We start from the raw sequence: 72089 nt of genomic DNA on the forward strand, positions 1-72089 counted from the left end.
TATAAGAAAAACATAATATGGGTGCCTGGGTGGTTCACTCACTAAGTGTCTGCCTTCAGCTCATGTTAGGATCCCAGTGTCCAGGGTTTGAGCCCACAATGGGCTCCCTGCTAGGTGGGAAGCCTGCTTCTCCCTCTCCCACTCCCCTGCTTGTTTTTCCTCTCTCTCTGTGTCTCTCTCTGTCAAATAAATAAATAAAATCTTAAAAAAACCCAAAAACATAATGTCCTCTGTATTTGAGGGGGAAAAAAGTGAAGCATGAGAAGATCTCATGTTCAGTCAATATAGTTCCTATGTAACATTGGTAAAAATGGAGGCAGAGCAAACGTGTAACAAAGAATCAGAGGACATTGTTCAGAGTAGTAAGACTGATATTAAACACAGAAGATATGCCCATAAAATGTATAATAGAATTGGGGAAAATGAGGAATGTATTTACAGAAGGAAAATGTTTAAGCTCCAGGTACTTTGTGTGAAAATACAGTCATAATTTCACTTTTATAATTTTTTACAATCATTATTTTAAAAAATAGGGACAGATATTGGGTTTTGTCTAACTGATTTATTATTGTCTGTATTGATTTTTACCAGTAAGATTGGTGAAAAATCAACCACCAGAAATGAAAAATAGAACATCTGTGACTGAATTCATCCTCCTGGGTCTGACTGATAATCCAGAAGTACAAGTTATAATTTTCTTCTTTCTATTTCTCACCTATGTACTGAGTGTTACTGGAAATCTCACCATCATCATTCTTACCTTGCTGGATTCCCACCTGAAAACCCCCATGTATTTTTTCCTCAGGAATTTCTCCTTCTTAGAAATTTCATTTACTTCTGTCTGTAATCCTAGATTTTTGATCAGCATCCTAACTAGAGACAAATCTATTTCCTACAGTGCTTGTGCAGCTCAGCTGTTTTTCTTCATCCTTCTTGGCTCGACAGAGTTTTTCCTTCTAGCCTGTATGTCCTATGATCATTATGTGGCCATCTGCAAGCCATTGCATTATACAAACATCGTGAGTAACAAGATCTGCTATCAGCTTGTGGTCAGCTCTTGGCTGGCTGGTTTCTTGGTAGTTTTCCCACCACTGGCCATGGGCCTGCAGCTGTATTTCTGTGACTCCAATGTCATTGACCACTTCACCTGTGATTCTGCTTCTTTACTGCAGATCTCTTGCTCAGATACAAGTACTCTAGAGCTCATGAGCTTTGTTTTAGCTGTGCTTACTCTTATGTCCACTTTGGTGTTAGTAATCCTTAAGACAATTCTGAAAATCCTTTCAGCTCAACAAAGAAAAAAAGGCCTTCTCAATCTGCTCATCCCATATCATAGTTGTCTCTATTTCTTATGGAAGCTGCATCTTCATGTACATGAAAACATCAGCAAAGGAAGGGGTTACTTTGACAAAAGGTGTAGCTATGCTCAATACCTCTTTGCTCCTATGCTGAATCCCTTTATTTACACTTGAAGGAACCGGCAAGTGAAACAAGCATTTAAAGATGTTGTGAATAAGATCATTTTTTCAAAAGCATTGATCTGACTGTATTTACAGCTAAAATGTTGTGAAAATTAAAAGCGGGAAACCTCACTGAAGTGGACTTGGGATGCTAGAAGAGGAAGCTGAAAGGGAGGAGCCATACCACTCAACGTCAGTTACAGGAAGAATTGTCAATTATAGACCTCACCAGAAAAACGGAGGGCAGAAAAGAATTATTAATTACAAGCCCCAACATGGAAAGATGTACACTGCATCTCCTACAATAAACTGACTAACCCTGCAACCCGGCCAATGAGAAATCATCATCACCCTAAATTCTTGCTGTTCTCCAATGAACTTTTGTTCAAAACAACTTCTCCCAGATTCCACCTTCTTCTCCATAAAATAACACCCTTCTTCTTTGTTGGATTTGCCTATAGCCTTCATGACCCAAACTGCAATTCTGTCACTCATTATTCCCAAATAAACTCTTATTTTTTTTTTCTGGTAAGATAACCAATCATTTTGTTTCTAAGGTTAACACTATACACACAACACTTTCATGAGAGAGCCAATAGATAGATCATTGTTTTATTTCTTCTCTCTCCTTACTTTTATCAATTCTCAGGAATAAAGTTATTTGTTATTTTGGATTCAATGTTTTTATATTATAAATTCTCCTTCAATTAATTTAAGCACAAAATCATTGTGGAATGATTTGTAGTATTTTTCCCATGATATAACAAAGAAATTACTAAGTCACTTCTTACATAAATGTGCTTCAAATATATTGTGTTGATGTTTATCACTGCAAATCTATTCAAAAAACAACAAAAAAAACACATATGGCACTAGTATTTTTTAGTTATTCAATTATATACATACGTGATTGATCATACATATGTAGGTACTTATGTGTGTGTGTGTGTGTGTGTGTGTGTGTGCATATACCATCACTTAAAAATGGTTACTAGTGCCTGAGACTGCCAGGCGCTTAATAAGAAGGAGCAACACTCTTATCATGAGCATACTAAGACACTGAGAAAAATAGGATGATAAAGATAATAAATACCATTGTTCTTTTCTCCATTGTTTGTTTTTTTTTCCTTTTTACCTAGACATAAAGATACATGATGAATCATCCCTTCACCTAAAAGCATCTGTGGCAAGTCTATATGCTATAGACCAAATGTATTTCTACTAGATTACACTAAGTCAATACTGTTAAATTCTGACTATGGTTATTTTGTGTGCTTTTTTTTTTTTTTTTTTTTTTTTTTTTTATTTCCAGCATAACAGTATTCATTATTTTTGCACCACACCCCGTGCTCCATGCAATCCGTGCCCTCTATAATACCCACCACCTGGTACCCCATGTGTGCTTTTTTTTTATGATTATGTTTAACTCCCTTTAAATGACTTGTACCAGCTTTATTTAACCACTCAGTGTCTTGGTTTTATTAACTATCAAATTGGGTGAATAATAATCCATAGCCATATTTTTTATTGATATTTTGTTTGACGAGGATAAATTAGGTCATTTAAAGTCTTTATTTCAAGATCTCAATGAATATTTGGTACTATTTTGTCATATAATCTCTCTTTTATAGAATACTCTTCATCCCTGGATTTGAGGAACATACTCATCCTCTCTTTTCCCTTGTTTTTCTTTCATTCCCAAGTTTACCAGCAACTATTTGTCTTCTGTAATTAACTGCTGATAGTATTTTGTCTTTCATTCTCTGTTCCCCCCTTTTAAAAATTTTATCACAGAGCTTAATCTTGTATTCTGAGATAATGACATCTAAACCAATGGTTAACCCACTCCTAAATCAAGGCCTAAATATCTGACCTCCTAATTTTTGCCATGTTTATGTGTTTGAGTAGTGGATTTATCCACACATTTTTTTGACCTACAACCTCAAAAAAAAAAAAAAAAGTATGCTAAGAAAAAGCAACATCTTTGCTATATAAAATCATCTAAGATATAATTGTCCTAGTGATAAACCAGATGAGGAGTTGGCTCCCATAAGCCATCTCTTCTATAGAGCATGTCTGGTACCGCCAATATGCAAGGATCCCATCTACTTTTATACATGGATATCTGAAAACACATCAAAATCAGGGTTCAAAAGTTGAAAGTGTCCTCTTCTCCTTCCTACCAGAAGAGGTCAGTGGGCACCTAAAAATCCTATTCTGAACAGCTGTTAATGAGGAGCCCCCTTCACCTTGATGAGAAAGGGGCCAAGTAGGGGACCCACATCTGGCAGTAACAGGGCTGAGTTCTTGCCTTCTACTGCTGGACCAGTCTGAGGAAGCCAGCTACAACAGAAAGTCAAAGTAAGATCCAGAGACTCCTAACATAATAGCAAATCTATCCAGATTTCAATAAAAAGAATCACCTGTAATACCAATAACTAGGGAAATCTTAAATTAAGTGAAAAAAAGAGGATCAATTGAAAGCAACACTGCAATAAAAGATGTGTTAGAATTACCTAATAAATATTTTAAAGCAACTATCGTAAAAGTACTTCAGCGAACAACTATGAAGACACTGGCCAAAAAGAAAATTAGAAAGTCAATAAAGAGGAAGAAAGAGAGAGAGAGGGAAAGAGAAAAAGAAAAAAAGAAAGGAAGGAAGGAAGGAAAGAAAGAAAGAAGAAAGAAGGAAGAAAGAGATAGAAAATATTCAACAAAGAATAAAAGACATAAAGAACAATCAACTGGAAATTTTATGACTGAAAAAAATCATTGAAATTAAGAAATACTTGGAGAGGGGGAGGAGTCAAGATGGCGGAGAAGTAGCAGGCTGAGACTGCTTCAGCTAGCCGGAGATCAGCTAGATAGCTTATCTAAAGATTGCAAACACCTGAAAATCCATCGGCAGATCGAAGAGAAGAAGAACAGCAATTCTGGAAACAGAAAAACAACCACTTTCTGAAAGGTAGGACCGGCGGAGAAGTGAATCCAAAGCGACGGGAAGATAGACCCCGGGGGGAGGGGCCGGCTCCGGGCAAGCGGCGGAGCAACGGCGCACAAAATCAGGACTTTTAAAAGTCTGTTCCGCTGAGGGACATCGCTCCAGAGGCTAAACCGGGGCGAAGCCCACGCGGGTTCAGCGTGGCCTCAGGTCCCGCAGGGTCACAGAAGGATCAGGGGTGTCTGAGTGTCGCAGACCTTGCGGGTATTGGAACGGGAAAGCCGGCTACAGAGACAGAGCCGACAGTAAGCTCACAGCTCGGTGTTACCTTGAACTGGTCGCAGGCTCGGAGAGCTCGGAGAGCGGCCGGAGGTCAGGGAGACGGGAGTAACTGGGCGCTGTTCTCTGAGGGCGCACTGAGGAGTGCGGCCCTGGGCTCTCGGCTCCTCCGGGCCGGAGACCAGGAGGCCGCCATTTGTATTCCCATCCTCCGGAACTCTACGGAAAGCGCTCAGGGAACAAAAGCTCCTGAAAGCAAACCCGAGCGGATTACTCACCCCGGCCCCGGGTAAGGGCGGTGTAATTCCGCCTGGGGCAAAGACACTTGAGAATCACTACACCAGGCCCCTCCCCCAGAAGATCAACAAGAAATCCAGCCAAGACCAAGTTCACCTACCAAGGAGTGCGGTTTCAATACCAAGGAGAGCAGCAGAATTCCAGAGGAGGAGAAAGCCAAGCACGGAACTCATGGCTTTTTCCCTGTGATTTTTTTTTTAGTCTTGCAGTTAATTCAATTTTTTTCTTTTTCATTTTTTTGTTTTTTTCTTTTCTCGCCTTCGGGTAAATTTTTTTTTTTTTAACTGTTACCTTTTTCTTTTTTAACGATTTTTTACTAGTTTATCTAATATATATATTTTTTCTTTTTTACATTTTTCTCAGGTGTTTTCCTTTTTTTTTTTAAATTCTTTTCTTTTCTTTTTTCTTTTTTTTTTCTTTCTTTTATCTTTTTTTTTCTTTCTTCCTTTTTGAACCTCTTTTTATCCCCTTTCTCCCCCCTCACGATTTTGGATCTCTTCTAATTTGGTTAAAGCATTTTTCCCTGGGGTTGTTGCCACCCTTTTAGTATTTTACTTGCCCCTTCATATACTCTTATCTGGACAAAATGACAAGACGGAAAAATTCAACACAAAAAAAAGAACAAGAGGCAGTACCGAAGGCTAGGGACCTAATCAATACAGACATTGGTAATATGTCAGATCTAGAGTTCAGAATGACAATTCTCAAGGTTCTAGCCGGGCTTGAAAAAGGCATGGAAGATATTAGAGAAACCCTCTCGAGAGATATAAAAGCCCTTTCTGGAGAAATAAAAGAACTAAAATCTAACCAAGTTGAAATCAAAAAAGCTATTAATGAAGTGCAATCAAAAATGGAGGCTCTCACTGCTAGGATAAATGAGGCAGAAGAAAGAATTAGTGATATAGAAGACCAAATGACAGAGAATAAAGAAGCTGAGCAAAAGAGGGACAAACAGCTACTGGACCACGAGGGGAGAATTCGAGAGATAAGTGACACCATAAGACGAAACAATATTAGAATAATTGGGATTCCAGAAGAAGAAGAAAGAGAGAGGGGAGCAGAAGGTATACTGGAGAGAATTATTGGGGAGAATTTCCCCAATATGGCAAAGGGATCGAGCATCAAAATTCAGGAGGTTCAGAGAACGCCCCTCAAAATCAATAGGAATAGGCCCACACCCCGTCACCTAATAGTAAAATTTACAAGTCTCAGTGACAAAGAGAAAATCCTGAAAGCAGCCCGGGAAAAGAAGTCTGTAACATACAATGGTAAAAATATTAGATTGGCAGCTGACTTATCCACAGAGACCTGGCAGGCCAGAAAGAGCTGGCATGATATTTTCAGAGCACTAAACGAGAAAAACATGCAGCCAAGAATACTATATCCAGCTAGGCTATCATTGAAAATAGAAGGAGAGATTAAAAGCTTCCAGGACAAACAAAAACTGAAAGAATTTGCAAATACCAAACCAGCTCTACAGGAAATATTGAAAGGGGTCCTCTAAGCAAAGAGAGAGCCTACAAGTGGTAGATCAGAAAGGAACAGAGACCATATACAGTAACAGTCAACTTACAGGCAATACAATGGCACTAAATTCATATCTCTCAATAGTTACCCTGAATGTTAATGGGCGAAATGCCCCTGTCAAAAGACACAGGGTATCAGAATGGATAAAAAAACAAAACCCATCTATATGTTGCCTCCAAGAAACTCATTTTAAGCCCGAAGACACCTCCAGATTTAAAGTGAGGGGGTGGAAAAGAATTTACCATGCTAATGGACATCAGAAGAAAGCAGGAGTGGCAATCCTTATATCAGATCAATTAGATTTTAAGCCAAAGACTATAATAAGAGATGAGGAAGGACACTATATCATACTCAAAGGGTCTGTCCAACAAGAAGATTTAACAATTTTAAATATCTATGCCCCCAACATGGGAGCAGCCAATTATATAAACCAATTAATAACAAAATCAAAGAAACACATCAACAATAATACAATAATAGTAGGGGACTTTAACACTCCCCTCACTGAAATGGACAGATCATCCAAGCAAAAGATCAGCAAGGAAATAAAGGCCTTAAACGACACACTGGACCAGATGGATATCACAGATATATTCAGAATATTTCATCCCAAAGCAACAGAATACACATTCTTCTCTAGTGCACATGGAACATTCTCCAGAATAGATCACATCCTCGGTCCTAAATCAGGACTCAACCGGTATCAAAAGATTGGGATCATTCCCTGCATATTTTCAGACCACAATGCTCTAAAGCTAGAACTCAACCACAAAAGGAAGTTTGGAAAGAACCCAAATACATGGAGACTAAACAGCATCCTTCTAAAGAATGAATGGGTCAACCGGGAAATTAAAGAAGAATTGAAAAAAATCATGGAAACAAATGATAATGGAAATACAACGGTTCAAAATCTGTGGGACACAACAAAGGCAGTCCTGAGAGGAAAATATATAGCGGTACAAGCCTTTCTCAAGAAACAAGAAAGGTCTCAGGTACACAACCTAACCCTACACTTAAAGGAGCTGGAGAAAGAACAAGAAAGAAACCCTAAGCCCAGCAGGAGAAGAGAAATCATAAAGATCAGAGCAGAAATCAATGAAATAGAAACCAAAAAAACAATAGAACAAATCAACGAAACTAGGAGCTGGTTCTTTGAAAGAATTAATAAAATTGATAAACCCCTGGCCCGACTCATCAAAAAGAAAAGAGAAAGGACCCAAATAAATAAAATCATGAATGAAAGAGGAGAGATCACAACTAACACCAAAGAAATACAAACTATTATAAGAACATACTATGAGCAACTCTACGCCAATAAATTTGACAATCTGGAAGAAATGGATGCATTCCTAGAAACATATAAACTACCACAACTGAACCAGGAAGAAATAGAAAGCCTGAACAGACCCATAACCAGTAAGGAGATTGAAACAGTCATTAAAAATCTCCAAACAAACAAAAGCCCAGGGCCAGACGGCTTCCCGGGGGAATTCTACCAAACATTTAAAGAAGAACTAATTCCTATTCTCCTGAAACTGTTCCAAAAAATAGAAATGGAAGGAAAACTTCCAAACTCATTTTATGAGGCCAGCATCACCTTGATCCTAAAACCAGACAAGGATCCCACCAAAAAAGAGAGCTATAGACCGATATCCTTGATGAACACAGATGCGAAAATACTCAACAAAATACTAGCCAATAGGATTCAACAGTACATTAAAAAGATTATCCACCACGACCAAGTGGGATTTATTCCAGGGCTGCAAGGTTGGTTCAACATCCGCAAATCAGTCAATGTGATACAACACATCAATAAAAGAAAGAACAAGAACCATATGATACTCTCAATAGATGCTGAAAAAGCATTTGATAAAGTACAGCATCCCTTCCTGATCAAAACTCTTCAAAGTGTAGGGATAGAGGGCACATACCTCAATATCATCAAAGCCATCTATGAAAAACCCACCGCAAATATCATTCTCAATGGAGAAAACCTGAAAGCTTTTCCGCTAAGGTCAGGAACACGGCAGGGATGTCCATTATCACCACTGCTATTCAACATAGTACTAGAGGTCCTAGCCTCAGCAATCAGACAACAAAAGGAAATTAAAGGCATCCAAATCGGCAAAGAAGAAGTCAAATTATCACTCTTCGCAGATGATATGATACTATATGTGGAAAACCCAAAAGACTCCACTCCAAAACTGCTAGAACTTATACAGGAATTCAGTAAAGTGTCAGGATATAAAATCAATGCACAGAAATCAGTTGCATTTCTCTACACCAACAGCAAGACAGAAGAAAGAGAAATTAAGGAGTCAATCCCGTTTACAATTGCACCCAAAACCATAAGATACCTAGGAATAAACCTAACCAAAGAGACACAGAATCTATACTCAGAAAACTATAAAGTACTCATGAAAGAAATTGAGGAAGACACAAAGAAATGGAAAAATGTTCCATGCTCCTGGATTGGAAGAATAAATATTGTGAAAATGTCTATGCTACCTAAAGCAATCTACACATTTAATGCAATTCCTATCAAAGTACCATCCATCTTTTTCAAAGAAATGGAACAAATAATGCTAAAATTTATATGGAACCAGAAAAGACCTCGAATAGCCAAAGGGATATTGAAAAAGAAAGCCAACGTTGGTGGCATCACAATTCCAGACTTCAAGCTCTATTACAAAGCTGTCGTCATCAAGACAGCATGGTACTGGCACAAAAACAGACACATAGATCAATGGAACAGAATAGAGAGCCCAGAAATAGACCCTCAACACTATGGTCAACTAATCTTCGACAAAGCAGGAAAGAATGTCCAATGGCAAAAAGACAGCCTCTTCAATAAATGGTGCTGGGAAAACTGGACAGCCACATGCAGAAAAATGAAATTGGACCATTTCCTTACACCACACACAAAAATAGACTCAAAATGGATGAAGGACCTCAATGTGCGAAAGGAATCCATCAAAATCCTTGAGGAGAACACGGGCAGCAACCTTTTTGACCTCAACCGCAGCAACATCTTCCTAGGAACAACGCAAAAGGCAAGGGAAGCAAGGGCAAAAATGAACTATTGGGATTTCATCAAGATCAAAAGCTTTTGCACAGCAAAGGAAACAGTTAACAAAATCAAAAGACAACTGACAGAATGGGAGAAGATATTTGCAAACGACATATCAGATAAAGGACTAGTGTCCAGAATCTATAAAGAACTTAGCAAACTCAACACCCAAAGAACAAATAATCCAATCAAGAAATGGGCAGAGGACATGAACAGACATTTCTGCAAAGAAGACATCCAGATGGCCAACAGACACATGAAAAAGTGCTCCATATCACTCGGCATCAGGGAAATACAAATCAAAACCACAATGAGATATCACCTCACACCAGTCAGAATGGCTAAAATAAACAAGTCAGGAAATGACAGATGCTGGCGAGGATGCGGAGAAAGGGGAACCCTCCTACACTGTTGGTGGGAATGCAAGCTGGTGCAGCCACTCTGGAAAACAGCATGGAGGTTCCTCAAAGTGTTGAAAATAGAACTGCCCTATGACCCAGCAATTGCACTATTGGGTATTTACCCTAAAGATACAAACGTAGTGATCCAAAGGGGCACATGCACCCGAATGTTTATAGCAGCAATGTCCACAATAGCCAAACTATGGAAAGAACCTAGATGTCCATCAACAGATGAATGGATCAAGAAGATGTGGTATATATACACAATGGAATACTATGCAGCCATCAAAAGAAATGAAATCTTGCCATTTGCGACAACATGGATGGAACTAGAGCGTATCATGCTTAGCGAAATAAGTCAAGCAGAGAAAGACAACTATCATATGATCTCCCTGATATGAGGAAGTGGTGATGCAACATGGGGGCTTAAGTGGGTAGGAGAAGAATCAATGAAACAAGATGGGATTGGGAGGGAGACAAACCATAAGTGACTTTTAATCTCACAAAACAAACTGAGGGTTGCTGGGGGGAGGGGGTTTGGGAGAAGGGGGTGGGATTATGGACATTGGGGAGGGTATGTGCTTTGGTGAGTGATGTGAAGTGTGTAAACCTGGTGATTCACAGACCTGTACCCCTGGGGATAGAGTATTATGCCTCCATCAGAAAGGATGAATACCCAACTTTTGTAGCAACATGGACGGGACTGGAAGAGATTATGCTGAGTGAAATAAGTCAAGCAGAGAGAGTCAACTATCATATGGTTTCACTTATTTGTGGAGCATAACAAATAGCATGGAGGACATGGGGACTTAGAGTGGAGAAGGGAGTTGGGGGAAATTGGAAGGGGAAGTGAACCATGAGAGACTATGGACTCTGAAAAACAATCTGAGGGTTTTGAAGGGACGGGGGGTGGGAGGTTGGGGTACCAGGTGGTGGGTATTATAGAGGGCACGGATTGCATGGAGCACGGGGTGTGGTGCAAAAATAATGAATACTGTTATGCTGGAAATAAAAATAAATAAAAAAAAAAAAAAAAAAAAAAAAGAAATACTTGGAGAAGTTTCAAATTTTTAAACATTGAGTTGGATTTATTTAGGCATTTTTATGAAAACAACAAATGGGAACACAATAAATTAAAAGTATTAATCAGATGAAGGAAAAGAAGTACCTTAAAGATTATTTTCTGGTGATGCTAAAACTGAAATTACTCCAAAAATGGACATTGAAAATCTAAGGAAGTTCTGATAAGATTGTGAGCAAATGCTGACAGCTGTCTTCCTTCCCTAACAATTCATAAAGCTCTCAGAAAAGCAGAAAGTGTGAAGATCTGAAGATATAAGGTAGAAAAAACAAACATTTCTAGAAAGACTGAGGTATTGTGTGATGAAGAAAAGCCAGGTAGGTGCAGAGAAGAATATTCCTGAAAGATTTAGTTATAGAAACAAATTCAATAAACAGGCTCAACATAAGAATGGAAGCCACAGAGAATAGATTCAGAACTTGACCAAAAAAAAAAAAAAAAAAAAACCATACATATACAATCTGAATTAGGGAGAAAATACACTGAATATTAATAAGTTTAACAATAATAATAATAATAAGCAGAGCCAGAGGGATCCCTCGGACAATAACAAAAGATCTAACATTCTTATCAGCCTCTTCTCTGAAGGAGAAGAAAAAGAGAGTGGGACAGAAAAATTATTACAAAAACTCTAAAATGAAAATATAAAATATCAAAAAATTTGGGACAGTGCAAAAGTGCTGCTGAGATAAGAGTTAATAGCATGAAATACTTACATTAGAAAATAGGACCATGAGAGACTGTGGACTCTGAGAAACAGAGGGTTTTGGAGGGAAGTGGGGCGGCGGGTTGGGTGAGCCTGGTTGGGGGTATTAAGGAGGGCACGTTTTGCATGGAGCACTGGGTGTGGTGTGTAAACAATGAATCTTGGAACGCTGAAAAATAAAATTTAATTAAAAAATATGTTAAAAAGGAAAAAAAATAGGAAAAGTGGGGAGGCAGGTGTGGGATGGGCTAAACAGGTGATGGGTATTAAGGAGGGAACTTGCTATAATGAGCACCGGGTGTTATATGTAGATGATGAATCATTAAATTCTATTCCTGAAACCAATATTACACTATATATTAACTAATAAAATTTAAATAAAAACTTGAAACATTTAAGTATATGCATATGTACGTATAATTTAAAGAATAGCATACTGAAAAATAAAATTTTTAAAAAGAATAATATATACATAAAAAAAGAAAAGAAAAAAGTCTTGAATCAATAATCTAAGCTCTCCTCATTCAACATAGAAAGGAGGAGCAAATAAACTCAAAGCAGGCAGAAAGAAAGAACGAAGAGAAAGTCAGAAAAACAATATATCAAAACCAGATAAACAATAAAGAAAAGCAATGAAACAAAAAAGCTCTTATTTTGTAAATATCAATAAAATTGGCAAGCATCTAATAAGAATAAAAGAGAGAGAGACAAATAAAAGAAAGACTCAAGTTACCAATCTCAAATGGAAACAAGGTATATCCCTAGAGACATTGCAGACATCCAAGTGATTATATCAGAATATTATGGACAAATATTATGATATTATGTGATAATATGTGGTGATAATATGAGAATCCTATGGACAAATCTATGCACACAAATTTGGCAGATGCAGTAGACCAATTCTTTAAAAAACACAAACTGCCATACCTTACCCAATAAGAAATAAATAATTTTAATATCTTTGTAATTATTAGGTAAATTGGGCTCATAATTAAAAATAAAACTTCCCCAGAGAAATATCTCAGTCCAAATGTTTTCACTGGAGATTTCTCAAAGTGTTTCTACCCCTGGAACACATGGTAGGTTAAAAATCTTTGTTCAGTCAGTGTGTCTTTTCCTCATTTTTATTTATCTCTGCTTTCAAATTCTACAAGTCTCCATATTATGGCTCCAGGTTTCAATGTGTTAGAACCTCAGGCTTCATTAATTTGTTTTTATTTTGTCAATATGCTTAAGCATTGGTTGGTGGAATATTATTTACTTGTTTTGTGCTTTTTGACAGCCATATGATTTATTTCACAGCCAAATGATTTCTTCTGTTAATGGAAAACTATTCAATAAAAACTGCAACAAATTTAAAGGGCATTACATTACTGAACTGAACTGCTATTACCCTTTATCTTACTGTGTTCTTCCTTCAGGATTCTGAAAAACATACCATTTCTCCATTCAGTACCATACCATTTGTCATAAGCAAGTTATGCTTGTGAATTTCAGAATACACTGAGCACAGTTTCACCTGGGGAAGGATAAGGAAGTCAACTAATAGATAGGTTAAGAATGTGGCATCTAATTATGCTGGGAATTTAGCTTTCTCTAAGAGTAAAGTCAAGAAAAAGTTGAATTAAATAAATATGTATTCCATTTCTGACAGTGCTGGATTCAGTGGTTTATTATCAACATATATACTCTGAATTAAAAGAAAGATGGAAAAATATATTTTAAAGTATGGTTAAATAATTGGAACACTATCAATATTGTTCCTCACATTAAGATTGTCATCATTTAAGGCTAGTTTTCCATTGGGACATCTGCTGAGACTCTGATTCAACAATAAGAAATACACAACTCAATTAAACAATGGACAAAGATCTGAACAGACACCACAAAAAGTGATACACAGATGGCATATAAGCACACCAAAAAATATTCAATATCATATATCACTAAGGAATTAGAAATTAAAACAACAATGGGGTGCTGCTAAAAGCCTCCTAAAAAGGTTAAAATCCAAACACTGACAATACCAAATGCTTGTAAGGATGAGTATCAACAGAAAATCTCATTTATTGCTAGTACAAATGCAAAATGGTGTTGTCCCTTTGGAAAAGAGCTTGGCAATTTCTTAGAAAACAGAACATACTCTTTTCTATACTGTCCAGAAATTATACCCCTTAGTATTTACCCAAATGATTGAAAACTTACATTCACACAAAACTCTACACACTAATGTTTATAGCAGCTTCATTCATAATTGCCAAAAATTGAAGGCAACTAAGATATCTCTCAGTAGGTGAATTGATAAAGCTTGGTACATCTAGACAGTGGAATATTTATCACCACTAAAAAATAAATGCACTATCATGGAGAAACCTTAAACATATATTAAGTGAAAGAAGACAATCTGAGGAGGCTACATACTGTAGGATTCCAACTCTCTAACATTCTGGAAAAGGCAAACCGTGGATATAGCAAAAAGATCAGAGGTTACCAGGGGCTAGGAGAGTGAGGAAGAAAGCAATGAGTTGGTGGAGCATAGCAGATTTTTATGCCAGAGAAATTATTCTGTATGATACTGTAGTGCTACATACATGTCATTATACATTTGTCACAACTCATAGAATGAACACAGCATAAATATGAACTCTGGAATCTGTTGTTTAAAAAAAGGTAATAATCTATATTCCCCCAACTAAGCATACATAATTTTGAACAGCTTTTTTTTTTCAATGCATTATATTTCCTTACAAGGGATGCATCTAAAATATAAGGATGGATTTCAAGTAAAAGCATGGAAGATATACATAATACAAACACTGAAAAAAAAAAGAATGCGTGTATACCTATGTTAATAATAAGGCCATGTATCCTACAAGATCAAATTTAAAAATCACTAAAGATAAAGATTTCATAATGAAATTTTTTACAGTTAATGTAATTGTAAATTCATATGTCTTTAATGACATAGAATCAAAATATACACAGCAAGATGATTAGAACTTTCAAGATAAATAGACAAATCCACAGTATTTTAACAAACTACTCTCACTAACTGATAAAGATAATAGACAATAGTAAATGTGTAAAGAATATACAACATATCTTTAAGGATACAACACTTGGCAAGTATAGTATAACATGCAAATTTGAACTAATTGACATATATAAAATACTACATCCAACTACTTCAGAATCAGTATTTTATACAGGTAGTTATAGACTATTTGCTTAGACTAGCCATAAACTGTGCCATGAAACAAATATTAAATATTACAAAGGAGTGAAATAACCCACAGGATAAATTCTGAACAGAATTTAAAAACAGAAGAAAAAAACTTTTGAAAATCATCATACACTTGGAAATTATGAAATAGCATCTAAGTATGACTGTGGTCAAAGAATAAATCAGAACAAATATTAGAAGGAACATTTTATGTCACACAATGCTATGAAGTAACAAACGTGGGGGTAAATATGACGTGGTGATTAGCAGCATATTTAGATCCAAATGCATTAGAAAATAAATGACAAAAACTTGAAATTAATGATCTAAGCATTAATCCAAAGAAGTTTAAAAAAGGCATGACATTATACCTAACTAAATTGGAAAGAAGAAAGTAATAAATATTAAAGCAGATATTATCGAAATAGAAAAAAAGCAAATAGAGAATGAGCAAAAAAAATTTTTTAAAAACTGCAATGCCAAAAGAGGAATATCTAAATGGACTAATGATATCATTAAATCTCTCCCAAGGGTAACAAAAAAAAAAAAAAGAAGAGAGGAAGTCAACCATTATATTAAGAAATATAGTGCACATAACTACACAAAATGCTGTCATAAAACCAAAATAATTGCAATTCTGCCAATAAACTCGTAAATAGTGTTGAAATTTCTACAAAAAAATACAACCTACTACAACTGGTTCAAATATTTTAAAAATGTATACGAGTTCTACACAGACATTTCAGGGCATAGCTAAAAGAGTATCTACACATTATAAAAAATGAGAATAGCATAATCTTGATACAATAGTTGATGGTATTATAAGGAGCTCTCAATGGCTGAACCAAAAATCAAATCCACAGAAAAAGGAGCTCCTGCATGCAGTATATTCTGGTCAGCCTTCTCAGACAAAGAGCACAAACAGAAGAGCACAAACAGAAACTAAGTGTCCTTGAATTCATCTATTAGGGATAAAGAGGAATGTGATCAGAGATGGACAAACAGGAGGTTTATAAGATACAGGTAATGTTCTGTTCCTTAACCTAGCTTGTGGATACCTCTATAAAAGATCCACTGTTTTGTATGCATGGTAGATTTTTTTTAAAAATAAGTCTTATTTAAGAATTGTTCAACAGTACAACTCTATGGTATTTTAAATCCCATTGGTGAATTCAGGAAAAAAATATTATAATATACTGATAATATGATTATATGTTTGCAAAATCTAAGAGAATCCTCTGTGGAAAAAAAAAGGACTTGTTATAAGATATATTTATTAAGAGCAAGGCCTTTCTAGATGCAAAAACATTAATTACATATATTATAGTGGCTCCTGGGTGGCTCAGTGAATTAAAGCCTCTGCCTTTGGCTTGGGTCATGATTCCACGGTCCTGGGATCGAGCCCCACATTGAGCTCTCTGCTCAGCAGAGAGCCTGCTTCCTCCTTGCTCTTGCCTGCCTCTCTGCCTACTTGTGATTTCTGTCTGTCAAATAAACAAATAAAATCTTAAAAAAAAGATATATTCCATATATCAATGTATTACATACATTAGTAAAAAAAGATAAGACAAAGGGATGAAAAGAAAACTTAAAAGTATCTAGGTGTATCTCATTGTGGTTTTAATTTGAATCTCCCTGAGTGCTAGTGCTGATGAACATTTTTTCATGTGTCTGATAGCCATTTGTATGTCTTCATTGGAGCAGTGTCTGTTCATATCTTCTGCCCATTTTTTGATATGTTTGCCTGTTTCGTGTGTGTTGAGTTTTAAGAGTTCATCATAGATGCTGGATATCAACCTTTTGTCTGTACTGTCATTTGCAAATATCTTCTCCCATTCCATGGGTTGCCTCTCCGTTTTTTTGATAGTTTCCTTTGCTGTGCAGAATCTTTTGATTTTGATGAAGTCCCAAAAGTTTATTTTAGCTTTTGTTTCCTTTGCCTTTGGAGACATATCTTGAAAGAATTTGCTGTGGCTGATATTGAAGAGATTACTGCCTATGTTCTCCTCTAGGATTCTGATGGATTCCTGTCTCACGTTGAGGTCCTTTATCCATTTTGAACTTATCTTTGTGTACGGTGTAAGAGAATGGTCGAGTTTCATTCTTCTACTTATAGCTGTCCAGTTTTCCCAGCACCATTTATTGAGGAGACTGTCTTTTTTCCACTGTATATTTTTTTTTGTTTTGTCGAAGATTATTTGACCATAGAGTTGAGGGTCCATATCTGGGCTCTCTACTCTGTTCTACTGGACTATGTGTCTGTTTTTATGCCAGTACCATGCTGTCTTGGTGATCACAGCTTTGTAATAAAGCTTGAAATCAGGTAACGTGATGCTCCCACCTTTTTGAAGTTGCACAATATTACATGCATGATATGATTCATTCTTACTCTTTACAATCCAACATATAAAATCATAGATTTTATGAATCTTAAATTCACTGTTTATCCTCTTTCTATTCCCCACACTAAAAATTTGAATACTTATTGGCATGGTAAGAACTTATTTCAGGGTGACTGGGTGGCTAAGTGTCTGCCTTCCACTCTGGTCCCAGTGTCTTAGGATTGAGCCCTGAGTCACCTGAGCACCTACTTCAGCGGGGACTCTCCTTCTCCCTCTGCCCTTTCCCCACACTCATGTGAAGATTCACCTGTGCTCTTTCTTCAATCTCAAATAAATAAAATCTTTTTAAAAAGAACCACTCATATAACATATTGTCTTCCACAACATAAATCCTAATAACAAGTAAACCTTTGTTGTATGAAAAATTATTAAAAAGAAGAACTTAAACAACAAATACCTGTCTTAATTAAAATATAAAATGAAAATTAGGGAAAGAATCAGAGAGGGAGACAAACCATGAAAGACTCTGGACTCTGAGAAACAAACTGAGGGTTTCAGAGGGAAAGGGGTTAGGGGGATGGAGTACCCAGGTGATGGGTATTAAGGAGGGCATGTGTTGTGATAAGCATAGGGTGTTATATGCAATTATTGAGTCATTGAACACTACATCAGAAACAGTAATGATGTACTATATGGTGGCTAATGGAGGATAATTTTTTTAAAAAAAGGAAGTGAAAAAAGAAAATTAGGGAAAGAAAGACATAGAAGTAATGCTGGTATAATAAAAAGTAATAATAAAGAGAGATTAGCTTAATTTATTTAAGCATTTTGCAACAAGGGCATTTTCTCCTTCCTTTAATGTAGCAGCTTTCGTTCTTAAGCATGACAAATGTATTCATCATGAGCCCTAATCTATCATCATCAAACTATAACTCCTAAAGCAACTAATATGTAACCATACAAGGTTTTTCCAGATTTCTAAACAGTAATCTCATCTCCAAACTACTATAATTTCTATTACCTTTTTGTAATTGATCACAAGCAGCATCTTTAACCAGTCCTTCAAACCTTAGTTTATGTCTTAAAATATTTTCAGATAGGTCCCTTTTAATACATATTGCAAATTCTTGGGGGCAGATATGTCACAGCAGAAATTATTAGAGCCATGGTTTTTACTTGAGTAAAATGTTTTTGAGTCATCCATGTAACCATAGTCTTATCAAGCATTGTCTATAGGCAGAATAAAAAATATGTCTGCCATATTCATTTTTCCCTGTTTTTCAAATGTAGGTAAATACTCCTGTAATGGAGTATTTCATTCTGCAATATCATTGAACATAGTAATTTTTCAATACATATTTTCATATTAAATATTTTACAAACAAATGATATGGGAGGTTAGAGAAGGCAAAATATTTTGATTGTTAAAGTCTCTTATACCATATCTTTAGAAAGTGTAATAGAGAATTGAATCAGGCTTACATTTTTCTCATTAGTGCGATGGGCACCTGGCCGCTGTCCAACCCTGTTGTTCTATCTTATTGTCTCAAAGGAAAACATTCCTGCTACTATCTATTTTAGTTGTTTTGCCATAGTTCATTAAGCAAAAGATTCCTTAGTGACATTAGACCCCAGGTTACTAAGGATCCGTTACTTTATTCATACATGTGATCCCAGTACACCCCAGAAGATAGAGTAGATGAACATAAATATTATTATTTATATTTTTTATTTTTTTAAGTAATTAATTTATTTTTTAAATTTTTTCAATTTATTTATTTTCAGAAAAACATTATTCATTATTTTTTCACCACACCCAGTGCTCCATACAATCCGTGCCCTCTATAATACCCACCACCTGGTACCCCCAACCTCCCACACCCCCGCTACTTCAATCCCCTCAGATTGTTTTTCAGAGTCCATAGTCTCTGATGATTCACCTCCCCTTCCAATTTACCCCAACTCCCTTCTCCTCTCTAACACCCCTAAATATTATTATTTTAGAGTAGAAAAGCCACCTCTTGGCTCAGAACACTCAGAGCTCTTCCAAAACCCAGAGAAAATTTGTTGGTTCTCCTCTCTTACATTAAGTTTTCTTCCCTTCATGACAGAGACCAAAGGAAAATGCTTCCAAGGTTTAAAATAAGGGTCTCTAATTAGAGTGAAAATGGAAATCTCAAAGAACTCAAGATCCTCCAGGAAATGCCTGAAGAGTGACTATGAGTCGACCCTGTTGGACCTGGGCTGGGGCACATCTCTTTCCCCACCACATAGAGAAACAGGAAAAGGCTGCCAGCTAAAACCACAAATAATTACCTAAAAAGTAAGTACTGTAGATAGACATGAGAATTATTTTCTTTTTTAAGAAATAATAGAAAGAGGGGCACCTGAGTGGCTCTGTGGGTTAAAGTCTCTGCCTTCAGCTCAGGTCATGATCTCAGGGTCCTGGGATGGGGCCCCGCATCTGGCAATCTGCTCAGCGGGAGCCTGCTTCCCCCTCCTCTCTCTCTGCCTGCCTCTCTGCCTACTTGTGATCTCTGTCTGTCAAATAAATAAATAAAATCTTTTAAAAACACAATAGAAAGAAATATTTGTTGGCATTTTCTTCTGTAATATAGTTACTTAAGCTTGTTTTAACTTTTAATGTGGAAAATTGTAGTAGACATGTTATAAACTATTCAGTAGTCCTTTGTAAGTAGCCAGAGCTAATATTTTTGCATCCGTAAGTAATCACCCACGCAGTGTGATTTCAAGAACATACAGAAATATGCCTGGGATTTGTACCCAGAAAGAATATTACATTGCTTAAAATGTTAGCATTTATGCTATGCAATTTAGCATTCATGTTGGCCAATAGCTGCGCTAGTGTCTTCACTTCAGTTGTATCAGGTCCACACTATTTCATTTACCAGAGTTTTTAATTAGAGTCCTTTCAGGAGTGCCCATTTTCTTGTGATGGGCTCTTTAAAACAAGGCTTGCCTTGCCTTATATAACTCATAAGCCTTTAGAAGGCACACGTCCATAGGAAGAGAGTATTAATGTTGCCAGACTCAGAGGGCTTAGTCATTTGCAGGGAATATTTTAAAACCAATCTAGTGAAAAATCATTCGAACAGCAAACTAATTGATGTCTCCTGGGAAGATACCATGTCCTTTAATAATGGAGCAATAGCAGAACCCTAGAGACTGTGTTTTCATATAGGACATATTTTCATAGTTACCATTATAAATAATTAATGCTAATTGAGGACTTGGAGTGGTTACAGCTCCACAAACAGAAATAGAGTCCTTTCCTGTTGTTGAATAATATACATAATGGTCACATATAATATCAACAGAAAGAGACTCATGATATAAGAAAAGGCAGCCAGTTAATATTTTACTCATCCTTCATGTGTATCTCCAATTATAATGTAAATATATAAATAAGGTGACTGTACATTTTATAACAGCACTGATTGGAATGGAGGTGAGGATATGAGTGATGAGGCTGGGCAACAAACTTCCTTAATTGTCTGGGTGGAGTCAGACATTAACATCATATGAAATTCTTGATCACCATAAAGAAAAATAAGAATGCTGAGCCACCTGACCAAACTAGGCATTAAAGAAGATAGCTTAGTCTAAGTATATAGATGACTCTTTTTTTTCTCCAGTTCACAATTATATAACAAAACATAACCTCTATTTTGGAAAAGTGTACAGAAACAGAGAGGAGACATACAAGCATATGGAGGTATACCAAGTGATTTATTCCAAGGAAGAGTAAACAACAGGTGTTTAGAAATAACATGGTATCCTAATCTCACATAGTCTGGGAGGATGAATGAAAATTTCCTTAGAAAACTGATACCTAAGGAGAATTCTGCAGGACCAATTAACTTAATCAATGAGTAGCCCTGGAAGAGAAGACAGCCCTTGAGAAAAAAAGGAAGAGAAAAGAAAAAAAAAGGCAGCCATCCAAGAGAAGAGAGGAGTAGAAAAGAGAAGAGAAAGGAAGGAAAGGGAAGGGAAGAGAAAAGAGACTTTGAAAAATATGAAGAGGGGCACCTGGGTGGCTCAGTGGGTTAAGCCTCTGCCTTCAGCTCAGATCATGGTCTCAGGGTCCTGGGATTGAGCCCCACATTGAGCTCTCTGCTCAGCAGGGAGCCTGCTTTCCCCTCTTTCTCTATCTCTTTGCTTACTTGTGATCTCTCTCTCTGTGTCAAAAAAATAAATAAAATCTTTAAAAAAAAAAGAAAGAAAAATATGAAGAATACAAGCAGCCAAGATTCATGGAATTTAAGTTAGCAGAATGAAAAATAAGGAATATGTAAGTGATAAAATGAGAAAATAAGGAAGGTCCTGTCCATGAAGAGCCCTGAAGACTACATGCAAGAGACTAATCTTCATCAATAAATAGTTAACACTAGAAAAGAATAAGACTTGGAGAAGGACCATGATTTCACTTTGAATTCATGGTGTATGAAGTGTCTGTGGAACAGACAACTGGAAATGTGCGCTTAACAGTTGTTTTATTTGGAAAAGTTCTGGCCTCTGGAATTCATATAAATGAGAATAAAATCAATTGCATGAAGTGAAATCCTCTTGGAGAGCATGCAGTAAGAAGAAGAACAAAGAGCAAACAATAAAAGAGGGGTCTTAAGACAAAACATTGGGGAACAGAAATACTTCATAGGTGAATAGAGAATGAGGAGACTGTAGGTCACTGAAAAGATATATATAGGGTGCCTGGGTGGCTCAGTTGACTGAGAAATTAATTGCCTTCTGCTCAGGTCATGATCCCAGGGTCCTGGGGTTGAATCCCACATCGGGCTCCCCTGCTTTACAAGACCTGTTTCTCCCTCTCCCTCTGTCTGCTACTCCCCCTGCTGTGCTCTCTCTCTTTCTGTCAAATGAATAAATAAAATCTTTAAAAAGAGAGAGAGGAAGAAAATCATGATGATGACATGGAATCCATTTGATTTTGGACAGAATCTTAACAAAAAAATATTGTGGGGATGTCAGGCAAAAGAACTACAAAAAAAAAAAAATGCCAATGACTTCAATTTAATAATGTTCCTAATGTTCCTGTGGATGTTAAAGTAGTGGGAGGTTGGACATAAAATGTTGCAGAGGCTTAAGACCTAAACAAAGTTGGGACAAGATGAGAAGGTGGAGATGATAGTATCTTTTTGAAGAAATTAAAAACACAATTAGGGGCGCCTGGGTGGCTCAGTGGGTTAAGCCACTGCATTCGGCTCAGGTTCGTGATCTCAGGGTACTGGGATCGAGCCCCACATTGGGCTCTCTGCTCAGCAGGGAGCCTGCATCCCCCCTCTCTTTCCACCTGCCTCTCTGCCTTCTTGTGATCTCTCTCTCTCTGTCAAATAAATAAATAAAATCTAAAAAAATAAAAATAAAAAAATAAAAACGCAATTAAAGATGCACAGCCTGCGGGGAGCCTGAGTAGCTCAGTTGCTTAAATGTTCCAATCTTTCTTTCAGCTCAGGTCATAATCTCAGGGTAGTGAGACTGAGCCCTGAGTTGGGCTTTGCACTGGACATGGAACTTGCTTAAGATTCTCCTCCTCCCTCTCCATGCCTCTCTCTCTAAAAATAAAAAAATAATAAGAAAATAAAAAGATGCATTGCCTCTGGAAGACTATTTATTGGTATTAAACATAGATTGCATTTCAGGACTTTTGAGAGATATGGAGCCACAGACAACTGAAAAATAACATGCATGCATAAGAAGATATTCCTTTTCTGACACTATAGATAAAACAGTTGAATATCAAACCATCTTTGAGTTAAGAATAAGGAGGGGCGCCTGGGTGGCTCATTGTGTTAAGCCTCTGCCTTTGGCTCGGGTCATGATCTCAGGGTCCTGGGATCGAGCCCCCCGTCGGGCTCTCTGCTCAGCAGGGAGCCTGTTTCCCTTCCTTTCTCTCTCTGCCTGCTTCTCTGCCTACTTGTGATCTCTGTCTGTCAAATAAATAAATAAAAATCTTAAAAAAAAAATAAGAAATACAAACAGATAAGAATAAAGAAATAAGGGAAAATCTCAGGATCCAGTGTTGTGTTTTATACAACTAAAATGTATTTCCAGGACTGGCAAGGGCTTTGATGATAGTGTTTGAAAAGAGTCTGACATATCATTGGAGTTCAAAAAAAGCAGTTACTTTAAAAATTATGTCAGTGGAAATGATTTATTTATTTAAAATGTTTTTTAAAAAACTTTTATTTATTTATTTGACAAGAGAAAGAGAGAGCACAGAAGGGGGAGTGGCAGGCAGAGGGAAGGGAAAAGCAGACCCCCATGGAGCAAGGAGCCCTATAGGAGGTTCCATCCCAGGACCCTGGGATTATGACCTGAGCTCAATGCAAATGCTTAACCGACTGAGCCACCCAGGTGCACTACTGGTAGAAGTAATTTAATTTACTTATAACATAATCCCATCCTCTTCTAATTAAACATTTTATTGAAAATAAATGTATTAGAGGATGCCTGGGTGGCTCAGTCAGTTAAGCATCTGCTTTCAGCTCAGGTCATGATCCCAGGACTCGGGATCAAGTCCTGCAAGGGCCCCTTGCTCCTTGCCCAGCGGAGAACCTGCTTCTCTCTCTGGCTCTGCTCTGCTCTCCTCCATCTCTGATAATAAATAAATAAATAAATATCTTTTTAAATGAGAAAAAAAGTGTATTACGGAAATCTTTTATGATGTCTGAGCAAATGATTTTCTTATGGAACTAGATTTAAAATCTAAAGCTTACCACAACTTTTCTAGAACTATTTTATCTTCTTTTATATACAAATATTGTATTTAATTCATGCAGGCTTATACCATTCTTGTTAATTCACTCTCTTACACATGATCTTTATGCAATGTTCTTGTACCTCCATTCTTTTCTCTCTGCTAGTTTTTATTCTGGCTGCTCTCTGTCTTGTTTGTCAGAGATGAATGGAAAATCAGTCAGTTTATGAGACTGACGCGCTACCTACTGCGCTAACGAGGCACCTGAAAATCAGTCAGTTTAGATGCTAACATTGGATTTTTCTCAGCGTTTTGCTTAACAGCCTATCACCTCATGTTGCTAGAAGAAGAGCTAGCACAGTGACTGGAATAAGCCCTCTCAGTCTTTTTTTTTTTTTTTTTTTTTTTTTTTGACGGAGACTGAGAGAGCACAAGCGGACTGAGTAGCAGGCAGAAGGAAAGGGAGAAGCAGGCTCTCCTCTGAGCAGGGAGCCCAATGAGAAACTCGATCCCAGGACTCTGGGATCATGACCTGAGTGGAAGAGTCACTTAACCAACTGAGTCACCCAGGTGCCTAGAGCCCTCTCAGTATTTTCAGTATTTGATTCTCTGTGATTCTTGTAAATTAAAAGGCATGACCACCAAGTATATAAGCTATGCAAGGTAGTTAGTTAGTTAGTTAGTAAACACATTCTATCATGCCATCTTAACTTACAATCTCCTCTGCTAACAAGACAAGGGTTTCCATTAACTAAATTGGCTATCATGAAGTTAAAGTTCTAAAGGCTATTGGGTCTTCCAATCCAATTTTTGTTTTGTTTTGTTTTTAAGATTCCAAGATTCATTGTTTATGCACCACACTCAGCGCTCCAATCCAGTTTTTATATTCCTCTCCAGAACTACATTTTTTTATTGAGGTAACATTTATATAACATAAAAGGCACCACTTTAACCATTTCACTGTGTGCAATTCAGTGGCTAGTCGTACATTCACACAGTTGTGCAGTCATCACCATTATCTACTTTCATAGCATTGTCATCACCTCAGCAAGAAACTCCATTATCTATCAAGCAGTGATTCCCTGCTTCCTTCAGCCCCTGGCAACCATTCATATGTTTCTGTCTCTGGGATTTACCAATTCTAGACATGTCATATAAATGGAATCATAGGATATATGTTGCCTTTTGGGACTAGCTTCTTTCACTTAGCATAATATATTCAAGGTTTATGATTGTGGTTGAATCTATGAATATGTCATTCTTTCCTATGGATAAATGATATTCCATTGCATACATATACCACTTTTGTTTATCCACTCATCAGCTGATGGACATTTAGGTTGTCTCCATTTCAGCACTATTATGAACAATGTCGTTATGAACATTCATGTGTAAATTTTTGTGTGAACCATAGCATATTTACATGTGCTTTTTAATATTTAAAAGAGCTGGTGATGGTGTTTTTAGAGGGGCATAAAAAATTGGAGGGATGATGATATACATTGTTTTCTGAGCCAGCAGTATCATGTTAGCACTAGAAATATAAGTGAATCGCATTTTATTTGAAATGCAGTCATATTCCTAATACCTGGAAATCTTAAAAAAGAAATTTATAATTATAATATTGTTGCTACCTGCCATTATTATCATTATGTGCTCTTAAAATTACCCAAGAATTCCAAAGGGAATTCATTAATAAGGGTGAATTTAGTAACAGTTTCACATTAAAAAGAGAATATGATAAATGAAAACACCAATCAATATAAGATCATACTGTCAATGAATGGAAAACAAAGCATCATTTCCCAAAGTTATGAAAACGTTGGAGCACAAAGGCAAAGTCATTTCATATGTTGTACAACATCGAAGCTTAATAAATACCAAATACTAGGTTTCAATGATCTAATAATATTCTAACATTTGCATATGAACATGAAATTCTAGAAACTCTTAATGAATCCATTATTAAGGTATGTAATAGCTTTCAGTTATTTGTAAGTCAACTACTCTCAAATGAGGAAATGATTTGGTTGTTTTAGGACAGCCCATATTCTGTCATGACATCCCTTGTAAGTCAAATCCATAAGGAATCATATTGAGAATAGTTGTTTCAGTCCAAGTCTGTTTTTGTAACTTTTTTCTAATTTAAATTTAAAGACATGTTCCAAAAATGGTACAAAGTACTACATATGCCCTTTTTTAGTCACAGTCGTTTACATCTTGTATGTTTTGTTTCATCATCTCTACATATATAGATACATGCACTTAATATTCTATATATACAAATACTAGTACTATAGATGTAAATGTGTATGTACACATGTATATATATACTTTCTAAACCATTTGATGATAAGTTGGACATTGTGCCTCTTTATCTATCTCAGGGTATATTTCCTAATTAGATCATTATGTTACCTAACCAAAGTGTAATGATCAAAATCAGAAAATCTGACATTGATATATTATCTAATTCATAGTCCATATTAAAATTTTGTAAATTTTTCCAAGTGATATCTTTTATATCGTTCTATATATTTCTGTTCCCTCTAGATCCAGCATAATGCAGGATTATACATTGCATTTAGTTGTCATTTCTGCATAGCTCTTACCTGATTTTTCTTCAAAGGTAAACTGAGATTTGGATTTTGTTTTCTATTGTTGTTGTTGGTGGTGGGGGGAGTTTGCAGGAATAAAACAGAAATGATGATAGATCCCTCCTAATCACATTCTCAAGCACTATATAATGCTGATTTTCCCACTGCTTTTGATAACTGATCACTTGGATAAGGTGGTCTCTTTCAAATACTCATTTCACTCAATAAGTTTAATTTATTAATGCTATCATTTATTAGATATCCAGATTACACAAATATGGCGAATGGGTACTTCTTTTAATTGGATTCTGAACTTTTTTAATATGTCTTTTTCATTTTTTGAGGAGTTCTTTACACCAAGGTGATTTTAGCTTTCTTGATCATCCCAAAATAGTACTGTCATTCTCCAGGGATCCAAGATTCCCTTTAGTTAGTGATATTTAAAAACCAATGTGGACATTAGTTGTGTTGGCTAGTGTGTTATTGCTTATTAGCCCTCAGAAGACTCTGTGGGTATGTGTGTTATGCATTCATACCAATACCTCCAATTCTGATATACACTATACAGGTTACTTAGGAAAAAACTTCCTGTAATTTGTTTCCCCTACAGTGAGAAGCCTCGTTATCATTTTCTTCAATGCCACACTTGAGTAAGTCTAGAGTATACAAAGAAATTACAGAACTGATAATCCCTATCACTGTGAAAAGTAAACCAGATATCCAGAAGTCAATTTTTTTCTTAAACTTAAATTAAAATTTGTTTAATGAAATGAACAAATTTTAAGTATCCAATTTGATGAGTTTTAACAAACATAAGCTGTATTCCTATTAACGGACAAGATCAATCAATTGTAAATTGTGATTAGTACTTTGAGTTATAGATTAGTTTTGGTGTCATTTTTTTTAAATTAATCAATATTTTCAAGAATATTGACTAGAGTAATATATGGTAACTATAGGCATAGACAAGAACAAATACCACTGGCACATATGGAAGATAGTCTTGAGCTAACAACTTAATCACCTCTATGGTATAAACCAACAGGCATAATGGCATAAACATTAGGAGAATTATAGAGTTGTGGCATCTATGCGTTTTAAGAATGGACACTTAGAGTAACCCTAGTTTTAGAGAAAATAAAATATAATTCTATCTTTCAAGAAGTCATTTGAATTAGGAAAAATTGATATTTGATATCATTTACCATGGAAAACTGGTACAGAAGTAAATCCTAATAACTATATACCAGGAATTAAATTCATCATTAATTCCCATTTATTCAATAGATTTATTGACATGTTGAAGAGATTAAGCTTGTGGTTTCAATTTGAATTTCCCTGATGGTATTGCATGGAGCACTTGGTGTGGTGCATAAACAATGAATCTTGGAACACTGGAAAAATAAATTTAAATTTTAAAAAAAAGAGATTAAGCATGTTTTATGTTTTTGAAAAACATTGTGCGAGAAATCAACTAAATGTGTGCTAGTCATATTTTATTTTCTACTGCAATTTAAAAAATTTACCCAACATAAATACTAAAATAAGAGGTGGCTGGATTGCTCAGTCAGTTTTGTGTCCACATCTTGAATTCAGCTCAGGTCATGATCTCAGGGTCATGAGATCCAGACTGGCCATGGGCTGTGTGTTCAGCCGGGAGTCTCCTGGAGATTCTCTGTTCCTCTTTCTCTCCTTTTCCCCTGCTTTTTTTTTCTCTCTCTCTCTAAAATAAGTAAACACAATCTAAAAATAAATAAATAAAATAAAATGATGCAAATGAAATGTTTGATTCATTTAAAAAAAAAAGTATGCTTTCTTAATATGTTGACAATTGACATAAAAAAAAAACTTTACAAAATATTTCTTCACATTACAAAAAGTTAAAGAAAGAGTTTCTAAGCTCAGGTAAACTGAAGAGATCCAAATAATTACATTTTAAAGATCAATACTAAACTAGAAGAGTCAAGATATTTTTATTCACTGTTCTTTTTATGTTTTTATGTTACTTATTTCAACAGGCAGTATTATTTATCCGAAGCAGAAAATATCTTACTAAACACATCTCTGAAGGCTTGTTTAACTTGCTGGTTTCTCAGAGTATAAATGAATGGATTCAACATAGGAGCAACTGAAGTATTGAGCACCGCTACTCCTTTGCTTGAAGCAACTCTTTCATTTGCAGATGGCTTTATGTACATGAATATGCAACTGCCATAACTGATGGATACAACAATCATGTGAGAAGAGCAGGTCGAAAAGGCTTTTTTCTTTTGCTGAACCGAAGGGAATTTTAGAATTGTCTTGATGATGTAAGAGTAAGAAAGGATTACTAATAACAACGTGACAATGATGATCATCACAGCTAAGGAAAAAGCAATCAGTTCTAGTAAATGTGTGTCTGAGCAAGAAAGTTGCAGGACAGGAGAAATGTCACAAATGAAATGATCGATGATATTTGAGGCACAGAAATCCAGGTTAAGAGCAAAAATCAGTGGAGGGAAAACGACCAGAAATCCAGTTGCCCAGGAACTGAGTACAATCTGATGACAAATTCTGTTGCTCATGATGGATGTATAATGCAAAGGTTTGCAGATGGCAACATAACGGTCATAGGACATAGCTGCCAGAAGGAAAAATTCTGTAACCCCCAAGAATATGTAAAAAAACAACTGAGATATACAGCCATTATAGGAAATGGCCTTTTCTCTGGTTACAATGGTGATTAGGAACCTGGGGATGCAAACACTTGTGAAAGAAATTTCCAGGAAAGAGAAATTACGGAGGAAAAAATACATTGGGGTCTTGAGATGAGAATCCAGTAGAGTAAGAGCAATGATGGTTAAGTTTCCCATCATACCCAGCATGTAATTTAGAAATAGAAATAAGAAAATTATGATCTGTAACAGAGAATTATCTGTCAGTCCCAGAAGGATAAACTCTATCTGTTTTGTATGGTTCTTCATTTCTCTTTTGTGATTTCAAACAAATCCTAGAAATAAAAGATACAATGATAAGAAGCTATATAGTAGCTTTATATCCAAGAAATAATATATAAAGAGATCCACATTCACATATATGCCTATTTATGAGGAAATACTCTATGAGGTTGAAGATATGATCTAGAACCATGCAACAGACAGTATTTTTAAAAAGCACAATAGGAGTCAACTCAGTTTTGAAAACTGACCTGCAAAATCCATAATAGTTTACTTTTTCACCATTACTTACAAACTACCAGCTCAACTGTAACTAATTCCAAATTTTTTCTTTCTTAAATAAATTAGATAAAATATTGGTTCTAGATTCAAAATAATTCATTCATTATAATTATTAATTTCATCAAAATAGAATATGCCAGTATAATGAATTAACACCTACAGTTAAATTCTGAAATTTTAGGTTTCATATTAAAGTGGTATTTGTTTAGAGCCAATTATAGACTCTTGCAAATTTTCTATGAATACTGATGAAGAAAAAAAAATGACAAAATAAAAGGTGTGTAAGAATGTAATACCACAACAAAATAAGTACCAGTTTAATCTAGAAAAAAAAAAACTGAAACAATATGAAGCAAATATAACCACATTTACAAAAGTCCAGTAAAGGATCTAAGCAAGAAGAACATACTAATGGCTACTGAGGAAAAGGACAATCTGCTCTTTCTGAAGTTTTGATGGGTCTTTTATTGTTTAGAATGAATAAAGAATATCTCTCCCCCAAGAAAGAATATCCAAGTAATAAATTGAAACTATTGTAACAATAAGTTCAATAATGTGAAAAAATGATTTTCCTTTGCAAAGGAAAAATATGTTTAGAGTATATAATGGAATATTTACCCTTTTCAAAAGGCAATTAAATTTTCATATTACATAGAAGCTATATGTCATGGCATAGTTTTGAATGAAGAGTAGAAAAGAATCTAAATATTTTAAAATAAGCAATTTTTAAAATAATTTTAGTCATTCAGATAATTACATTTTGAAATGATTCAAAAACCTCTAAATGTATTTTAGACACAAAATTGCAAAAATGTTTATACAAATTGACCCCAATTTTATAAATGTCTGTATCTGATAGACGAAGGTATGATTTCCATAAATATATACAAAAATAAGAGTAATTAAAAATAAAGTGCTTTCAATGAGCTGTTAAATTATAAGGTCTTCATATTTTTTATTAAAAATTCAGCCATTCTTATTTGCAAACAGCATGTTAGATAAAGGGCTAGTATCCAAAATCTATAAAGAACTTATCAAACTCAATACCCAAAGAACAAATAATCCATTCAAGAAATGGGCAGAGGGCATGAACAGACATTTCTGCAAAGAAGACATCCGGATGGCCAACAGACACATGAAAAAGTGCTCCACATCACTCGGCACCAGGGAAATACAAATCAAAACCACAATGAGATACCACCTCACACCAGTCAGGAAATGACAGGTGCTGGCGAGGATGCAGGGAAGAGGAATCCTCCTACACTGCTGGTGGGAACAGTCAGAAGCTGGTGAGCCACTCTGGAAAACAGCATGGAGTGTCCTCAAAAGTTGAAAATAGAACTACCCTATGACCCAGCAATCCCACTACTGATTATTTACCCTAAAGATACAAATGTAGTGATACAGAGGGGCACATGCACCCAAATGTTTAAAGCAGCAATGTCCAAAATAGCCAAACTATGGAAAGAGCCTAGAAGTGCATCAACAGATGAATGGATAAAGAAGCAGTGGTATATATATATATTATGCAACCATCAAAAGAAATGAAATCTTGCCGTTTGTGACAGCATAGATGGAACTAGAGGGTCTTATGCTAGGGAAATAAGTCAATCAGAGAAAGACAATTATCATATGATCTCCCTGATATGAGGAAGTTGAGAGGCAATATAGGGGGTTCGGGAGGTAGGAAAGGAATAAATTAAACAAGATGGGATGGAGAGAGAAACCAATCATAGGAGACATTTGATCTCACAAAACAAACTGAAGGTTGCCAGGGGGAGGGGTGTCGGGAGTGGGTGGTTGGGTTATGGACATTGGGGAAGGTATGTGCTATGGTAAGCGTTGTGAAGTATGTAAACCTGGCAATTCATAGACCTCTACCCCTGGGGCTAATAATACATTATATGTTAGTAAAAAATTAAAAATTATTTCAAAAATTCAGCCATTCTTAATAATATCCTACCAAAGAAATTATACAATGGAACATGCTTTCTCTAATTTCTCTAATTTATTATTTTATAAAAGCAAAATAAAAATAATATGAATTCAGAACCTTTATTGGTTATATATTTTAGAGGTATATTTTCAATTATACCTCTAAATTTAATATAAATATACCTCTATATTTATAAAATAAATCTAGTTGCCTTATTTCAAGCTTTACTATAAAGATGTGATCACCAAGACAGCATGGTACTGGCACAAAAACAGACATATAGACCAAAGGAACAGCATAGAGAGCTCAGATATGGACCCACAACTCTATGGTCAATAATCTTCGACAAAGCAGGAAAAAATATCCAGTGGGAAAAAGACAGTCTCTTCAATAAATGGTGCTGGGAAAATTGGACAGCTATGTATAGAAGAATGAAACCTGACCATTCTCTTAAAGCATACACAAAGAGAAACTCAAAATGGATTAAAGACCTCAATGTGAGGCAGGAATCTATGAAAATCCTAGAGGAGAACATAGGCAGTAACCTCTTTGACATCAGTCACAGCAACTTCTTTCAACATATGTCTCCAAAGGCAAATGAAACAAAAGCAAAAATAAACTTTTGGAATTTTTTCAAGATCAAAAGCTTCTGCACAGCAAAGGAAACAGTCAACAAAACAAAGAGGCAAGCCACGGGATGGGAGAAGATATTCGCAAATGACACTAAAGACAGAGCTAATATCGAAGATCTATAAAGATATCCTCAAACTCAACTCCCAAAAAATAGAGAGTCATGCCAAACAATGGGCAGCAGAGATGAACAGACATTTCTCCAAAGAAGACATGCAAATGGCTAGCAGACACACGAAAAAATGTTCATCATCATTTGCATCATGGAAATTCAAATTAAAACCACATTGAGATACCACTTAACACCAGTTACAATGGCCAAAATTAACAAGACAGGAAACAGCAAATGTTGGAGAAGATGTGGAGAAAGGAGAACCCTCTTCCACTGTTGGTGGGAATGCAAGTTGGTGCAATCACTTTGGAAAACAGTATAGAGAGTCCTCAAACAATTAAAAATAGAGTTACCCTATGACCTGGTAATTATACTACTGGGTATTTACCCCAAAGATACAGATGTAGTGAAAGGAAAGGCCATCTGTACCCCAATGTTCATAGCAGCAAAGTCCACAAGAGCCAAACTGTGGAAAGAACCAAGATGCCCTTCAACAGTTGAATGGATAAAGAAGATGTGGACCATATACACTATGGAGTATTATGCCTCCATCAGAAGGGATGAATACCCAGCTTTTGCATCCACATGGATGGGACTGGAGGAGATTATGCTGAGTGAAATAAGTCAAGTAGAGAGAGTCAATTATCATATGATTTTATTTACTTGTGGAGCATAAGGAATAACACGGAGGACATTAGAAGGAAAGGAAAAGTGATTTGGGATAAATCAGAGGGGGAGACAAAGCATGAGAGACTGTGGACTCTGAGAAACAAACTGAGGGCTTTGGAAGAGAGGCGGTGGTGGAATGGGTAGAGTCTGGTGGTGGGTATTAAAGAGGGCACACACAGCATGGAGCAATGGGTGTGGTGCATAAACAATGAATCTTAGAACACTGAAAAAATAAAATAAATAAAAATAATCCGTGATGCACTTCATTTTCCTATTAACCTAAGGAATTGTTATCAATTTGCCAAATAAATAAGGTATTTCTAAGTAAACATAAGCACTGGCAGAGAGAAAAAAAATAAACTATATCATATAGTGTATGTTTTCTTTCCTTTAAATAAAAAATATTTAAATTACATCTCTTATTAGTTTTGTCAATCAGTTATCTTTGCCTATTCTGAAGTTGTCTTTCTTTTTATTAATGAATACATAATATTTTTCCATTTACATCATTTGGCCCAGCACCTCATATACAAATTCATAAACCACACTAATTATCAATTTTAAGTTTTTATTGCTCAAAGTATTATTAATAAGAATTAGCACCTCTAAAGAGCTGTCTTTCCTATTTTTAAAAAATGGATTAAAATATGTAAAGTCAATTCTCCAAAGAAAAAATATTCTCCAACCTTGTCAATCTGATTGACTTGTAGAGCTGTCTGGCACTCTGTTTATCCAGAAAGCACTAGGATAATCCTCATTCCCTCCACTATTTTGCAGTGTACTGTCTGGTTTAAACCACCTAAGTGTTAGAAATGCAGGTGGAAATGTGTAAATAAAACTTCAAGCTCTTCTGTTTATGGAATTAGAAAATAGAAAATGATCAATAACTAATGCTTTATACAAGGAGTAATAATGAAATATCACTTTATCACTGCTATTTATTTGTGTATAACTTATATGATATTTGTAATTACTCTTACATTTTTTAAAAATTTTATTCATTTATTTGACAGAGAGATCACAAGTAGGCAGAGAGGCAGGCACAGAGAGAGGAGGAAGCAGGCTTCCCGCTGAGCAGAGAGCCCGATGCGGGACTCGATCCCAGGACCCTGGGATCATGACCTGAGCCGAAGGCAGAAGATCAACCCACTGAGCCACCCAGGTGCCCCTACTCTTACATTTTTTAAAGAAAATAACACCACTATTTTACTTACCATGAGCAGTTTATGTTGGTATCTTTTTTCTGTAGTTTACATGAGCAAGGATCAAGGATAACGAAAGGCAAACATACTCGCTAAAAAACAATATTTAATTTTGTAGGCAGAAAATTAATATAAAATAATCTCATATTAATTCAAACCAAAACCAAAGAGATAAAGTGTGAATATTTTAATAATGTGATTTGTCTGCACTATCACATATATCTGAATATATGGTAGTATCTATGGCTTGGGCAATAAAGATTTCTCATAAATTCCTTTGTTTAATACTCTATAATTTATAAAATGTGTGTCCAACTAATCCTACCTCACAAACATTCATGAAGATTATCATAGCTGAAATGATTAGATTGAAACTTGGGAAATGTATATTAGTTTCCAATTATCTAAAAGGAATGAAGGCATCTCCACAGGAAATCTAAGGGGAGGATGTCCCTAAGGAGAAATAAGAAAGATGAAAAACATTCCAAAGAACCTACAAAACACCAGTTGACCTTGTCTTTGTTCTTTCATTAAATATAAGCTTATTGTTTCAAGCATGATGATAAACAATTGTTAGAGTTGACACATTAAAAACTGCCCATTTCTTGACAATCATGTAGACAATCAACAAGTTGTGCTGTAAATAAGCAGAATATTTTGGATCATACATAATATTACATGCCAAGATACCAATAACATGTTCCAAGATAATTCCTTTTGAAGTTTGGTGGGCGGTTTTGGCAACATGTGAATCTATCACCAGAAGAACAGCATATGGGTACCTAACTCACATACTCCTCCTACTTGTTTTTTTTACAAGCGGCTGTGTTCAATATTAAGAAAAGAAATAGAACTTCTGCTTAATATCATGCAGAATGAATATTTTCTTCAGTGATTTGAGAATGTACACCTAAGTTCAACCTTTTTGAAATAGTACTAATCATTATAACATCTATAGCTCATTGACCATTTATATTTTTTATTTGTTTTCAGCATAACAATATTCATTATTTTTGCACCATACCCAGTGCTCCATGCAATCTGTGCCCTCTATAGTACCCACCACCTGGTACCCCGACCTCCCGCCCCTTCAAAACCCTGAGATTGAAATATTTCTAATTAAGTAAATGGATAGTTGGTGGCAGGCAGATGATGATAATTAGATAGAAAGATAATAGAGATGGTGCTAGATGGTAGATAGATGATGGATGAGGATAGATAGATGATAGATCGATAGATAGATTGATAGATGATAGATAGAAGAAAGGGCTATTTAATTTAGAAAACAATCAACAACAACAAAAAAAAAAAAGAAAAAAAGAAAACAATCAACAATCTAATGCCTGATGCCACAACTAGTATATAAGTGCTGAACTTTTATTTTGAATGAATAAATAAATATATGATTGAAAATTTGACATTTTTATTTCATAAATGCAAAAGCTTTTTCAAGAAATGAATTCATGAAGCTTTTTGAATATACCTTTAAAATAAAATTTTGATTTTTCAACCATATTTTATGTATATTAAAGTTTAAAGGAACATATTACAAGGAAAAAAGACTACAATTGAGAATAAATAGAAATAAATCAAGTAACAGTAATTCACACTAAACAAACCACAGGGGTAATAATCTAAGATACAGAAATAATTAGTGTGTGATTCTTTAAACTGTCATGCTCTGATCACTGACTGTCAATGAGATATATTCTAAAAAGTAAAGGGATGAAAAATCTTTAACTTTAGTTTGTTATCGACAGTGGTACTGATAGAGTCATTCTGATTTCATTTATACAAATTTTAGCATTAGGCAGATTGGTAAATATTTTGATGTTGACAATTTCTCGTTTTTTTTAATTATATTTATTTATTTTAAACATAACAGTATTCATTATTTTTTCACCACACCCAGTGCTCCATGCAATCCGTGCCCTCTATAATACCCACCACCTGGTACCCCAATTTCCCACCCCCCCACCACTTCAAACCCCTCAGATTGTTTTTCAGAGTCCATAGTCTCTCATGATCTACCAGCAATATATGAAAATTTCAATTGCCTCATGTTTTTCCCACCATGCTATTGTTAGTACATTTAATACTGACCATTTAAACAAATGTTTAATAATGTTTCATTATCACTTAGTTTTTATTTTCTTAATGACTAATGATGTTGAGTATCTTTTAATGTGCACATTTGGTATTCATGCTTCTTCCTAAGTGAAGTATATGTTCAAATCTTGAACCAGTTTTATTGGGCTGTTTGTCTTTGTATTAGTATACTGTGTGTATTTGACTATGTATTTATACTTATACATACCTGTTACTTTGTATCTTTATTACATTATACACATAACATAGATCAATATGTATTTCATATATTTCATATATGTAAAGTGAAATATATCCATAATATTTTTGTGCATGTCTATATCCATAATACATATTATATCTATACACTCACCAAATACATATTTTTAGTCAAATACCTGTCTTATAAATATCTTCTTTTAGTATAGGGCATTTCTTTTCACTTCCTTTTAAACAGGTTTTTTTAAAGTTTTATTTATTTAAGTAATCACTACACCCCACGCAGGGCTTGAATTTATGACCTAAGATCAAGAGTTGCATGCTCGTCTGACTGAGCCAGCTAGGCACCCACTTTTCACCTTTTAATGGTATCTTTTGAAAAGCAAGTTTTTAAATTAGGTCTATGATCTATTTCAAGTTTATTCCTCATTGTGTTCACTTTTATCCATATGTATATCTTATTGTAGCAACACCATTTGTGAGAAGGCATTTATTTTCCCCTCAATTTGCCTATTGTTACTCTATTTCAGGACACATTGTTCTAGTCCAATAAGTTATATGTTTACACATATCTCAATGTCAGTTTTTTGAAGTTTATAAAATATTGCTATAATATAATATTTTGTTCAACTGATGCCCAAGTGTTTTATGTTTAAATAATGCTGTAAATGACATTTTTAAATTATCAAGTTCAAATGCTCAACATTGTTATACAGAAATACAATTTTATATATATTGACACCCTTGTGCTTTTTTTTTTTAAGATTTTATTTATTTATTTGACAAATAGAGATCACAGAGAAGCAGGCAGAGAGAGAGGAGGAAGCAGGCTCCCTGCTGATCAGAGAGCCCAATATGGGGCTCGATCCCAGGACCTTAGGATCATGATCTGAGCTGAAGGTAGAGGCTTTAACCCACTGAGCCACTCAGGCGTCCCTTGACACTCTTGTGCTTTTGCTAAACTCACTTATCTTTTGTTTAAATTCAATTAGCCAACTTATAGTACATCATTATTTTCATATGTAATGTTCAATAACTTATCAGTTTTGTATAACACCAAGTACTCATCATATTTTGTGCCCTCCTTAATGCCCATCACCCAATGAACCACTTATTTATTCAAAGATTATCTTATAGGTCATTTAGGATTCTTTATCAACCCAATCCTGTTATCAAAGGAAGATGATTTAACTCCTGTTTTCCTAATCACAATCACTTTATCTTTTTCTCACCTTATTTTGTAGGTTAGGAACTCCAACACATTGTTGAACATGAACTATGAAGTAGTTATCCTTGCATAGATCATGATTTTAGAGGAGAGCTTGCAGGCTTTTCTTCTTATATTTGATATAAGCTGAAGTTTTGTTTTGTTTATAACTAGGTGTCCTTTATCACATTGAGATTGTTTTCTCTGCTTCTACTTTAATGAGAAATTTTCAGCATAAACAAGTACTGAATTTTGTCAATTTTTTTTTTTTTCCCTGAGGGGCACTTGGGTGGCTCAGTGGATTGGTTAATATATGCCATTATATTTGAAGTGAAGTGTTCAAATACAGCACCTGGGTGGGCAGTTTTTTTTAAAAAACACATTCTTATAATCTCTGCCTTTTAACCAGTGATGTATGTCTTGATCACTTATATAATGTAAGCTTTTATGTTCGGACTTTTGTTAATCATTTTGTTATATGATTTTTGTTTGTTCTCGTTGTTCTTTCTTTTGTTTCCCATTTCCTGCCTTAAAATTAGCAACCCTAGTGTTTCATTTTACTTTATATAATGTGTTTTTGACTATACCATTTCTTAAAAGTTTGTGTGTGAATTATAGTATACACAGTAAACAATTCACAGACCACTTAGAATTAATTTTTACCACTGGAGGTAGAATATAGAAAATGTATTACTCTCTAGGACCCTTCACTCTTTCCTTTTTTATTGCAGTTATAATTTATATTATGTTTATAAACATCAGAAGCTCCACCAGAAAATGTTATAATTCTTGCTTTCAACAATCAGTTTTATAAAAGGATTTGTATAGAATTGGTGTTTTTGTTTGTCTTGAATGTTTAGTAGAAATCTACAACCAAGCCATCTGTGCTTGAAGTTCTCTTTATAGGATGACTTAACTATGTATTTGTTCCCTTTAATAGATACAGGACTGTATGGGTTGGATATTTCATTTTTAATTATCTTTGGTCAATTGTATCTTTCAAAGAATCCATTCATTTCATTTAAGTTGCCAAATCTACTCTGCAGATGTTTTAAAAATATTTCATTTGTATCTTCTTAATACCTGTATAATTTCTAATGATGTTATTGCTCTTATTCTTGATAAATCTTTTCTTTTCTTTTTTCCAGCTCAGTCCCACAACAGTTTTATCAATTGTTATTTATCCCTTCTAAGAATCAGCTCTTGATTCCTATGAGCTTCTCTCTTGCTTTATTGTTTTCTGTTTCTTCTAATTTCCCTTATTGTTTCTTTTCTTCTGTTTAGATACTTTCTCTTTGATTTTTTACAGGTAGATTGCCTAAAACATTAAAAATAGCAATGAGAAATCACACAGCAATAACAACATTCATCTTGTTGGGACTTACAGAGGACCCCCAGCAAGTTTTCCTTTTTATCTTCCTATTTCTCACCTACGTGCTGAATATTACGGGAAATCTGACCATTACCATTCTGACATTCATGAATTCTCATCTTAAATCACCTATGTATTTTTTTTCTTCGAAACTTCTCCATCTTAGAAATATCATTCATGACAGTGTGCATTCCCAGATACCTGTACAGTGTTTCAACCAGAGACAAAACTATTACTTATAATCCTTGTGCTAGTCAAATATTTTTTATTGGGCTTTTTGGGGCCTCAGAATTTTTTCTCCTGGCAGCCATGTCCTATGACTTCTGTGTGGCATCTGCAAATCCCTTCATTACATGACCATCATGAACAACAAAGTCTGTACCATCCTCATCCTCTGTTACTGGATCTCTGGACTGATGATCATCATCACACCCCTTGGTATGGGCCTCCAGCTGGAATTCTGTGACTCCAGTGCTATTAATCTCCTCTTTTTAAGATTTCATGCTCGGATATTTGGTTTATAGAACAGATGGTTATAATCTGCGCAGTGTTGACATTCATTATTACTGATAGGTGTCATTCTTTCCTACACATTTACCATCAGAAAAATTCTAAGATTCCCTTCTGCTTCTCAAAGTAAAAACGTTTTCTCTACCTGTTCTTCTCACATGATTGTTGTTACCATCACATATGGCAGCTGTATTTTTATCTACGTCAAGCCTTCAGCCAAAGAAGAAGTGGACATCAATAAAGGAGTATCGGTGCTCACCACATCTGTTGCCCCTTTGTTGAACCCTTTCATTTATACATTGAGGAACAAGCAAGTGAAACAAGTTTTAAATGACACAATAAAAAAAAATTGCACTTATCTTACACAGGTAAGAGCAAATGGACTTTGAAAAATCAATGAGAACATTTGTTTCATAGCATTGTTTTTTCCTGGAAGTCCTAACTAATTCACTAAGGTTAACTAACCTCAGAATCATTTAAATCTTGATTTGTAAACCTACTCAAAACTAATAATTTCTTTCTCTCTTTAATCTCAATCAAAAGTGTTTCCTCCATTAAAGGAACATGAGATTTTTTTTCCCAAGAAATAAAATCTCTCATCTCCAAGCTTTTCTTTATTATTCAAAAAGAAACTATATAACATATTAATTATACTGTCTATGAGTATAGGAAATTTTTAGATCAATACTTTTTCTAAACTCTTTTAATTGACATATGTAAATGTGCCAAAAGAAACATATGAAATATAGAGAAAAAAAATCTTTGTTTTAAGGTGTTAATAAGATAAGCTTTAAAATAGACTCTAAATGGGCATGTTAAGTATAATTGAAATAAAACAAAAGTAAGAAAATAAATACCAGGAATGTGGAAAATAATATGATACACAAAAGATATAAGGAAACCAGAATTTTTAGATTTTCTTCAAGAAACAGAAAATTTAGACCACAACTGCCTGACAATAACATGCAAGCATTCATACACACATGCACACATACAAAAATTTTAAGACACACCAAAATTTTTCTCCATTACTAAGACCTACTTTTCAGTAAACTTTACTATATCATTGTCCTATCTGAGCAAAGCACATTACTCACAAACCAATCCTCTCTAAATTTTATGTCACATTAAATGGTGGATGTTTGAAACAATTATACCTATAGAGAAATGGTTCTGAAAATTGCATCTTAGAGACACAAGCTTAAAATGTTGAAGGCAATCACAAGATTTCCAAACACTACCCTTTTCCCATAACTACTACCACACAATATACAATGTAACAGTGGATTGCAGCTGTAGAGCTCTTTTCTTTCTAGGAAAGAATACTTACAGAGAGGGAGATAAAAAACAAAGACACTAAGAGATATGAAACATCTTCAACCTACAGCTTCAGCTGCAGCAAATATTAAACACATCCCAGCAAAAGTATCCTAGCAAGATTATCCTAAATCTTCATAGTAATGGCCTATTTACATCCACTTATACTTCAACAATAAAAAATTGCAATGCATAGCAAAGGAAAAAAAATGAAACGAACAAAAACACTGCACCATCTAAAGAGATAAAGCAAGCTATAGAACTAGAACAAATATAACACAGACGTTAAAGATATCTAGCAAGGAGTTGGAAACAACTATGATTAATATGGTAAGGGCTCTAAAAGAAAAAGTAGAAATCATGCAGTGACAGATGACAAAATTAAGTGTAGAAATGAAACCTATAAGAAAGAGTCAAAGGAAATACTAGGGGAAAAAAAAACCACTTATAACTAAAATGAAGAATGCCTTTGATAGGCTTGTTAGTAGACTGAACAAGGCAGAGGAAAGAACCAGTGATACCTGAAGACAGCTCATAAAAACCTACAAATCTAAATGCAAGAGAAAAAAAATCTAAATGCAAGCATCCAAGAATTTGGGACAAACCCAAACTTGTAGCATAGGCATCACTGGAACACCAGAAAGAGAAGAGAGAAATGAGAAAAAGAAATATTTGAAGAAATAGTGGTTGCAGAATGTTCCAAAATTAATGACAGAAACTAAAACATGGACACAGGAGAATTAGAGAACACATAACAGGATAAACTACATGCACAAAAATTCAACTACCCATATAATATTCAAATTCAGAAAACACAAAGAAAATCTTCAAATAAAACATGGGAAAATATATGGTTTATCTAGAGAAAAATAAAAAAAAATCTTAAATAAAAGATGGAAAAAATATAGCTTATCTAGAGAAGAACAAGGGTGAAATTACAGCACACTTTTAATCAGAAAATATGCACGCAAGAGGGGAACAGAATGAAATATTTCAAGTGCTTAAAGAGAAAAACCACTAACCCACACACAGTTAAGTTATACTTCAAAAGTGAAGGAGAAATAAAGACTCTGTCAGGCAAACAAACTGAAGGAATTCATTATCACACACAGTTAAGTTATACTTCAAAAGTGAAGGAGAAATACAGACTTTGTCAGGGAAACAAACTGAAGGAATTCATTATCAGCAGGCCTGAACTTCAAGGAATTCTTCAAAAATTCTTCAGGCAGAAGAAAATTATACTTATCAGAAAACTTACTCTACATACACAAAGAAAGGATGAACATGGAAGAATAAATAATTAAAGGTATAATACAATATGCTCACTATAAAGATAAATTAATAAAGACAGCAGGGTATTGACAACAGAATATACATAAAGATCAATGAAACAGAATAGAAATTCCACAGGTAGGACACATACAGTTGATCTTTGACAAAGAGCAAAGGCAATTCAACAGAGACAATCTTTTCCACAAATGTAGAATTGGACATTTATATAAAAAATAGATCTAGACACAGACCTTTCACAATATTTAACTCAAAATGGATCATAGACCTACTACAGAACTTCAACAATAAGTAAATGGGTGGTGATCAATGGAGCCAGGATTCATACTTTTGGAGTGGGAGTTTACAGAGAAAAAGGGGAAGAAGATTGCATATAGTAATACTTGTATATTTATATACAAGTTATTAGGATCCTATATATTTCCTGGCTCTGTCCTGTTAGAGGGTCTAGAAGAAATAACACCCTTTTTAAAAAATATTTTATTTATTTATTTGACAGAGCGAGATCACAAGTAGGCAGAGAAGCAAGCAGAGAGATCGGAGGAAGCAGGCTACCTGCTGAGCAAAGAGCTTGATGCAGGGCTCAATCCCAGGACCCTGGGATCATGACCTGAGATAAAGGCAATGAACACACCTCGAGCCCAGATCTTGGTTTCTAAAACCATCCTGGTCCAATAAGAGTAACCAAGTATTGTTGCACAAGTGTCTGATTACAGGGCTCTGGTAAGGGACATAGAAGATGACTCTGAAACATCTTATAGTACCAGAAAACAAGGAAGTGATTTTTAAGAAACACACTATGATGGTTGGATATCAAATGGAAGAATAACCAATTAAAAGACCTCCCAATGGCCAACGCTAGAAAAATTTATCAACAAAATAAATTGTATTGGATATAATTTAGAAGTATATAATAAGGATCCATGAGCCCATAGTGATATAAATAAATGGAGATTTATGAGTAAATTAATAAATGGGGAAGAACACAAATTCCCCATGGAAAGGAATTCCAAATAATTTACACAGATACCCCATCTTCCAGGCAGAGCATAATTCCCACTCCTTCAATGTCAGCTCTTCATAGTGACTTCCTTCCACAGAGTAAATTTGGAAAGTGCAGGATGGGAGGACAGCAAATTTGTGGAGGACCCTAACAATTAGTGCCTTTATCAGGTGAGCAAAGTTCCCATGAAAAATGATAAATTATTCTGATAGTAAAAACTCATGATATGGATGAGTAAGGGGCAAATTTACCCCCATTGTCTTCTTTCCCAAGAAAGATGAAAATTGATGATGATGAATTGATGATGAAAATGGCAAATTTAACCCCATGGGTTTCTTTCCCAAAACACATAACCAAATTTAATCTGAGCATAACATCATATAAATCCCCATGAAGGTCTATTATAAAAACTACTAGATCAGAGTTCTTCAAATTCTCAAGATTATCAAAATTCTGAAAGAGTGTCCCATGCAAAGAAGCCTCTTAAAGATATGATTAACATACTGGAGTACCCTGGAAGAGATCCAGGAACAAAACAGAAACAGTAAGTAAAAATCAAGGAAATCTGAATAAATTAAGTTCTTTAGACTTAGTAATAATGTATCAATCCAACAACATATCAATAAGTGTGTCAGTTCACTAATTGCAGTGAATCTAAAATATTAACATGATAATGGGAGAAATTGTGTTGAGGACATATAGGAACTCTACCTTCACATTTTTTCTATAGTTCTAAAACTATCCTAAATGAAAAATTTATTCAAAAAAGAAAAAAAAAGAATCTCGATGATATTTTAATTGGAATTTTGTTGAATATGTCAATACATTTGTTAAATATTAATACATTAAATATATTGAGCCTTCTAAAACATGAGGATTTCATAACTTTCTGCTTAACTATATGCTGATTTTTAAAATTCTCCATCACAAAGAATTGGTTTACTTATTTTTTTATATAATTTCTTTTCAGTGTAACAGAACTCATTGTTTATGCACCACACCCATTGTTCCATGCAATACATGCCCTCCACAATACCAACCACCAGGCTCCCCCAACCTGCCACCCCCTGTCCCTTCAAAACCCTCAGATTGTTTTTCAGAGTCCATAGTCTCTCATGGTTCATCTCTACCTCCAATTTCCCTCAACTCCCTTCTCCTCTCCATCTCCCCAAGTCTTCTGTGTTATTTGTTATGCTCCACAAATAAGTGAAACCTTATGATAATTGACTCTCTCTGCTTAACTTATTTCACTCAGCATAATCTCTTCCAGTCCCATCCATGTTGCTACAAAAGTTGGGTATTCGACCTTTCTGATGGGGGCATAATTCTCCATAGTGTATATGGACCACATCTTCCTTATCTGTTAATCCATTGAAGGGCATCTTGGTTCTTTCCACAATTCGGCAATTGTGGACATTGCTGCTATGAACATTGGGGTACAGATGGCCCTTCTTTTCACTACATCCGTATCTTTGGAGTAAATATCCAGTAGTGCGATTTTAGGGTCATAGGGAAGCTCTATTTTAATTTCTTAAGGAGTCTCCACACTGTTCTCCAAAGTAGCTGCACTAACTTGCATTCCCACCAACAGTGTAAGAGGGTTCCCCTTTCTCCACATCCTCTCCAACACACGTTGTTTCCTGTCTTGCTAATTTTGGCCATTCTAACTGGTGTAAGGTGATATCTCAGCGTGGCTTTAATTTGAATCTCTCTAATGGCTAGTGATGATGAACATTTTTCCATGTGTCTGATAGCCATTTGTATGTCTTCATTGGAGAAGTGTCTGTTCATGTCTTCTGCCCACTTTTTGGCACGATTATCTGTTTTGTGTGGGTTGAGTTTGAGGAGTTCTTTATAGATCCTGGATATCAGCCTTCTGTCTGTACTGTCATTTGCAAATATCTTCTCCCATTCCATGGGTTGCCTCTTTGTTTTGTTGACTTTTTTCTTTGTTGTGCAGAAGCTTTTGATCTTGATGAAGTCCCAAAAGTTCATTTTCGCTTTTGTTTCCTTTGCCTTTGCAGACATATCTTGAAAGAAGTTGCTGTGGCTGATATCGAAGAGATTACTGCCTATGTTCTCCTCTAGGATTCTGATGGATTCCTGTCTCACGTTGAGGTCTTTTATCCATTTCGAGTTTATCTTTGTGTATGGTGTAAGAGAGTGGTCGAGTTTCATTCTTCTCCATATAGCTGTCCAATTTTCCCAGCACCATTTATTGAAGAGACTGTCTTTTTTCCACTATATATTTTTTCCTGCTTTGTCGAAGATTATTTGACCATAGAGTAGAGGGTGCATATCTGGGCTCTACTCTGTTCCACTGGTCTATGTGTTTGCTCTTATGCCAGTACCATGCTGTCTTGGTGATCACAGCTTTGTAGTAAAGCTTGAAATCAGGTAACGTGATGCCCCCCAGTTTTATTTTTGTTTTTCAACATTTCCTTAGCAATTCGGGTTCTCTTCTGATTCCATAAAAATTTTAGGATATTTGCTCCAGCTCTTTGAAAAATACTGGTGGAATTTTGATCAAAATGGCATTAAAGGTATAGAGTTCTCTAGGCAGTATAGATATTTTAACAATATTCATTCGTCCAATCCAAGAGCATGGAATGGTCTTCCATCTTTTTGTGTCTTCTTCAATTTCTTTCATGAGTGTTCTGTAGTTCCTCGAGTACAGATCCTTTACCTCTTTGGTAAAGAGTTTATTCCCAGGTATCTTATGGTTCTTGGTGCTATAGTGAATGGAATTGATTCTCTAATTTCCCTTTCTGTGTTTTCATTATTAGTGTATAAGAAAGCAACTGATTTCTGTACATTGACTTTGTACCCTGCCACGTTACTGAGTTGCTGTATGAGTTCTAGTAGTTTGGAGGTGGAGTCTTTTGGGTTTTCCATATAAAGTGTCATGTCATCAGCAAAGAGAGAGAGTTTTAATTCTTCATTGCCAATTTGGATACCTTTTATTTCTCTTTGTTGTCTGATTGCTGTTGATAGGACTTCTAATACTATGTTGCACAAGAGTGGTGAGAGTGGACATCCTTGTCATGTTCCTGATCTCAACGGGAAGGCTGTGAGCTTTTTCCCACTGAGGATGATATTTGTTGTGGGTTTTCATATATAAATTCTTTTTAATTTAGTTTTTACTTATTTTCAACGTAACAGTATTCATTATTTTTGCACCACACCCAGTGCTCCATGCAATCCATGCCCTCTCTAATACCCACCACCTGGTACCCCAACCTCCCACCACCCCCGCCACTTCAAACCCCTCAGATTGATTTTCAGAGTCCATAGTCTCTCATGGTTCACCTCCCCTTCCAATTTCCCCCAACTCCCTTTTCCTCTTTAACTCCCCATGTCCTCCATGCTATTTGTTATGCTCCACAAATAAGTGAAACCATATGATAGTTGGCTCTCTCTGCTTGATTTATTTCACTCAGCTTAATCTCTTATGAAGTTCAAGAATGTTCCCTCTATCCTTATACTTTAAAGCATTTTAATCAGGAACGGATGCTGGATTTTGTCAAATGCTTTTTCTGCATCAGTTGAGAGAACCAAGTGGTTCTTCCTCTTCACTTATTGATTTATTCTATCACATTGATTGATTTGTGAATGGTGAACCATCCTTGCAATCCAGGGATGAATCCCACCTGGTCACAGTAGATAATCTTTTTTTTTTTTTTTTTTTTTTTTTGGTAGATAATCTTTTTAATGTGCTGTTGGATCCCATTTTCTAGGATCTTGTTGAGAATCTTAGCATCCATATTCATCAGTGATATTGGTCTAAAATTCTCCTTTTTGGTGGGGTCTTTGCCTGGTTTAGGGATCAGGGTAACGCTGGTTTCATGAAGAGTCTGGAAGTTTTCCTTCTCCTTTATTTTTTGAAGCAGCTTCAGGAGAATAGGTGTTATTTCTCCTTTGAAAGTTTGGTAGAATTCCCCAGGAAATCCGTCAGGTCCTGGGCTCTGGTTTTGGGGGAGGTTTTTGATCACAGCTTCAATCTCATTACTAGATATTGGTCTATTCACGTTGTCAATTTCTTCCTGGTTCAATTTTGGAAGTTTATAGTTTTCCAGGAATGCATCTATTTCATCTAGGTTGCTTAACTTATTGGCATATAACTGTTAATGTAATTTCAGATGATTGTTTCTACTTCCTTGGTGTTTGTTGTGATCTCTCCCTTTTCATTCATAATTTTATTAATTTGGGCCTCTCTCTTTTCTTTTGGATTAGTTTGGCCAATGGTTTATTGATCTTATTGATTCTTCCAAAAAACCAGCTTCTAGTTTCATTGATGAATTCTTTTTTTTTAATTTTTTCAATTTATTTATTTTCAGAAAAACAGTATTCATTATTTTTTCACCACACCCAGTGCTCCATGCAATCCGTGCCCTCTATAATACCCACAACCTGGTACCCCAACCTCCCACACCCCCGCCACTTCAAACCCCTCAGATTGATTTTCAGAGTCCATAGTCTCTCATGGTTCACCTCCCCTTCCAATTTACCCCAACTCCTTTCTCCTCTCTAACACCCCTTGTCCTCCATGATATTTGTTATGCTCCACAAATAAGTGAAACCTTATGATAATTGACTCTCTCTGCTTGACTTATTTCACTCAGCATCATCTCTTCCAGTCCCGTCCATGTTGCTACAAAAGTTGGGTATTCATCCTTTCTGATGGAGGCATAATACTCCATAGTGTATATGGACCACATCTTCCTTATCCATTCATCCATTGAAGGGCATCTTGGTTCTTTCCATAGTTGATGCATTCTACTGTATCTCCAGTTTCTATCTCATTGATTTCTGCTCTAATCTTGATTATTTCCCTTCTTGTGTGTGGAGTTGGCTTAATTTGTTGTTGATTCTCCAGTTCTTTAAGGTATAGAGACAACTGGTGTATTCTGGATTTTTCAAGTTTTTTGAGGGAGGCTTGGATGGCTATGTATTTCCCCCTTAGGACCACCTTTGCTGTATCCCATAGGTTTTGGACCGAAGTGTCTTCATTCTCATTGGTTTCCATGAATTGTTTCAGTTCTTCTTTGATCTCCTGGTTGATCCAAGCATTCTTAAGCAAGGTGGTCTTTAGCTTCCAGGTGTTTGAATTCCTTTCAAACTTTTCCTTGTGGTTGAGCTCCAGATTCAAAGCATTGAATAATCTGAGTATATGCAGGGAATAATCTCAATCTTTTGGTATCGGTGGAGCCCTGATTTGTGACCCAGTTTGTGTTCTATTCTGGAGAACGTTCCATGTGCACTTGAGAAGAATGAGTATTCTGTTGTTTTAGAATGGAATGTTCTGTATGTATCTATAAGGTCCATCTGGTCCAATGTGTCATTCATTGATTTTCTGCTTGGATGATTTCTATTGATTTTCTCCTTGGATGATTGGTCTATTACAGAGAGTGGCATGTTAACATCTCCTTTTTATCTTTATTTATATGAATACATATAAATATTATTTATATAAATATGCCTCTTTATCTTGATTAACAGTTTTCTTACATAATTGGCTGCTCCCATATTGGGGGCATAAATATTTACTATTGTTAGATCTTCTTGATGGATAGTCCCTTTAAGAATTATGTATTGTCCTTCTCTATCTCTGAATACAGTCTTTAGTTTAAAATCTAATTTATTTGATATGAGAATCACTACCTCAGCCTTCTTTTGAGGCCCATTGGCATGAAAGATGCTTCTCCATCCCTTCACTTTCAGTCTGGCTGTATACTTAGGTTCAAAATGGCTCTCTTGTAGACAACATATGGTTGGGTCCTGTCCTTTTATCCAATCTGCAACCCTGTGTCATTTAATGAGTGCATTTAGGCCATTCGCATTGAAAGTGATTATTTAGAGATATGTTTTTATTGATATTGTGTTACCTGTGAAGTCTTTGTTTCTGTAGATTGTCTCCATATATTTCCGTTCAATGATATTTTTAGGATTTTTCCTCTTTTATAGAACCCCCTTTAGTATTTCCTGCAGTGTCAGCTTGGTGGTCACATACTCTTTTAAACCTTGCCAGTCTTGGAAGCTCTTTATTTCTCCAGCCATTTTGAATGTCAGTCTTGCTGGATAAAGTATTCTTGGCTGCATGTTTTTCTCATTTAGTGCCCTGAATACATCTTGCCAGCCCTTTCTGGCTTGCCAGGTCTCTGTGGACAGGTCTGATGTTATTCTGATGGGCTTTCCTCTGTACATAAAAGAATTTCTTTGTCCTAGCTGCTCTCAAGAGCTTCTGTCTACAATTATGATTCATCATTTTCACTATCAGGTGTCTTCAGGTCTTTCTAGATTCTGTGATCTTGGGGGGACACCTTTCTGCCTCTAGTACACGAACGCTGGTTCCATTTGTGAGATTGTGAAAATTTTCATGGAGAATTTGTTCAAATATATCTAGTCTTCTTTCTTTCTCCTACCCCTCAGGTATTCCAATAGTTCTGACTAGGGAGAAGTGAAAGCCACCAGGAACGATGTTCACAATGTTCTCAATGAGTTCCAATCTAATCTAAATTTTCTAAAAGCTAGGGTAATTGAGACAAAAGATATAATTACTGATTTGGAAGACAAACAGAGAAAAAGGATCAGGAGGAAGCCTGGAACAAAGAGCTTAGAAGCCATGAAAAGAGAATTAGGGAAATAAATGACACCATGAAATGTTCCAATGTCAGAATTATTGGAATCCCTTAGGGGGAGGTTTACTTATTTTTATTGAAACATAACTAACATACATGTTATATTGGTTTCAGGTATACAACATATCCAACAATCCTACACATTACTCTGTGTTCATCACAATAAATAGTATACTATATATTACCACAATAATACTGACTATATTCCCTATGCTGTAACTTTCATCTCCATGAATTATTTATTTTATAACAGGAAATTTGTACCTCTTAAGCCCCTTTATTTATTTCACCGATCCCCCTCATTGATCTCCCCACCATGGCTGGCCACCACTAGTTTGTTCCCTGTAGTTACAAGTCTGTTTTTTCTGTATAATCACTTGTTTTGTTTTTTAGATTACATGTATAAATGATGTTTGTCTTTCTCTGACTTCTTTCATTTAGTATTATACCCTCTAGGTCCATCTATGTTTTACAGATGGCAAGATCTCATTTTTCATCTTTTTTTTTTTTTTTTGCTTGTTTGTTTGCCTTGTTTGTTCGTTTGTTTGTTTTGGGCTGAGTAGTATTCCATTGTATATATATCACATCTTCTTTTTCCATTCATCTATCAATGGACATCTATCAAACTGGATTTGAGGAAATCTCATGCTTTTTTGCACAGTGGCTGCCACAATTTATATTCCTATCAAAGGGCATGAGAAGATTCTCTTTTCCTGCCTGCACATTCTTACCAGCAGAGTTTCTTGCCTTGTTGATTCTAGCCATTCTGACATTTGTAAGATGATATCTCATTGTGGTATTGATTTGTATTTTCCTGATGATTAATAAGGTTGAGCACATTTTCATGTGTCTGTTACCCATCTGTACAACTTCTTTGGGAAAATCACTTATTCAGAATCTCTGCCCAATTTTTATTTGGGTTATTTGAGGGTTTTCTTTGAGTTGTATAATTTCTACTCTTTATGGATATATCATTTATAAATATCTTCTCCTATTCAATATGTTGCCTTTTCATTTTGTTAATGGTTTCCTTCACTGTGCAAAAGGTTGTGCTTTTTTTTGTATACTACCAATAGACTGTTTATTTGTTTATTGTCAATATATTTTTATGAGCAAAATATTTGAATGGAACATTTTATATCCTTGTGGCCCTTTCCTCTTGCAGTTTTCTGCTTCTTCACAAGTTTACATGTAATTGGACTAGAGTGCCTCGGCAGACATTTATCTCAGGTAAAAATAACATAACATTGAGCACCTGGGTGGCTCAGTTGTTTAAGCAACTGCCTTCAGTTCAGGTCATGATCCCAGAGTCCCAAGATCAAGTCCTGCATCAGGCTCCTAGCTCCATAGGGAGTCTGCTTCTCCCTCTGACTTTCTCCCCTCTCATCATCTCTCTCACTCTCTCTCTCTCTCAAATAAATAAATAAAATCTTTTAAAAAAATACATCATTGACAATATGAAAATTCCAAGACTGCTTTTTACCTCACTGCTATTCTCTGTACCTCTACACTTCTTTGACATTTAACGTGTTTGTTTGTTTGTTTGTTTGTTTGTTTGTTTTTTAAAGAAACCTTTCCCAAGGCTACCTAATTTAAATTATTCAACAAAACTTTAGAATATACTCCTCAGGAACATCTCTCTCCAGGGACATTCAATTGCTTTCCTGCAAGAATCTCCTGTGACTATTTTGAGGGGGAGAGGGAAGATAAAACCAGTCGTTTTGGTAACAAGAGTTGGAAAACCAACTTTTCCCACTGGAAGGGATGAATAAGTTTTTTTTTACAAAAATACAGTTCATCATTATTTTACCAAATTACTGGGAGTCAGGTAAAATGTTATATTAGTAGATCTTCCAAGCATCTAGAGTAAGGATATTTTTAATTTTATGGATATTTTGGAAAATAAAAAATACTAAGTGCCAGCTCTTGGACTGTGTAACTAGGATAATTCCTACATGTCAAGGATTTTCTCTCTCAAAATTTTTTTTTCATTCCTATACAGACCACCTCTTTCCTATACCTGTAATTTCTTGATTCTCACTCATGGCTGGAGCTTCTCCTTCTTTTGAGCAAAGAACTTCACTTAATTACCCACCAAAACATACACCTTTGTCACCTCTATTTGCCTATTTCTAACTACCACCTTGACCCACATTTTTCTCCTTCTTTTACTTTTTATTTATTTTGAGAGTCTAACACACATTCCAGGAAATCTCAGTCTCTAGTTCTCCATGTTACCCAGCAGAAATTTAGAGCAGAGGTCAATTTTGCTGCTGGCCTCCCCAATCCATACCTCTGGATTTACTCCTAAACAACAGCATAGTGCCAGAGATACTGCTACCCAATGAAAAACTTTTGCAAGACCAATTGAGTCTCAGCCTTTCAAACTAAACATGGATTGACTACATGAAACAGCCTGTAACCCTGTTTCCACTGTGTCACCAGCTGTTTCCTGGATCACCAGTTACAGATCCTCTTGAATACTTTGTTTGCAACTTCTACCAGCAACTGGGGCTGTGTCAACTTTCTATGAGGGTCTCCCCAATGTCAGGAATAAACTTTTTCCTAAAACTATTCTTCAGTATGTGTCATCTTTCTCTATGTGACCAGGATCATCCTGCCAAATTCCACCTACACACTACAGAAATAGCTTCTTGCATAATGAAATTAAAGGCAGAAACAAGTTCTGAAGTCTATAAAATGCTCCAGAAGGAAAGACTCAAACACTGACACTCAATTAAACTAAGGAAACAGAACATTTGGATTTGAGAAGCCAAACTGTTACCATAGGAGATTATATAACGGTAAGTATATTTTTCATTTCATACCTCATTTTTTCCATTTTCTAATCAATTTGTAACCTAAATCACTTAAATGTTTCTCTTTGAATATCTTCTAAAAAGTAATAGATTTTTACTTAATTCAGAAAGGAAAAGTTTTAATTCTTGGTTTGTTTAGGGTTATATATTTCAGATTTTATAGCCTTGATTCTTTTATTAAGTTATTAATTCTCTATTTAGGTAGGACAGATATGAAACATCCTGAGTAAATTGTAGAAACTATTTTAAAAAGCAAATTTCAAATGTTCTTTTTTAAGAAAATTCATTACAACATGGTCATTAGTAAAATATTTTAATAAAAATAAGATAATATCAGGTGTCTGGGTGTCTCAGTGGGTTAAAACCTCTGCCTTCAGCTCAGGTCATGATCCCAGAGTCCTGGGGTGGAGCCCCGCATTGGGTACTCTGCTCCATGGGATGCCTGCTTCCTCCTCTCTTTCTGCCTGCCTCTCTGCATACTTGTGATCTCTGCCTGTCAAATAAATAAATAAAATCTAAAAGAAAAAAAAAAAACAGAGAGAGAGAAAGTGTTTGAAATAAAATAATACCTCATATTTTATAGTTTTCATACACATATGACCAAATTCTTAAAAGAAAGTAAAACATTTGATAAGTATATTTTTCATATACGGGTGGGTTCATTAGACCTACCAAGTGACTTACTCAATGTTAAATGGCTAGTGGTCTAAATTAAAGGAAGATACTAGGCATAAGTTTCTTTGTGCCGGCTCATATATGTTTCCAAAATTCAATACAATTTGATGGACAATTCATTTCTCCATTATATGTCTTACATATTTTTTAAACCAGCAGAAATGCCAAATAATCATCATCATGATCATCATCATCATCATCATCATCCTGGGGACTTCTGGGGGCTCAGTGGGTTAAAGCCTCTGCCTTTGGCTCAGGTCATGATATCAGGGTCCTTGGATCTAACTCCGCATCAGGCTTTCTGCTCAACAGGGAGCCTGCTTCCCCCTCTCTTGCTGCTGCCTCTCTGCCTACTTGTGATCTCTGTATGTCAAATAAATAAATAAAATCTTAAAAAATAATAATACTGAACTCACAAAAATCATTGTTTTTTGTTTGCATTTACAGACTTAGAAGAAGTCAGCAGTAAGAAATGAAAAATCAAACATCTGTGAAAGAGTTTATTCTTCTGGGATTAACAAATGACCCAAAACTAAATATTTTGAGTTTTCTATTTCTGTTTTTCACATATATACTGAGTTTAGCTGGAAACCTGACAATTATAACCCTCACTCTGGTAGATCCTCACCTTAAAACTCCCATGTATTTCTTCCTTAGGAATTTCTCTTTTCTAGAAATCTCATTCACAACAGTTTGTATTCCTAGATTTCTGGTCAGCATTATAACAGGAGATATGACCATTTCCTATAATTCTTGCATGGCACAGGAGTTTTTCTTCATACTCCTTGGCGCAACAGAATTTTTTCTTTTGACTGCTATGTGTTATGATCGGTACATAGCTATCAGCAAGCCACTGCATTACACAACAATAATGGACAGCAGAGTCTGCAACCAGCTTGTAATTAGCTCTTGGCTAGCTGGATTTCTCATTATCTTTCCACCTGTGATCATGGGACTTCAACTGGATTTCTGTGACTCCAACATCATTGACCACTTCACTTGTGACTCTTCTCCTATACTGTCGATCTCCTGCACAGACACAACATTCCTAGAGCTCATGGCATTCCTCCTGGCAGTATTCACACTCATGGTAACCTTATTATTAGTGGTTCTTTCCTATGTATTCATCCTTAAAACGATTCTGAGAATCCCTTCGGCTGAACAGAGGAGAAAGGCCTTTTCCACTTGTTCCTCACACATGATTGTTGTCTCTATTTCTTATGGAAGTTGCATTTTCATGTATGTCAAAACGTCAGCAAAAGAAGGAGTGAGTTTGACCAAGGGTATAGCTGTGCTCAATACCTCTGTTGCCTCAATGCTAAATCCTTTTATTTACTCCTTAAGGAACCAGCAGGTAAAGCAGTCTTTTAAGAACTTAACCAACAAATGCTTCTCAAATAAACTGTCATCATAGAGAAATTCATGACCTCAATTTTAAATAGAACCTATGTCTAACACAATATTAACATTGCTATATTCTCCAATCACTGTGATATTCAACTTCCTTTCCTTCAACTCTTATTCTCCATTTATTCTCTTTTGGCCTCACTTAGTTCAACTATCCTTTCCCATTTACATGCCCTAAAAATTTTCTAAGCATGAATGATTTGATGTCACATAAATGAGGATAACACTTAACAAGAATGCCAGAATTTAGTTTTAACAATCATTGGAAGAACTTTCTCTTTATACACCAATCAAAGCAAGGCATAATCCTAAGCAATCCTAAAAAGCTATTTCTCCCAGTGTGTAAGCATTCAGTATTAAAGTAATTTCATCTGTAAGGTAAAGTCTCCTATGTCTACTGTGCCTTTATTTTTCCTTGTATCTCCTGGGGTTTTTATATTATAAATGTTGGTCAATGCTATTTGGGGCATAGGCATTATATCATCATCGTGAATTTAATCCTTTAATATTATAACAAAGCTTGTTTAATGTCTTTTGGGGGCTAAATTCCAAAGTGACTATAAGCATGGCATTGCCATTTCTGTAAGATCCCAATATTTTCAACACGAAGCATTTTGAGTGAACTACACTGATGATTATTCCACAGCCCATTATTTTCTTCTAATGTGCTGATGCTGAGCCTGGAGCTTATCAGACACTCCCTTGGAAGGAACCTGGCTTCCTATGATCCAATATCCTCTACTTTTTACTTTTTTTTTCTTTCTTTCTTTTTTTTTTTTTTTTGAACTTAAAACTATATGTTTTCTATCTCCAAGGTAGTTCTCAAATTTTCTGGCATGATGATAGTACCTTAAAATGTTTTCCGGTGTTCATAGGGTTTCATTATCTTAAAAATGAAAAATATCTCTTTCTGAATTTTTATGGACATTGGAGTGTGTGGATTTAAGCATGTTTACACTATCCAAAACTTGACCTAAATCTTTCCTATAAGAAGTTCTTAATTACTGCTCTACACTTACAAGAATGAAACTCAATTTAGTACTTGCTCATTTGCTTCTTTGTTATCCTTTCCCACAAACAATGCATGAACACATGAAATAACTTAACTTCTCATCTGAACATTTTTCCTTAATATTTATTTGAATTCTCAGTGCTTTGGTTCCCTTTCTCTCTCATTAGAAGAATCAAAAACAGGCGAAAATTAAATTCTAAAAGCATGAATGTCTGAGATGTCTGTGATATTTACAGGCATGCCTCAGCAAAAATATTTGTATATCTGCTTATAGAAAGTGTTTTACTCAATTTGATAGTAACTTTAGTTATAATTGGGAAGTACAGTGGATTCTCTTCTTAGGCATCATAGATGTAAATTTTCCACCTATTACAGAATTGTGTTCTTATTTCTTTATTTTACAAAGCTTTTCATTTTTCCACTCATTGCTTTGGAGATTCTGCCTTAACCTAAATACTTGCTTTGCATCTCTTGATGCAGGTACAATTCAAATATTGTGATGTTCAATAAAGTCCTGATGCTTCAATGCATATGGACAGAGAAAAGTAGCATGCTAGTGTTAAAAACCAATTATCCGAAAACAATACACAGACATATTATAAATTTTACTAATATAATTTACAAAGTATAATAAAACATTCATTAAACTTAGTTGGAAATTCTATGTCACAAGTTGATTTTCAAAGAAGGATTTCACTGACTTTTTCCAAACTCATCTCCATAACTAATCTGTTTGGTATCAACCACAATTTGACAAATGCAGTTGAATTTAACACTGTAGCACTCAAATGCACATTTAGAGTCAGAAGTTTTTCAATACACTCAATAATTAATATAAAAGGTTGAAAAAACAAAACAGTAAGGATATGGAAGACTTTAACAATCTTATCAACCAAATTGACCTAATTGAGATTTTTCAGAACATTCCATCCAACATCAACAGAATACTCATTCTTTTTTTTTTTAAGATTTTATTTATTTATTTGGCAGGCAAAGATCACAAGTATCCAGAGATGCAGGCAGAGAGAGAGGAGGAAGCAGGCTCCCTGCTGAGGAGAGGGCCCCATGTGCGGTTTGATCCCAGGACCCTGGGATCATGACCTGAGCCAAAGGCAGAGGCTTTAAACCATGGTGGGTTAACCCTGGCACCCCCAGAATACTCATTCTTTCCAGTATAACACAAAACATTATCATAATGGGTCATAATCTGAGTGACAAAAGCATCTCAATAAGTTTACAACATTTCAGTCATGCCTAGTATGTTTACCGAACACTATATAATTAACTTCAAAATCAATTATGGAAAGATATCTGGAAAATCTACTAATATTTAGAAACTAACATATATGTAATTCCTGGGTTGAAGGAAATCAAAGAAAAATTAAAATGCCATGTGAACAAAATAAACATAAAATTACAACATAACAAAATTTGTGGGATGCAGCTAAAGCATTAATTAAAAAGAAACAAGAACAATCTGAGGGGTTTGAAGGGGTGGGGGTGAGAGGTTGGGGGAACCAGGTGGTGGGTCATAGAGAGGGCACGGATTGCATGGAGCACTGGGTGTAGTGCAAAAACAATGAATACTGTTATGCTGAAAATAAATAAATTAAAAAAAAAAAACTTAAGACTCTAAAATTAGAAAAGAAGAAAATCCTAAGGTCAATGACCTCAGCTTCCACCTCAACCAACCATCAAAATAGTAAAGCAAATTTAACCCACAGTAACAAGATGAAGGGAATAATAAAAACCAATGAGGAAATCAGTGAAATAGAAAACAGAAAAATAAGAAAATATCAACATTGCATGGAGCACTGTGTGTTATATGCAGACAATGAATTATGGAACACTACATAAAAAACTAATGATGGGCTGTATGGTGACTAACATAACCTAATAAAAAATTATTAGAAAAATACATAAATAAAACCAAATCTGATTTCTTAAAAATATTATCAAAATTGATGTTTATTCACAGGTTGATTAGGAAAATACAGAGAAGGTACAAATTATCATTATCAGAGAAGACCAAAGTCATATCACTGATATTTTAGTTAATAAATAATACAAAGATTTTTTTAACAACTTTATGTCAATTAATTAGAAAATATAATGAAATGGAAAAAAAAACAATAAAATCCCAATCTAGAAAAAATAGATGATAGGTCTATATCTAGTATGGAAATTGAAATTATATTTAGGAAATATCTCACAAAGAAAATTCCACATTCACCAGTGATTGTTATGAAATATTTAAGAAAACAATATGAGTAATTATACGCAACTGTCCCAGAATGTATTAGAGTAGGGAATACTTTCCAACTCAACCCATGAGAATAGAATTATCCTGAGAGAAAAATGAGGAAATAGACATTACTAGGAAAATATATGGTAACAAAAAATATGATATGGTTAAAAAATATATATGGTAAAAATATATATGGTAACAAATCTCACTCATGAGTAAGATGCAAGTATTTAAAATAAATCTAGAATATATAAAAGTTAAATTAATTTTGGTCAAGTGGAGTTGTTCTTAATAGCTGCAGAAAAATATCCAACATACATATCTAATAAAAACTCTCCAAGTGCACTAGTGATGGGCACTGGAGGTTGTATGTAAGTATTGTATCACTAAATTGCATGTCTGAAATTTATATTACACTGTAAAAGAAACAAAAAGACTCTCAGTGAGCAGATCTAATAAATGGAAAATACCAAAGGACATCCAAAATATAGTTTTATAAAAAGAAAAAGAAAGAAAGAAAAAAGAAAACAATTGAGCTATACCTAACATCTTACTTCATTATGAAAGTCTAAACAATCTATTCCTAAGAAAAAGAATAAGGCCAGGATGGTCACTCTTGCTACATCTACTTAATAATGTACTTAGATTTTGGGGTGCCTGTGTGTCTCAGTCAGTTAAGCATCAGACTTTTGGCTTTGGCTCAGGTCATGGTCTCAAGGTCATGAGATCAAGCCTTGCATTGGTTTCCACACTCACGCTTTCCCTCTGCTCCTCTACCCCATGCTCTCTCTCTAAAATAAGTAAGTAAATCTTTAAAATATATATATTCTGTGGTAGATTCTAATTTATGTAATAAAGTTAAAAAATGGAAAAGTATGCATACTAAAAAGGAAGAAGCAAAACCCCTTTTATTTATGCAGACAACATAAGTACATTTAGAAAAAATCCTATTGACTTCCTGTTCCAGCTCCATTGTTTAGAGTTTGAAGGCCATCCATTCTGCCCTATAAAGGTCAATAACTTTACTTGAACCCATGGTAGAAGTGAAAATGCAGAGAAATGGCACCCTGAAATCTAGAGATACAAGAAAATCCAGAGTTCCTATTGATATCCAATTTCACAGAGCATAAGTCAGAGGAACCATATATAAGTAGGAATGCTAATAGCAATTTTAGCCTATTCCTGGACACTGAATGCTTGCCACCATGAAAATGAGAAGAGACTGAGGGTTGTTGTAAAAGAGGGTCCCCACACCCATCTAGATTTTGCCTCCACTAGTCCCACCAGTTCCTCAAGCTGAAGAACCAAGAAAGACCTTCTCTTGACTCAGGCAAGGATATGGAGGAGTAACTATTCTGAAAAAAATCCCAGAACATTCTTCACACAAAGGCCTACACTCTAAGGGAAAAGATTTTACCAGAAACACTTTTGAAGGCTGAGGAAGAGAAGCTCACTAAAGACTGAGATTTAAGCATAAGATTATAGAATACTACCCCTCTGCCAAAATTTACAAACATACCAACATGTATCAAACTATCTCCACCAAAATACTTTATAATTCCAAAGGAGAACTTTATGATAGGGAGACCCAGAAGACACCAATTAACTAAGTTAACAAATTAACTTTAGTAATAAGGTGTAGATATTATATACTCCCTGATACAATACAATACACTGAAAAGAGCATACCACGTCTGTGGCATTCTCCACAAAATGTATTACCTTAATATAATCCTGAGAAAACAGTGGAAAAACAAAATTGGGAAGCACTCTATAAAATCCTGATCAGCACTCTTCAACTACATTAAGGTCATGAAAACAAGGGAAGACTTTGGAATTTTCACACATTGGAGAAAACTAAGGAATATGATTTCTATGTTGATCTTCTATGAAGATTCAGGATTTGATCCTCAGCAAGTAAAAAACATGGACAGAAGAACTGATGGAGCCCAAATAAAGTCTGTCCTTTAATAATTTGTGTTGTATCAAAGCTATTTCCTTAATTTTGATAATATTCTATGGCTGTATAAGATATTGGGCTTAGAGCTGAGCAAAATATATAAACAAACTCTGTATTATTTTGCAAGATTCCTCAATCTAAAATTATTGCAAAATACGGATATTTAAAAACCCTGTATCTAATACCATCTTCCAAAGTGCAAGAAACCATCCTACTAGCCATGTACAACCTCAAAAAATGTTACATGCTATGGCTACACAATCTCCTTCTTATTCAGACATGTCTATTAATTCCTTATTGATGAGAGAGAATTTAAATTACATAGCCATCACAGTTACTTTATTTCTGACTAGCTCACAGGTTTGAAGGGCACTGTTCAATAATTCTCTATCTTATAGAGTCAAGTATAATTATGTCAAGTTAGCCTCTGAAGAATACTTCTCTTGTGGAACCAACAGTGGAACTGAATCTTAAAGAATCAGTTTTCAGGTAGCTGAGGCAAGATTCAAAACCAGAGGGGAGGAGTCAAGATGGCAGAGAAGTAGTAGGCTGAGACGACAGACATCAGGAAACAGGAGATCAGCTATATAGTTTATCAAACCATTCCAAACACCTACAAATCCAACACTAGATCGAAGAGAAGAAGAGCAACAATTGTAGAAAAAGAAAATCGACCACTCTCTGACAGGTAGGACCAGTGGAAAAGTGAATCCAAAGCTATGGGAAGATAGACCATGGGTGTGTGGGGGGCAGGGGGATATGGCTCCTGGCAAGCTGCGGAGCAATGGACCACAAAAATCAGAACTTATAAAAGTCTGCTCCACTGATGGACATCGCTCCAGAGGCTAAACTGGGGTGAAGCTCACACGGGGACAATGTGGCCTCAGGTCCCATTGGGTCACAGAAGGATCAGGGGTGTCTGAGTGTGACAGAGCCCACAGGTATTAGACCAGGGAAGCCAGCTACAGAGACGCAGCCGAGGAGTGAGCTTTCAACTCAGGGTTACCTTGAACCATAATCTGTGGCATAGGACACTGCTCTGTGAGTGGGGACCCCACAAGATCCAGGGAGATGCCCCTGGAATAACTCAGAGATCTGTGGGTTTTGGAGACTCCAGGTGGGGCTGTGTATCAGAGACAGAGACGCTTTGTCACAGGTTGGGTGAGCTTGGAGCACAGCCAGAGGTGAGGGAGACAGGAATGATTGAGTGTTTTTCTCCAAGGGCACACTGAGGAGTGGGGCCTCAAGCTGTCAGCCCCTATGGGCTGGAGATTGGGAGGCTGCCATTTTCATTCCCATCCTCTGAAACTCTACGGAAAGCATTCAGGGAGCAAAAGCTCCCTAAAGTGAACCTGAACGGATTACTTAGCCTGGCCCCTGGTAAGGGTGGTGCAATTCTGCCTGGGGCAAAGACACTTAAGAATCACTACAACAAGCCCCTTCCCCAGAAGATCAGCATGAACATCCAGCCAAGACCAAGTTCACTTACCAAGCAGAACAGCGGAATTCCAGAGGAGGAAAAAGCAAAGCATGGAATTCATGGCTTTCTCCCCATGCTTCTTTAGTTTTGCAAAGTTAATTAATTTTTTTAACTTTATTTTTTTCTAACGCTAAATTTTTTTAACTCTTACCCTTTTTCCTCTTTTAACGTTTTTTAACTAATTTATCTTAACAATAGCTTTCATTAAAAAAAAACTTCTTTGAACCTTCATTATAGTCATATTTTATCCTTCATTGTATCTAATTTTATTTTTTTACACACATAGGGTATATTCTTCTAAAAATTTAGGGGTACAACTACTTCTAATAGATCAAAATACACCCTAAATCTAACACCGAGCTTGTTCAAGTCTCCAGCCAGGTAAATTCTCTCCACTCTTTTTTTTTTTTTTTTTTTTTATTCTCCCAACCAACTTATCTTATCAACTCCTCTTTTAGGAATTAAAAAAAAAATTTTTTCATCTTTAGAGTCATATTCCATTCCTTATCTGTGTTTACCCTTATATATCTTTTTCATTCTTTAAAATTTTGGGAGGTAGTTTCTACTAAGAGACCAAAATACTCCCCAAATTAAGTGGGTGACCCTGTTCTAGTCACCAGTCTAATTTATATATTTTTTTCTTTTTTATATTTTTTCTTTCTTTATATTTTTTAATTTTTTCTTTTTCTGAACTTCATTTTACCCTCTTTCTCCCCACCATGATTTGGGATCTCTTCTGATTTGGTTAAAGCACATTTTCCTGGGGTCTTTGCCACTCTTTTAGTATTTTATTTGTTACTTCATATATTCTTATCTGGATAAAATGACAAGGTGGAAAAACTCACCACAAATAAAAAAGAACAAGAGGCAGTACTGAAGGCTAGGGACCTAATCAATATGTACATTGGTAATATGTCAGATCTAGAGTTCAGAATGACAATTCTCAAGGTGCTAGCCAGGCTCAAAAAAGGAATGGAAGATATTAGAGAAACCCTCTCGGGAGATATAAAAGCCCTTTCTGGAGAAATAAAAGAACTAAAATCTAACCAAGTTGAATCATAAAAGCTATTAATGAGGTGCAATCAAAAATGGAAGCTCTTACTGCTAGGATAAATGAGGCAGAAGAAAGAATTAGTGGTATAGAAGACCAAATGACAGAGAATAAAGAAGCTGAGCAAAAGAGAGACAAACAACTACTGGACCACGAGGGGAGAATTCGAGAGATAAGTGATACCATAAGATGAAACAACATTAAAATAATTGGGATTCCAGAAGAAGAAGAAAGAGAGAGGAGCAGAAGGTATATTGGAGAGAATTATTGTAGAGAATTTCCCTAATATGGCAAAGGGAACAAGCATCAAAATCCAGGAGGTGCAGAGAACCCCCCTCAAAATCAATAAGAATAGATCCACAGCCCATCATCTAATAGTAAAATTTACAAGTCTTAACAACAAAGAGAAAATCCTGAAAACAGCCCAGGACAAGAAGTCTGTAACATAGAATGGTAAAAATATTAGATTGGCAGAGGACTTATCCACAGAGACCTGACAGGCCAGAAAAAACTGGCATGATATATTCAGAGCACTAAATGAAGAAAACATGCAGCCAAGAATACTATATCCAGCTAGGCTATCATTGAAAATAGAAGGAGAGATTAAAAAGCTTCCAGGACAAACAAAAACTGAAAGAATTTGCAAACACCAAGCCAGCTCCAGAGGAAATATAGAAAGGGGTCCTCTAAGCAAAGAGAGACCCTAAAAGTAGTAGATCAGAAAGGAACAGAGACAATAAACAATAACAGTCACCTTACAGGCAATACAATGGCACTAAATTCATATCTCTCAATAGTTACCTTGAATGTAAATGGGCTAAATGCCCCAATCAAAAGACACAGGATAATAGAGTGGATAAAAAAACAAAACACATCAATATGCTGTCTACAAGAAACTCATTTTAGACCCAAAGACACCTCCAGATTTAGAGTGAGGGGGTGGAAAACAATTTACGATGCTAATGGATATCAAGAGAAAGCTGGGGTGGCAATCCTTATATTAGATCAATTAGATTTTAATCCAAAGACTATAATAAGAGGTTAGGAAGGACACTATATCATACTCAAAGGGTCTGTCCAACAAGGAGATATAACAATTTTAAATATCTATGCCCCTAACATGGGAGCAGCCAACTACATGTACCAGTTAATAAAAAAAATCAAAGAAACATATTGGCAATAATACACTGATAGTAGGGAACTTTAACACTCCTCTCACTGAAATGACAGATCATCTGAGCAAAAGATCAACAAGGAAATAAAGGCCTTAAATGAGACACTGGACCAGATGGACATCACAGATATATTCAGAACATTCCATCCCAGTGCAACAGACGATCTTCTCTAGTGCACATGGAACATTCTCCAGAATAGATCACATCCTGGGTCATAAATCAGGTCTCAACCAGTATCAAAAGATTGGGATCATTTCCTGCATATTTTCAGACCACAATGCTCTGAAAAAAGAACTCAATCACAAGAGGAAATTTGGAAAGAACCCAAATACATGTAAACTAAAGAACATCCTTTTAAGAATAAATGGCTCAACCAGGAAATTGAAGAAGAATTGAAAAAATTCATAGAAACAAATGATAATGAAAACACAACAGTTCAAAATCTGTGGGACACAGCAATGGCAGTCCTGAGAGGAAAATATATAGCGACACAAACCTTTCTCAAGAAACAAGAAAGGTCTCAAATACACAACCTAACCTACACCTAAAGGAGCTAGAGAAAGAACAACAAAGAAAGCCTAAACCCAGCGGGAGAAGAGAAATCATAAATATCAGAGCAGAAATCAGTGAAATAGAAACTTAAAAAAAACAATAAAACAAATCAACGAAACTAGGAGCTAGTTCATTGAAAGAATTAATACGATTGATAAACCCCTGACCAGACTTATCAAAAAGAAAAGAAAAGGACCCAAATAAATAAAATCATGAATGAAAGAGGAGAGATCACAACGAACACCAAAGAAATACAAAGAATTATAAGAACATATTATGAGCAACTCTACATCAACAAATTTGACAATCTGGAAGAAAGGGATGAATTCCTAGAGAGATATAAACTACTACAACTGAACCAGGAAAAAATAGAAAAATAAATATAAAAATAAAAAATAAAAATAGAAAAAATAGAAAATCTGAACAGACCCATAAACAGTAAGGAGATTGAAACAGTCATAAAAAATCTCCAAATAAACAAAAGCCCAGGGTGTGAAGGCTTTCCAGGGGAATTCTACCAAACATTTAAAGAAGAATTAATTCCTATTCCCCTGAAACTATTCCAAAAAATAGAAATATAAGGAAAACTTCCAAACTCATTTTATGAAGCCAGCATCACCTTGATCCCAAAACCAGACAAGGATCCCATCAAAAAAGAGAATTACAGACCAATATGCTTGATGACACAGATGCGAAAATTCTCAACAAAATACTAGCCAATAGGATTCAACAGTACATTAAAAGGATTATTCATCACGACCAAGTGGGATTTATTCCAGGGCTGCAAGGTTGGTTCAATATATGCAAATCCATCAATGTGATACAACACATTAATAAAAGAAAGAACAAGATCCATATGATACTCTCAATAGATGCTGAAAAAACATTTGACAAAGTACGGCATCTCTTCCTCATCAAAACTCTTCAAAGTGTAGGGATAGAGGGATAGAGGGCACCTCAATATCATCAAAGCCATCTATGAAAAATCCACCGTAAATATCATTCTCAATGGAGAAAAACTGAGAACTTTACTGCTAAGGTCAGGAACATGGCAGGGATGTCCATTATCACCACTGCTATTCAGGATAGTACTAGAAGTCCTAGCCTCAGCAATCAGACAGCAAAAGAAATTAAAGGCATCAAATCGGCAAAAAAGAAGTCAAACTCTCACTCTTTGCAGATGATATGATACTATATGTGAAAAACTCAAAAGACTCCACTCCAAATATGCTAGAACTTGTTCAGGAATTCATTAAAGTGTCAGGATATAAAATCAATGCACAGAAATTTTATGATTGAAAAAAATCATTGAAATTAAAAAACACTTGGAGAAGTTTTAAATTTTTAAACATTGAGTTGGATTTATTTGAGCATTTTATGAAAACAACAAATGGGAACACAATAAATTAGAAGTATTAATCAGATGAAGGAAAAGAAGTGCCTTAAAGATTATTTTCTGGTGATGCTAAAACTGAAATTACTCCAAATATGGACAGTGAAAATCTGAGGAAGTTCCAATAAGATGGTGAGCAAATGCTGACAGCTGTCTTCCTTCCCAAACAATTCAGAGGAAAAAGAGGGTGGGACAGAAAAATTATTATGAAAACTCTAAAATGAAAGTACAAAATATCAAAAAAACTGGGACAATGCAAAAGCGCTGCTGAGATAAGAGTTAATGGCATGAAATACTTACATTAGAAAATAGGACCATGAGAGACTATGGATTATGAGAAAGAGGGTTTTGGAGGGAAGCGGGGTGGGGGGTATTAAGGAGAGCATGTATTGCATGGAGCACTGGGTGTGGTGCATAAAAAATGAATGTTGGAACGCTGAAAAAATAAAATTAAATTTAAAAGAAAAGAAATATGTTAAAAAGGAAAAAAAATTTTAAAAAAAGGAAAAGTGGGGAGGAAGGTGGGGGATAGGCTAAACAGGTGACGGGTATTAAGCAGCACACTTGTTATAATGAGCACCGTGTGTTAAATGTAGATGATGAATCACTAAATTCTACTCCTGAAACCAATATCCCACTATATATTAACTAGTGAAATTTAAATAAAAACTTGAAACATTTAAATATATACATATGTACATATAATTTAAAGATAAATATACTGAAAAATAAAATTTTAAAAAAGAATAATGTATCATAAAAAAATAAAAGAAAAAAGTCTTGAACAAATAATCTAAGGTCTCCTCATTCAACATAGAAAGTAGGAGCAAATAAACTCAAAGCAGGCAGAAAGAAAGAACAAAGAGAAAGGCAGAAATACAATAAATCAAAACCAGAAAAACAATAAAGAAAATCAATGAAACAAAAAAGCTCTTATTTTGTAAATACCAATAAAATTGGCAAGCATCTAGTAAGAAAGAAAAAGAGAGAGACAAATAAAAGAAAGACTCAAATTACCAATCTCGAATGGAAACAAGGTATATCCCTAGAGACAATGCAGACATTCAGGTGATTATATGAGAATATTATGGACAAATATTATGATATTATGTGATAATATGTGGTGATAATATGAGAATATTATGGACAAATCAATGCACACAAATTTGGCAGATGCAGTAGACCAATTCTTTAAAAAACACAAACTGCCATACCTTACCCAATAATAAAGAAATAATTTTAATATCTTTGCAATTATTAGGTAAATTGGGCTCATCATTAAAAATAAAACTTTGCCAAAGAAATATCTCGGTCCAAACATTTTCACTGGAGTTTTCTTAAAGTGTTCCTACCCCTTGAACACATGGTAGGTTAAAAATATTTGTTCAGTCAGTGGGTCTTTTCTTCATTTTTATTTATATATGCTTCAAATTCTACAAGTCTCCACATTATGGCTCCAGGTTTCAATGTGTTAGAACCTCAGGTCTCATTACTTTGTTTTTATTTTTTAATTTTTTTCCAAATCCATTTTTTAAATTTATTTTTTATTTTCAGCATAACAGTATTCATTTTTTATTAATTTATTTATTTTCAGCATAACAGTATTCATTATTTTTTCACCACACCCAGTGCTCCATGCAATCCGTGCCCTCTACAATACCCACCACCTGGTACCCAAACCTCCCACCCGCCCCGCCACTTCAAAACCCTCATATTGTTTTTCAGAGTCCATAGTCTCTCATGATTCACCTCCCCTTCCAATTTACCCCAACTCCCTTCTCCTCTCTAACACCCCTTGTCCTCCATGCTATTTGTTATGCTCCACAAATAAGTGAAAACATATGATAATTGATTCTCTCTGCTTGACTTATTTAACTCAGCATAATCTCTTCCAGTCCCGTCTATGTTGCTACAAAAGTTGGGTACTCATCCAAACCAGGAAGAAATCGACAACCTGAATAGACTGATATCTAGTAACGACATTGAAGCAGTGATCAAAAACCTCCCAAAAACCAAGAGCCCAGGACCTGATGGATTCCCTGGGGAATTCTACCAAACTTTCAAAGAAGAAATAACACCTATTCTCCTGATGCTGTTTCAAAAAATTGAAGCAGAAGGAAAACTTCCAGACCCTTTCTATGAAGCCAGCATTACCCTGATCCCCAAACCAGGCAAAGACCCTACAAAAAGGAGAATTTCAGAGCAATATCACTGATGAACATGGATGCTAAGATTCTCAACAAGATCCTAGCAAACAGGATCCAACAGCACATTAAAAAGATTATTCACAATGACCAGGTGGGATTCATCCCTGGGATAGAAGGATGGTTCAACATTCACAAATCAATCAATGTAATAGAACAAATTAATAGGAGAAGAGAGAAGAACCACATGGTCCTCTCAATTGATGCAGAAAAAGCATTTGACAAAATCCAGCTTCCGTTCCTGATTAAAACGCTTCAAAGTATAGGGATAGATGGAACATTCCTGAACCTCATCAAATCTATCTATGAAAAACCCAAATATCATCCTCGATGGGAAAAAGCTTGCAGCTTTCCCGTTGAGATCAGGAACAAGACAAGGATGCCCACTTTCACCACTCTTGTTCAACATAGTATTAGAAGTCCTAGCAACAGCAATCAGACAACAAAGAGAACTAAAAGGGATCCAAATTGGCAATGAAGAAGTCAAACTCTCTCTCTTTGCAGATGACATGATTCTTTATATGGAAAACCCAAAAGACTCCACCCCCAAACTACTAGAACTCATACAGCAATTCAGCAACATGGCAGGATACAGTCAATGTGCAGAAATCAGTGGCTTTCTTATAGAATAACAATGAAAATACAGAAAGGGAAATTAGAGAATCGATTCCATTTACTATAGCACCAAGAACCATAAGATACCTGGGAATAAACCTAACCAAAGAGGTAAAGGATCTGTACTTGAGGAACTACAGAATACTCATGAAAGAAATCAAAGAAGACACAAAAAGATGGAAGGCCATTCCATGCTCTTGGATCAGAAGAATAAACATTGTTAAAATGTCTATACTGCCTAGAGCAATCTATATTTTTAATGCCATTCCAATCAAAATTCCACCGGTATTCTTCAAAGAGCTGGAGCAAATAATCCTAAAATTTGTATGGAATCAGAAGAGACCCTGAATCACTAAGGAAATGTTGAAAAACAAAAATAAAATTGGGGGCATCACGTTACCTGATTTCAAGCTTTACTACAAAGCTGTGATCACCAAGACAGCATGGCACTGGCATAAAAACAGACACATAGACAAGTGGAACAGAGTAGAGAGCCCAGATATGGACCCTCAATTCTATGGTCAATTAATCTTCGACAAAACAGGAAAAAATATACAGTGGAAAAAAGACAGTCTCTTCAATAAATGGTGTTGGGAAAACTGGGCTGCTATATGTAGAAGAATGAAACTCGACCATTCTCTGACACCGTAGACAAAGATAAACTCGAAATGGATAAAAGACCTCAACGTGAGACAGGAATCCATCAGAATCCTAGAGGAGAACATAGGCAGTAATCTCTTTGATATCAGCCACAGCAACTTCTTTCAAGATATGTCTCCAAAGGCAAAGGAAACAAAAGCGAAAGTGTTCATTATTTTTGCACCACACCCAGTGCTCCATGCAATCCGTGCCCTCTACAATACCCACCACCTGGTACCCCGACCTCCCACCCCCCGTCCCTTCAAAACCCTCAGATTGTTTTTCAGAGTCCATAGTCTCTCAATGTTCACCTCCCCTTCCAATTTCCCCCAACTCCCTTCTCCTCTCTATCCCCCCACGTCCTCCATGCTATTTGTTATGCTCCACAAATAAGTGAAACCATATGATAATTGACTCTCTCTGCTTGACCTATTTCACTCAGCATAATCTCTTTGTTTTTATTTTGTCATTATGCTTAAGCATTAGTTGGTGGAATATTTTTTACTTGTTTTGTGCTTTTTCACACCCATATGATTTATTTCACAGCCAAATGATTTCTTCTGTTAATGGAAAACTATTCAATAAAAACTGAAAATTCAAAGGGCATTACATTACTGAACTTAACTGCTATTACCCTTTATCTTACTGTGTTCTTCCTTCAGGATTCTGAAAAACATACCATTTCTCCATTTAGTACCATACCATTTGTCATAAGCAAGTTATGCATGTGAATTTCAGAAGACACTGATGCAGTTTCACCCAGGGAAGGATAAGAAAGTCAACTAATAGATAGGTTAAGAATGTGGCATCTAATTATGCTGGAAATTTAGCTTTCTCTATGAATAAATTCAAGAAAAAGTTGAATCAAATAAATATGTATTCCATTTCTGACAGTGTTGGACTAAGTGGTTTATTATCAACATGTATACTCTGAATTAAAAGAAAGATAGAAAAAATGTATTTTAAAGTATGGTTAAATAATTGGAACACTATCAGTATTGTTCCTCACATTAAGATTGTCATCATTTGGGGCGCCTGGGTGGCTCAGTGGGTTAAGCCTCTGCCTTTAGCTCAGGTCACGATCCCAGGGTCCTGGGATCGAGCCCCACATCGGGCTCTCTGCTCAGCGGGGAACCTGCTTCCCTCTCTCTCTCTGCCGGTCTCTCTGCCTACTTGTGATCTCTGTCTGTCAAATAAATAAATAAAATATTAAAAAAAAAACTGTCATCATTTAAGGCTAGTTTTCCATTGGGACATCTTCTGAGACTCCAATTCAACAATAAGAAAACGTGCAACTCAATTAAACAATGAACAAAGATATGAACAGACACTTCACCAAAAGTGATACACAGATGGCATATAAGCACACCAAAAAATATTTAATATCATATATCACTAAGGAATTAGAAATTAAAACAACAATGTGGTGCTGCTAAAAGCCTCCTAAAAAGGTTAAAATCCAAACACTGACAATACCAAATGCTTGTAAGGATGAGTATCAACAGAAAATCTCATTTATTGCTGGTACAAATGCAAAATGATGTTGTCCCTTTGGAAGAAAAGCTTGGCATTTTCTTAAAACAGAACTTATTCTTTCCCATACAGTCCAGCAATTGTACTTCTTAGTATTTACCTAAATGACTGAAAACTTACATTCACACAAATCTCTACACAGTTTATAGCAGCTTTATTCATAATTGCCAAAAAAATGAAGGCAACTAAGATATCTCTCAGTAGGTGAATGATAAAACATGGTACAGCTAGACAGTGAAATATTTATCACCACTAAAAAAAAAAAAGCGCTATAATGGAGAAACCTTAAACACATATTATTAAGTGAAAGAGGACAATCTGAAAAGGCTACATACTGTAGGATTCCAACTCTCTAACATTCTGGAAATGGCAAACTATGGATATAGAAAAAAGATCAGAGGTTACCAGGAGCTAGGAGAGATAGAAAGGAAGCAATGAATTGGTTAAGCATAGTGGATTTTTATGCCAGAGAAATTATTCTGTATGACACTGTAGTACTACATACATGACATTATATATTTGTCACAACTCATAGAATGTACAACATAAATATGAACTCTGGAGTCTGCTGTTTAAAAAAGGTAATAATCTATATTCCCCCAACTAAGCATACATAATCTTGAACAGCTTTTTTTTCAAAGCATTATATTTCCTTACAAGGGATGCATCTAAAATATAAGGATAGATAACAAGTAAAAGTACAATATAAGGATAGATAACAAGTAAAAGCATAATACAAACACTGAAAAAAAGAAAGCTTGTATGCCTCTGTTAATAATAAGGGCATGTATCCTATAAGATCAAATTTAAAAAACACTAGAGGACAAAGATTTCATAATGACAAAATTTCTACAGTTAATGTAATTGTAAATTCATATGTCTTTAATAACATAGACTCAAAATATACACAGCAAAAATGATTAGAACTTTCAAGAGAAATAGACAAATTCACAATATTTTAACAAACTACTCTCAGTAACTGATAAAGATAGTAGACAATAGTAAATGTGTAAAAAAATATATAACATATATAACCCTCGGGGTAAATTCTGAACAGAATTGTATTAAAAAAGAAAAAATATCACTATACATTTGGAAATTATGAAATAGCATCTAAGTATGACTGTGGTCAAAGAATAAATCACAACAAATATTAGAAGGAACATTTTATGTCACACAAAGATATGAAGTAACAATCTTGTGGGGTAAATATAAAGTGGTGATTAGCAGCATATTTAGATCCAAATGCATT

The 72089-nt window shown here is 35.3% G+C and overlaps 3 protein-coding genes and 1 pseudogene across 3 annotated transcripts; 3 read left to right on the top strand and 1 right to left on the bottom strand.

Annotated features, from left to right (window-relative positions):
• Positions 1-620: 620 nt before the first annotated feature.
• On the top strand, positions 621-1544 carry LOC116592560 (olfactory receptor 6C76-like). The gene is given in 3 exon segments (XM_032345716.1): positions 621-1298; positions 1300-1435; positions 1438-1544. Coding segments are annotated over 3 exon segments (921 nt in total).
• A 27143-nt stretch (positions 1545-28687) lies between these two features.
• LOC116592478 (olfactory receptor 6C70) lies at positions 28688-29626 on the bottom strand. Its single transcript, XM_032345668.1, has one exon. It carries the CDS (start codon positions 29624-29626, stop codon positions 28688-28690), a length of 939 nt encoding a protein of 312 aa, XP_032201559.1.
• A 9656-nt stretch (positions 29627-39282) lies between these two features.
• Positions 39283-40215, top strand: LOC116593581 (annotated as a pseudogene).
• A 13825-nt stretch (positions 40216-54040) lies between these two features.
• On the top strand, positions 54041-54982 carry LOC116593582 (olfactory receptor 6C76-like). Its single transcript, XM_032347870.1, has one exon. The coding sequence runs from the start codon at positions 54041-54043 to the stop codon at positions 54980-54982; it is 942 nt and encodes a 313-aa protein (XP_032203761.1).
• Positions 54983-72089: the final 17107 nt, after the last annotated feature.

Source organism: Mustela erminea, chromosome 6 (assembly GCF_009829155.1).
Source record: "Mustela erminea isolate mMusErm1 chromosome 6, mMusErm1.Pri, whole genome shotgun sequence".
NCBI lineage: Eukaryota > Metazoa > Chordata > Mammalia > Carnivora > Mustelidae > Mustela > Mustela erminea.

Coding starts and splice junctions, on each gene's coding strand:
- LOC116592478 (XM_032345668.1), bottom strand. CDS start 29,626: ATGAAGAACCATACAAAACAGATAGAGTTTATCCTTCTGGGACTGACA.
- LOC116593582 (XM_032347870.1), top strand. CDS start 54,041: ATGAAAAATCAAACATCTGTGAAAGAGTTTATTCTTCTGGGATTAACA.